General features: G+C 41.4%; 3 protein-coding genes across 4 annotated transcripts in view; 1 reads left to right on the top strand and 2 right to left on the bottom strand.

Moving 5' to 3' along the window:
* The window catches only part of GTPBP10 (GTP binding protein 10), a 21474-nt gene extending 17067 nt beyond the window's left edge, over nt 1–4407 (bottom strand). The window contains exons 1-4 of one of the 2 annotated variants that reach the window (XM_044424902.1): nt 4271–4407; nt 3275–3468; nt 3101–3192; nt 462–606 (exon numbers count right to left, since the gene is read on the bottom strand). In XM_044424902.1, the coding sequence (XP_044280837.1) occupies nt 462–606; nt 3101–3192; nt 3275–3468; nt 4271–4303 (464 nt within the window). In that variant the 5' untranslated portion in view covers nt 4304–4407. The remainder of the gene's footprint in view (nt 1–461; nt 607–3100; nt 3193–3274; nt 3469–4270) is intronic. The other variant, XM_044424903.1, reaches the window with a different exon arrangement.
* A 15877-nt stretch (nt 4408–20284) lies between these two features.
* On the top strand, nt 20285–27817 carry FAM237B (family with sequence similarity 237 member B). Its single transcript, XM_044425036.1, has 2 exons — nt 20285–20666; nt 27705–27817. Exons 1-2 carry the CDS (start codon nt 20285–20287, stop codon nt 27815–27817), a joined length of 495 nt encoding a protein of 164 aa, XP_044280971.1.
* Nucleotides 27818–32708: 4891 nt separating this feature from the next.
* On the bottom strand, nt 32709–70408 carry CFAP69 (cilia and flagella associated protein 69). Its single transcript, XM_044425093.1, has 23 exons — nt 70277–70408; nt 67190–67252; nt 64884–64946; nt 63306–63415; nt 56855–56931; nt 56063–56161; nt 54080–54229; nt 53795–53972; nt 52116–52239; nt 49849–49897; nt 49630–49751; nt 48477–48693; nt 46901–47065; nt 44924–45036; nt 43879–43997; nt 43333–43414; nt 39062–39254; nt 37229–37366; nt 36714–36790; nt 35737–35934; nt 35288–35374; nt 34562–34666; nt 32709–33050 (listed from the first exon to the last, which is right to left on the bottom strand). Exons 1-23 carry the CDS (start codon nt 70406–70408, stop codon nt 32874–32876), a joined length of 2838 nt encoding a protein of 945 aa, XP_044281028.1. The 3' UTR covers nt 32709–32873.
* Between the last annotated feature and the right edge of the window lie 1681 nt (nt 70409–72089).

Here is a 72089-nt window from a genome sequence, read left to right as displayed (position 1 = left end):
GACTCAACAATTCAGCTAAATGATATAAATGTGTTTCCATGACTCCCTAGAATTATTTTTTGCCCTGTATTGTACAGGAAACCTGGAACTGTAAATAGAATTAGCAGGTGCAAGGGGCAGCAGGATAAAATCTTTCTAAATATAGGACAGAGTTCTAGGTATTTGCTGCCAAATTTGCTCTAATTCTAGGAAGTTATATTCTGCTCTTCTGCAAAACCTAAACAAAGGTTGAAGTTGCAGGTTAAACTGGAAACAGGAAGTGAGGAGAGCACTTCAGTATTAACTACAACAAACCTTGTGGCTACAGGAAGACAAGTGAAAATGGTTATGCAATTAGCATTTCCTAAACGTAAGACTATCTGAAGTAAAATGGATGTAACACATATACAATACGTCTAATAAATATAATAATACGTACATATAATTAGCAGAGATATCAGAATAAATTTTTCAGGACTTACCCAACTAAGCCAACATCTGCTATAAGTTTTAAATCAAGATGAATCATTTGATTTTGACCTTTGGAGGGCAAGAAATTTGTAGCCAGACATCCACCAATACCCCCACGTGCCACAAGCAATCTCTCTCCTGCTTTGTTAAGTTCTCCTAAAAATAAAGATTGCACAAAAAATTAAAAATAATTGCTTTTTGCAAACATCCTCAATAGACTGGTTCTTTTAATTAACAGTCTTTTCATTTAACTTCTAACTAAATATTTCATACAGGTTTTGAATGATTTTTTAAAAGTAGCAACGAACAGCAAGAAACACACAGTCACGGTGCTAAACATAGTACCAAATAAAAAAATGCATGGCAACATTTTAATTCAAAAACTGATGTGATAAAATAAACTATGAAAATATGATTTACCTTAAGGCTAAAATCTCACTCATGCTCATTTGGGGAAAAAGTCACACTGAACAAAGTGTAAGTTACTTCCAAGTAAACTAGTGCAGTAAACAAATGAACACACATCAATTGAGGCAAATATGCTATGCATAAGGGATGGCATATAAATGGTTTAAATAAATCAATACATACATACATACATAAAGTCTCTTTTCTTAATCCATGAATATAGAAAACCTCTGACCCTTAGAGAGGCTAACTGGCTATTTCCAGCTAGGAGACCGAAGCTCTTCAGCCTTGGAGTTGGGATAACAACTCTGCCACCGTCCCACAAAAGACTGTAAAAATAATGGCTACCTTTACAAGGAAAGAGTCATGACCTTGATAGGGGTAAAAGAAGACATTTCAGTGGGTTGGATGGAGACTGGAGAGGCCAGGAAATGAACTCTCTTGATGCCTCTCCAGTCTCTTTCCTTCTTCTATGAAATGTTTCTGCTAGATGAGCAAAAAGGTTTCTCCTGCCTTGCATAGGATGCTCATAAACCTATGAGTTAAATCTTCAAGGTTTTTTTTATTTTTTTGGTGGGGGGTGAGGTTCATTTATTATTTATTTTTTATTTATTAAAACATTTCTATGCCGCCCCTTGCCGAGGCCTCGGGGCGGCAATTTAGGAAATTCTGTGTTCTTGACGTTTCCCACAACAGACATTTCTTGCACTAGGTAAAAATCAAGCATGTTATAGAGAAGGTAGATAGGAAGACATTTTCTTCTGCTTCACAGTATACAGAACTTGGGGTCATGCTGTGAAGTTGATTGATGGGAGATTTGGGACTGACCAAGGGAGTGATTCACAAAGTATATTTTAACACTGTAGAATTCACTATTACAAAATGCAGTGATAGCCACCAATTCTGATGCCTTTTAAAGAGGGTTAGACAAATTCATGGAAGAGAAAGCTATCAGTGACTACTGGTCAAGATCCAGCTCAATCCAGACAAGACGGAGGTCCTGTTGGTGGGTGGCTTGGGCCTTGGGATGGGGGACTTGGGCCTTGTCCTAAATGGGGTTGCACTCCCTCTGAGGGACAGGGTTCGCAGCTTGGGAGTGCTCCTCGACCCTGAGCTGTCTCTAGAAGCTCAGGTGATGGTGCTGGCAAGGAGCGCCTTCCTTCAGCTTCGGCTGATACATCAGCTGCACCCCTTCCTGGAGAACGACTGCCTGGCAACAGTGACACATGCGCTGGTAACTTCCCGATTAGATTTCTGTAACACGCTCTACATGGGGCTACCCTTGAAGATGGTCCGGATACTTCAATTGGTGCAGAATAGAGCTGCCAGGTTGCTGACGGGGACTGGGCATTGTTCTCATATAACCCCAGTTCTCCATCAGCTCCACTGGCTCCCGATTGAAGTCCGGGCCCAATTCAAAGTGTTGGTTAGGACCTATAAAGCCCTAAACGGCTTGGGACCTGGCTATCTAAAGGAACGCTTGCACCCATATATGCCCTCCCACCCCTTGAGATCAGCAACCGATGCCCTTCTCTGGGAACCCTCTGTGACTATTAGGAGGATGAGTACCCGGAGGAGGGCTTTCTCTGTCGTGGCGCCCCATCTATGGAATGCGTTCCCCAGAGAGGTCCGCCTGGCGCCATCATTATTTGTTTTTCGGCGCCAGGCTAAGATCTTTTTATTTAAAACTTATTTTAATTGCTAAATTATTGTATTTATTAGGATTTTAAAATTAGCCAAGAATGCACCGGGGGGTTTTTAATGTTTTTTTTTTTAAATTGTTATATTGTTATTGTTTATGTATGTTTTTGTGTATTTTTTGTGAGCCGCCCCGAGGCTTTGTTGCAATGGGGGCGGCATAGGAATGTTTTAAATAAATAAATAAATAAATAGGGTGACTGCAGGTTACCCTCCCACCCCTGTATAAGAGGCAGTGTGCCTATGCACACCAGTTACAAGAAAAGACAAGTGGGATGCGTGTGGCTGCATTGTAGTTATTATTTATTTATTTACCTTATATTCCACTATATTTGCCTGAGGGCCCTTTAAGCAATTAGTCACTGCAGAAACACAATGCTGGACTAGATGGACCCTTGACCTGATACAGCATGGCTTTTCTCATGTTTCTAAGCATTAAAAACAAGTTTAGCATGATGGCATGCACACCTACATCTAAGGATACAGCACCCATACTTCTGATTCCCTCTAACAACATAAAAGTGAAGAGACAAAAAATCCTTACCAAGCACTTCTCCATCATCTCTAACAACTGATATTCCTGTAGGCACCATTACTTCACAGTCTTTTCCCTTAGCACCTTTCAATGCAACAATACTTGATGGGCAAGAAGAATAAACATGTCAGTATTTTTTCTAGTACATGAAAAGTTGGACTACATTAATTATCAAATATTCACCTACTGTTGGATCCTGTTCCTGCCACAAACCGTTTCTTTGGATATCGATCTTTAATTTTCTTCAAAGTAAGTTTTTCTTGAGCTACCAACCAGACATCTCCGCCCTTTCCTCCTTCCCCACCTAATCGAGGAAAGCCCATTCCTCCACTTCCGCCTCTCACATAGATTCTGAGGTCATCCATAAATCTGCCATACTGTTGAAAAACATACAATGCACATTAGTATTTCAGAGATCAGCAAATCTCTTATTATGAAGGATGAGCAAACTTGCTGAGGGAGAGCTTATGTACTACAAGCGCCTCCTCAAAGGAAGCAATTCCATCAAGCAAGTAGGTGATCGAAAAATAGATTTCCAGGTAGTTTGGACTTCAACTCTCAGGATTTTTGCCCATTGGCCATGCTGGCAAAGACTTTTGGGAACAGAAATCCAAAACATCTGGAGGTCTACTCCCCCCCCCCCCCCGCTGCTTTGCTGAAACATTGCCATAAGCCAGGCCAAGACCACCTAGTTTTGTTTTCATTGCGAAGTTGTTTCCAAGAGTCATGCCTTAGTGCTCTTTCTAGAGCTACATAACAAACAATCCCCTATGTAAGAGCAAGTGGAGGGAATTCACACTAGTTGATGTCCAAACCTTCCTCAGGCAAGTTCAGCAATTAATAATCTAGTTCTTTTAGCTGTTTTAGGTTACATTCTGCTGTTTCAGTTATTTTACTCTAGTTTCTATGTATATGGTACACTATGTAGGCCCACAGAAACAAATGAGAATTAGCCTCAGTCTAGACGAGATAACCCAGTAATTTCATGCGGGAGAGGAAGAAGCCCTTCCTTGCTTCGTACTGATTATCCATTATGCGGAAAAGAGAAGTGCTTCCTCCCTCAAAGCTCAAATTCAGCGGGATCGCCCACCACTGGGCAGCAGGCGGGCGCCCCCACCTATCTTCACCCCAAGCAAGTAGGTGGCGAGGCGGGAGTTGCGGCTGAAGAGCGGCACTAACCTGCCTGAGGAGGACCCGGCTGACCCACACCATGGTTGGGGGCGGCCCAGGCGCCGCAGAAGCTCCCTCGCCCTCGCTGAGGGCTGCGCGCACGCAGGATCAGGCGGCGAGGAGGCCGCCGGGCAGCGCAGGCTGGTGACGCGACGTCAAGCCCGGCGCGCCGAGGGGCGGCGCGGAGAGAGGGAGGTCCGGGCGGGGGGCGGAGCCTGCGCGCCCGGGAGAGCGGAGGCGGCGCGCCACGGAGCGGTTTTTGGCTGGGGGTGTACGCTTTCTACCTCCAAGGTGCTACGAGGGCGCATCAGAAAATGAGAAAAATCAGAAAAATCCTCCTCTCCGACGTCAAGAGGATGCATTTTGCCCAGCAGCGCACTCGTCTTGCGCCTTTCTCTCCCCGCCGCGTTCCCTGGGCGAGTTCATCGGGAAGGAGGAGGAGGAGGCGGCGGCAGTATCCAGGGGTCTGGCCGGTTTAGTTCGTTGCAGCAAACCCAGCCAAGAATTTTCAGTTATTTCACGCCTCCTGTTTCTCATCACCAGGCATCGATGCTTCTCTTCTCATCTCGCTACTCTCCTGTTCATCTTTCTCTGCTGCTTTCTCAGGTCTCTGCTTGTAGGTCTCACCTTCAGCCCTTTGTTTCCCCATCTCAATTTTCCTCATCACGTGCTCAAAGCATTTGGCATCTTGTTATAAAAAGCTTTGGGGCACCAGAAATAGGTGTGCCCCTGTTCTCCACACAAGTTGCAGCAGATGCTGTTGTGACATGCCACAGTTGGGTGACCCCTCTCCCCACACCAGAAACGGGTAGTGCACCTCCTGTGATGCTCATAAGAGCCTCACTGGTAGCATGCCTGTGGTTGACCGCTGTAGCATGTGATGCCTCTCTCCATTCCCAGAAAGAAATATTTGGGGATTTTCCCTTTCCTGTAGTCAGCACTGGCATCCTTGAAGGACACAACACAATGGTTTTCTCCGTTCCGGAAGCCCTCTTCGTTCTTGTCAGGGCCCATTAGCACCTTGGCATACTTAGACACCCAAAAGATGACATCCTGAACTGGTATCATGGTGGTTCTGAATGCCACTGTCAGCACTTTTGTACCTCCATGGAACGGGGATCACCTCGAAGCATTCCTGTAAAGTGGGTCTGATCTTCTGGGCACACCTACAAAAACCCTAAAATTTCCTGTACGCCCTTTCAGAGGCTAGGCAGATGTCTGTCTCTCTGGACCCAGTCAACTCGATCACAGTGATGATACCATTTCTGCCAAAGTCAAATCCTCCTTGAAGCAGATTCTGCTTAAGTAAAACTCTCATGAGATAGAGGTGACCCTCATTCTTAGGATCCTGGCCCACAGTATCGAAATGGCACATCATGGTGCTTTCTTGGATCATGTTCTTCTAATGCATTAAAAAAACCCCATCCTGATACTGCTCCTCTTCCTCTTCGAAATTAAGGGCTACCATCAGCTCTCCTGCTCACCTCTCCAGGTGTGTCACTCCCCCTCTCTACCTAACAGCAATCACAAAGGTGGCAGCTCTCACGACTGCATTTTGGAGCCTTCTTTCATCCACGTCTCTTCCAAAAAATGTGGCTTTGCCATGCCGGCCTCTTGCTTTCTCTGTTCCCCCTCTCCTGTGCAACCTGCTTCTGATTTGAGGGCTTGGTCTTGCATCAGTCTTGGTCATTTTCCATCTTCTTGCCTGTTCTGTCTTTCCAGCCCAGTCTGCTCCTTTGGGGTCACCTGACTGGCTTGCTTTTCCTTAGACTGCACTGAGCTCCAGTTCTTGACAGGAACTTTCCTCATTACTTTGAGTCACTTTAGAGAGTGGTGGCCAATCTGAAAAAGAAGACTCAGCTAGCACATTCTTTTCCACCACCTTGCCTGCTAGTGGCTTGGCCAATACTTCACCCCCATTGCCACATCAGTATGGGATTGCTCACTCCACAGCTTTCTCCTGGAGTTTGCATCTCCTGTCATGTCTTGCCCTTTGGGTCTTTCTTTGACTGTACGTTTCACACCTCTCTCCATGCTGCTGTCACTGAAAGGACCTGAATGGTACTCCTTACTGCCTTTGCCAGACGGTCTTTGGAAGTCAGCTTCTATGGTTGACAGAGGCACGTGTCTTCTCTTGTCAAGCAGCTCTTCCACACAGGGAGATCATCTTAAAAACCTTTTATTTCTGAGTCATTTCAATTTCTCTTGAATTCTCACAGGCACAGGAGGAATTCTATCACTTGCATCCCGGTTCTGTTTCAGGAGTTTAGCAAGTTGTTGTAAATTGACGATGATGATCAACAGCCACTCGGTAAAGATCTCAACCAGCAGCATGGAGTTCTAGTTCCAGTTTTCTATTTGTTGTCATATCGGTGGCCCTTTCACTCTTGGGGCTACTTGCCATGGCCTGTGTATTTCTTGGAATGTTCTAATGAGCTTGGATTCCTCCAGTCATTCAGGGTAAGTTTTGGATGCAGCTGGCTTTTTGGAGACAAGAATCCTATAGATGGCATTCAGAGTGACAGATCTGGTGAAGGCTTTTGCTTTTTCTCGATTTCTCAACATGGACAACCATTTTAGTCCCATTAGTATTTTTTCGATGGGGGTTCTGTACATTTGTTCAAGAAATGCCAGATCTTCTCTTGACTGTACTTAGTTAAATTATAGGTGGTGAGCTTAGGCAGACCTTAGTCCCAGAGCTTGAGCGTGTCACATCTAATTTAACTTAGAAGGCAGAATTATATCTTTGACCCTACTCAGGTCCATATGCAGCATATCAGCCCACTCCCTCAGAATCTGGTTTTCCCTCGTCTTCCTTCTCATGGGTGAGTGCACAGATAGTCTAAACTCTTGAGCCAAGGTTTCTCCTTCCTCATCCTTCTCTGAACCCATATGGAGAGTTCAAGAGGAATTTGTTCCTCCCTTTTCCAAAGGAATCTGAGGCTTCTTAATCACAGTGTGCTGACTTTTCCTCCTCCCTTTAAAAGTCTGTGTTAAAAGTGCTTAGAAAAAAAATCAGAATTAATTTCCTCTTCTGGAGCCAGGGGAACCTTTTCCAGCTGCCCCCTTCATCATATAGTCCATATCACTGTCTTCTGAATTTTGATTACCTGAGAGCAAATCTGAATATAACTCTGGTCTCAACAACCCATCTCATTTTATCATCTCTTCACCCGTTACTTCAGAATCCAATTTTTGAGAAACAGAAATTGTGCATTCGGGAGTGAAAAGAACAGGACTTGTTTCCACTGCCAGGTGGTTCTGATATCCAAAAAAATCCTCATTTCTAGGCTTTAGAAGGGACCTATCCCAAATGTTTCCACCTAATTCTTTAGTCAGAAATGTCTGGGAGAGAGTGCTGCCTTCTTTTTGAGGTCTTAGAAATTCCAGTTTTATTTTTCTTCTCATTTCTAGGCAAATTATGTTTGCTACTCCAGAGGAGCTTGACACACCTCTTAAGTCCTCTCTGTGTTTGCAGTATTCTTTTAAATGTGGAATGTTTTTCTGGAGTCCTGAGCCCTGTTCCTCTGAAGGCAATTGAGCCATTAAACTTTTATAGGTCTTTTTCTGGGCGGCTCTCAATTGTCAGAGAAAAAGGGAAGCAACACCCAGATGGTATACAGGTTAACAATTAATTTTCAATGTGCATGTCAGGGTCTTTCCATTGTATAGTCTATAGGTTAACAACTGCACATGTTAGAGTATTTCCAGGCTAGCAGTTGATTCTAACATTGATTCTAACTGCACCTATCAGGGTACCCCTCTCTGGGTGACATCAAGGAAAATTTGTGGCTGATATTTTCTAGGTAATGGGCCTATAGTTCCAAGAGCAGACTGCGAGCTTACCCCTTTGACGCTTGCAGGTAAGCTAAGTGGCCTGTATTTTGGGATCTGTTTGTGGTGAGGCTAGGTAGCTTCAGCCAGGTAGCATCGCTTATTGTTTGTGGAGATGCCTGAAGTTTCTGCAGGTCCCTATCAGCTATAGCTCAAGAGTGCCTGCCTTGTCATACTTTTACCTGATCCTAGGGCAAGCTACCCAGACCCCCATGAGTTCAGAGTCTGGCCATTGCCAGGTTATCTAGGTCACAGAAGACCGTCTGAGAATAGTTGCCTTTTGCAGTTGCAGCAAGAAAAGATCAGTATGAGCAGCAGTCCTTTTCTAACAATTCTAAAAGCTTTAGTTCTCTTTTCAGCATGTCCATGCCTTCCTCATTTCCTTGCACCCAATTTCTATCTCAAGATCAGTTTCCTCTTGCACAGCTTTCTCCCAATTATCTTTTACATCTTCTGTCTCTGCCTTGAGTTTTAGCTCAGCCTGCAATATAACGAAAGCTCTTTCTGTTTTAAAGCAGTCCTTGTCTCCATGCTTTGTTCCTGTTTACTTCCACCTGTATCCACCATTCCCTTGGTTAAAAGTCCCTGGGTAATGTTTGGGGGTTCCTCTAGAAAACCCTGCTCTTGTATGAAGTTGCCTTGATGTTGTTGATCAATTTGTTTCCTTCCTCCTATTGCAGAGGCAAGTGTCGGGCCTTGTAAACAAACTGTTACTGCAGGCCTTCCTGTCTACACAGAAATCTGCTCTTGAAAGGTCTTGCTGGAGGCACCTACCTTTGCAGGATTTTTCCTGAAAAATACTGGAATTCCAGAAACATTTACTGGTTAGGTAGCCCTTCAATGTCTTCCCCACAAAGCTCTGTATTGAGAGCTTCCTGTTTCTCTTCCTTGCGAGGAGAAAAAGGCCCCAGCATTTGCTGCACTGTCGTTTTTTGTACAGGCAGCTTTGATGACTCTTTCTGTGAAACAGAGCAGGGGGCACTGTTTTTCTCAAAGTTTTTTGGAAAAACCACTGGAGTCCCAGGGAGGTTTCTCAGACTGAGTGATTCCCTGGAGTCCACGCTACAATTTCCAGCATCTCTATAATCCTTCATTTGCTGTGCATCAGTAAATGCCCCTGCTTTTTGCAGTAAAAACTCACTGTGGGCAGTTATTTTCCTGGAAGCTTCTATGTGAAGAGCAATGAGGGCCTCTCCTTTTCCAATGCCATTCTTGGGAAATATGGGTACCCAAGATCCATTTGAACTCTGGAAGGATCCCCAATCTTCTCTCTGACATCCTCTAAAAGAGGGGGTTCAGCCTACAATATGCTGGAGGCTATCCAAAACAAAGAATGAGCTCCCCAACTGCTTAGTTAGCCAGGAGTTGATGGAGCAGGTATATGCAGTCATATATGAGTTATATGTGATGCAGTGAGCTACTTCCATTGCTACATAACTGCTGATTTTCCTGCTCTGTCATGGAATCATGTAAGTTGGAAGGGGCCAAGAAGGCCACTGGGTCCAACCCCTGCTGTTGCAGGACACCAATTTACACCATTCCACTCAGATGACTGTTCAGTTTCTTTCTGAATGTTTATAGTGTGGGAGAGTATCTTCTGGTTTTCCATCTGTCCTATTTGGAAGTAAATCTTACTGAGTGCAGTGGGACTTACTTCCAGGTAAATAGGATTGTAGTCTCAGTCCCTTTTCCAGAAATACTCTTTTATGCTCTCACTTACCATAGGCTAGGAAAATGCAAAGAGGCCAATGGATGAGACAGGATTCATTAGTGGTGGAAAAAATGGGTTGTGGAAACACAAAAAAGAGTGCATGAGATGCTTGCAGGGTGGGAGTGAGGCTAAGTGTTCATTTGCAAATTGTGAAAAATAAGAGGAAATGCATCACTACAGAAGAGAACAGATTTCCATAAAATGGGCACACACTAGTGTATATGTATAGCTGCAATAAAATAATCTTTATACTCTAAACAGTCATACAGTATATGTCTCTTGATGGGAATGAGGGGCTGAGGTCAGCCCACTGGCCAGGTTCAAAAACAGGCCATAGCCAGCGGAAAAGCTGTGGGGCTTTGAGCTTTCCTCTTCATCCCCTTTCCCCTTTTGCTTACATTTATTAGATTGTAAACCTATGGACATGGAATGACTTACCTTGTAATCCCTGTAGAATGCATTTGAGGCAATTTATAAATCATTGTTGTCATACCTGAGTTCAATAAATTATGTGGAATAACTTCCACTTTAGCCTCAAATGTTGCTTGAGGGTTTTCTGTGGAATTGGTCAGCTGCAGAAGACCAGGAAGGAACTAGTAATTAAATTCCTGAGGCAGATTTCATACATCTATATAAGAGGAATAGTATTATGCATAAGATAAAGGTGATGCAGTAGACAGACTAAGCTGAAACTCTGCACATACAGAAATGCATAAAAGTTAGTGAATCTGGGCCAAACAAAACATTCTGCTAACCCTGTATGTTAGTTTTCTTTTGAGTAAATGTATATAGCCCTTGTTTGGATTGAAACCATAATGTTGTTGGATTAAATCTTTCCCCCCTGTTTTTCCTAGAAATTTACCCCCTCAACCTGGTATTCTTTTTAATGTCCCCATTAGTGACTCAGAACAAAAACGTCAGATTAGCTGGTTTTGTTTTTATGGCTCTTGCTTATATTTTTGAAAAGTTAATGATTGGTCCTAAATTTAGAAAGAACATCTGAATACACAAATAATGTTTTACATAGTATGTTATCCCTTCAATTCTTCTACTTAATGGATTATGCAAGAAATGCTCCCACGTTTTATGACCATAGTAGTTGTTTGGATGGATAATCTCCCTAATGACTCAGTGTGTTTGACTGTTAAAGCTGTTTAGAGGTTGCAAGTGGTAATTGCATGTGATGTGGATTTTTGCTGCTCTTAACTCCTGGAAAAACTCAGTGACAGCCTTGCATCAAGCCACAGGGATCAAGTTGTACAGTTCCATCGACAGTTGTTTATACAGAGAGAAAGGCAGCATATGACTTTTAAATGAGAAAGGAAGTGAGTCTTCTTCTAGTAATGCTGTGAAGATTGCTCATAATGAGGCAGTGTTAAATGCACTCTTCAGTTTTATAAGCTTCCAAGCAGTTAAACAATGTGATTTTAACCATATTGTAAAGGAAGTCTTATTGATTGGAAGGTGGCATTGCTATCAAAGGACTCCTTTCCAAGCAGAAATGCTGAAAAGTGATTAGACTGGTATCACTAGGATTGTGCAAGTTTTCAACTTTAGGATCACTGTTTATTAAACTCCTAAAACAACATGATAAAACATTATATAAAATCTTTAAAGATTTAGACAGAAAAATCTAGAGCAAAAACCACCGGTGGGGAAAGTGCCAAAATGACAAAAACATGCATTTAAAAACAAACCCTGGAGAACTAAGTAGTAGTGCAAAAATCAGAGCATTTGTATTTTATTGTTACATTGTGTAAATCATTAAAAGAGTGACTGTGTCTAGGCAGGCTGGCCACAGGATTCTTTGGAATTCCAGCTCCGAGTTCGGAAAAAGCTCTGATCTCAGAGCTGAAAATCAACACTTGGATCCCCCATCTTGATACACAGAAAGAACCATTGGAGCTGCTCCTGTGAGGGAAAGTGCCCCTGAGGAATGGTAAAGGGGGCCCTCCAGGAGGTGAAGAGTGGCGGAGACGGGGACTGCCAGGATATGACATCATAGGATATGCTTCAGCCTCCTCTTCTCTTGAAGCCCCACAGCTGAACAGCCAGAACTGGTGATCTAGTGGACTGGCAGGATGGGAGGAGTGGGAAGGCAGAGATCACCTCCATGTGTCCCCTGCCTTGCATAGCATGCCTGGAATAATTTGTGTTTGGGGTCCTATAGGCATCCCCGCTGGATTATACCTTAAAACCATTAACTGTTCTGAGATCCATTTCTACTGACATATTTACACTCCTTTGTTGTTAAAGGTTAATGGCTATATAACAAGAGGCAATATTCCTTGGATATTTTGAAAGGGAAAGGACAAAGCTTTAGCAAGGAAATTTTACACTGTTCTTGAACTGATGGAATTCATAATGCTGATGCAGGTTATTGCTTCTAACCCATCAGTGTCTTCTGGCAGTTCTCCTAGTAGCCCTACAGACAAAGATTTTTCACCCCAAAAGATGCAGGGGACTGAATCTGGAATCTTTTATAGAGTCTGGCAGTTTTGCTACTCCACATTGCTGGTGTGGATGAACCAGTTGTAGTTTGAATTGCATGGAAAGGGCAGCCTTGCATCAAAAAAGGAGGAAAAGAAGTGTAAGGGGAGGAGAGAGAGTATTCGAGCTGTAGCTATTTCCCTTGCTTATTTGAGTTGAAGATAAAGATATGGTAGAAATCTCTGGGAATGGAAAACATTTAGCAATTGATGGGAAGAGAATGAAGGGAATACCTCACAAGGCCAAGAGCGGGGCTGGGCATCTGGTATCACTGAGATGTTTTGCCTAGAACTCCCATTTTCCCTCACCAAGGGCTGCATTGGATAGGGCAGATGGAAAGTGTAGGCTACAACATTTGGAGGGCCGGAAGCAGCCCATCCCTGGTCCTAGAGACTGTCCTTTTGTTGGGTGAATCTTCTACTGCTATAGAAATGCAGTCTGGATACAGAATTGGTGCATGCAAGTTTTATTAAGCAGTTGTGGGCCAGTCTAAGCCATAGTGTTCCACAGAGTATCTTTTCCTAACCAGAAACCCAAAAGCTGAGTTGGACTACAACTCCTTTAACCTCAGCCATGAAACCATTGACTGTGCTGGCTAAGCATTATGGAGGGAAGGCTGCAATGGAGCAGAAAATGTGATAGTCTCGTAGAAATATATGGTAATAAATGTGAACCAATACCACCCCCATTTAAACTTGGGTAATGGTGCTCTGAAATATGGACTTGTGTTATATTTAGAGGAAATATGTAAAAGAGGTGGAAATGTGTTTCTAATCCATGGGTCTTTCCTGTGCTTTCATATGTCTAATTGCTTAGACAGCAAAGAGAGAGAGCTTTTGTAAGTATCTAAATCAATGAAATGGAATCTGCCCCTCCATCTGGGGTTCTGAGATAGAGGAAGTACTCCGTGGCTGATGTACTCGGGCAGGTCTTTTGACTCTCACAGCATGATGACGGCTCTGATAGCCCCTTTTGAGGGATGCACAGTGGCATATTTTTTAACCATAAAGACACCCATTTCCTGGTCACCGCCCTCCCCCCTTGTTTTTTCACAGCAGTGATGCCATTATAATGTCTTTAGGAACACAATGTGTGATTTGTTGTTTGACGCAATCAGGTAGTCACTCAAGCACTTGATTCACATTTGAAAAGCCAGTAGAACATTTGTTCCTCCCAAACCCCCCCCCCCCCCGCTATGGAAGCAGCATTATAAAATGCAGTTGATTATTCCCCCACAGCAACTGTCCATAGAACAATTTACATGTACATATTGAAAATGATGTAGTCCTTGTGTTAACAAACATTCCCAATTATATAGAAATTATGTGTTGTTTAGAAAATGTTCAGCAACTGCTTAAAAATCATGCCCATGGCTCGGTATAATTCAGAACAGCAGTTTAAACATCATATTCACATTCACATCACATCATCAGTGGAATTAGTCGGTATAGGCTTACTTGCTGCATAAGAGTGTATAGGAAATATAAACAGGGCCTTTGCTCTGTTGTATGTAGAAAATAACCCCCAGCATTTGTTTCACAAAGAGTACTGGAATGTCAGTTTCCAGCATTTCAGGATGGACAATCCTCTTAATCTTTTACGTACAATGGCTGAATCAGGGCATTTCTTACATCATTCCTACCACACTGGCAAGCACATGGATTCATTTTAAAAATAGTTCTTTTGCACTTTTTGTATTGCATCAACACTTTTCAAGAAGCTTTTAGTACCATGTGTGAAAATGCTATCAATTGTCTTACAACTCATTATTTTGAAAATGGATACATATAGTTGTCTACTACAGATTTGTGTTGCAGGAACATGAGAAACTGCCTATGCTCATCATGACACAATGGCACACTATGGGCACATGCAGTTTCCATTTTGAATATGCAACAGCAGCACATATGGTTTATATGGAAGTTAAATAACCATCACATAACCCATGCTTTCTGGGTTCACACAGTATGACCCCTCTGAAGCAGGGCTGCATAGGGAATCTGGCACCTTTGAGTGAAGCATCTCATTAGAAAATGTGGGCTGCCACAGTTGGTGGTAGTTTAGCTCTTTTTCCTCAACAGATACTCACAAAGCCCAGCTGATTCCATCATTATTTGTCCTCTCTCCATTCCATCCTCCTCTTTTTGCGATACATTCCAGCAGCCCTTGTGAGTCAAATCCCCTTCATTACTATCTAGTTCTGCATTATCCTCAGCTACCTATTCCTGATTGGTCCACTGAGATTTTGAGGCAAGTTTTTCCACTACTCCTTCGCATTGTATCTCCATCTATTTAATGCTTCCTGATCACACTGATGCTAAGGGTTCCTGCCAGGTTCTGTCTTGCCTTTAACATCTCCAGCAAACTGATCATCTGGGAATTTGGAATGACGTGCTGTTGTGCCGTCAACAACTAGCATAATACCTCTTTTTCAACAGATCTGTGTGGCAATGGAGGAGGTGAATTAGCTGGCAGTAGTAATTGACGAGGTGAAGGTTAATAAACTGGAAGTTTTGTTGTTAGGTGGTTTAGTGCTCCTTCTAAAGTAGGGATTTTTTTTTTCTGTGGAAAGCCAGTCTCCTGCAGGTAAACTGTTACAGGGGAGGACTGAAGTCAGTGGGGAAGCCAGGTCCAAAAGTAGGCGAGCTAATCCTTTATATCTCTTTCCCCATCTATCTCTTTCTAACACTGTTGTTTTCTTTCTCTCATCCTTGCTGCCCAATTGTCTGCTGGGGAAAAGACAAAAGTTCCCTTGCCAGAACTGATAGCTTGCAAAAGCTTTTAAAATTAGTGTGAGGACTACATGAAATTAAGTCTAGTCCTAAGCCTAGAGCCACCGTTTGTTGACCCTTATTCTAAATGACCAGGATTGCAGCTTGGGAGTTCTGTCACTGGAGACCCTGGTACCATCTTTGGCAGGCAGTGCCTTTGACTGATATACTAACTGCAACTCTTCCTGAATGGAGATACGTAGCCTGGTCACAGTAATCCATGTCCTTGTAGTCTCCTGAATGTACTACTGCAATGCTTTATACATGGGACAGCCTTTGAAAACTTCTGGAAACTACACAGCTGCTAGCTTACTAACTGGGACAAGATCAGGCAGCCTGCCCCAACCTGGTGCCCTCCCAGGACTGGGCAACTCCTAGGGTTCCTGGCCATTAATATTCTTGGCTGGGGCTGATGGGAACTGAAGTCCAAAACATTAGGAGGACACCAGAACAAGGAAAGCTGGGTTACAGAGAACGTACTGCTCAGTGCTTTAAACAGCTGCATTGGTTGCCAGATCACTTTGGGACACAATGCAAAGTGCTGGTAGTTATTTAAAAAGTTCTGATTGGCTTGGGGCCTTACAAACTGAAAGAGTGTTTTCTCACACATATTCCTATCCAAAACTTTTGCTTTTCATATGACACGCAGCTTGCGCTCTCTGTGCCTAATGTCAGTGCATGGCAAGTTTGTTATTTGGTTTATTTGCTTTGCTTTGTTTATTTTAGCAACACATACATGCTGCTCAATAATGAAAATGTGGGGGTACAACAATAAAATACAGAATAATATATCAAGATTGTGAAGAAAAAAAAGTGGCATTCAAAACCACATCAATGAATACAAGCAATTCAATAGGGCTGCCAGCAGCTCCAATGGTGTTTAAACAGATTTTCAGCTTTTCAGAAAATATCCAAACCTTTTTTTGAAATTAGCAAAATATTTAATTTTAAATATTTGTTAGAACTCTAATGTCTCTTTGGCACTAAAGTTTTTTTTTTTTTCTCATAGCCTTTGTTTTAATTTCCCCAGGCTTTCCAGCATGGGGTATAGCTTTGATGGATTTTAATGGCTCTTATTGCAGCTTCAATGACTTCAGCTTTGCTTTTGTCTTTATGATTTTATTGTATCCCTTTTTAAATTGTATATTCTGAGAGTCCTGTTTCTGAAAGCTATCATATAAACTGACTAAATAAAGATGTGGTATTTTCCACCTGCTGCTGTTTGTATTTGTATTTTCCTGATCTTTTATAAATGTTCATAATATTTTGTTAGGCCACCTTGGGTATCATTTGGCAGAAAGGAGGCATATATCTCTTTGAAATAAAGTCTCCTTTATTCTAATATCCAGGTAATGTTCTCTAACATTATTATTGCTGTGGCTCCTACTACTATCATTATTGTTATTATTAACTTCAGTCAAGGCTTTGTTAATATTAATGAGGGTATGACCTATCAAATTCTAACAGAACTATTTTAAGGCTGTAATACTATGGTAATACAGTGGGTATTAATTCTAAGTAAATATACATAGGATTGTGATCAGGAGGCTGCAATACAAAGCCATTCACCAAGGATTAAATCACACTGAATTTAGTTGGACTTACTTCTGAGTAAACATGCACAGGGTTACAGTCTCTTAGCAGGATGTTTGCCTGGAATGTTACTGAATAGAGGAATACATGTTCTTGATAGGCTAAGGGAAGAGGGATGCAGGGATGTGGAGCATATTGACTTGGAGAGGATGATGTGGACAGAGGCGGGGTTATGTGTTTTATAGCCCCTCTGTGTTTTCACCTGATAGGGTTATTGCTGTGGATGCTGCTTCTGCTGCTGTCAGTGTCTTCCTCTGCCATAATCTCAGCACCCTAAAGCAGAAGCAGCAGCAGCAACCACCACCACCAGCCAGCAGCTTCAGACGTCTGGTCTTTGGGAAGACTGCTTCCCTGCTTCTGTCTTACGTGGCCAGTCAGCACTTAGGCAGCTTCCCCATAAGACTTCATCTCAGTAAGTATGACTTTTTTCTCTCCCATATTGCTGCTTAAATGTTTAAATATCTTACATTAACTGCACAGGGCAGATCTAGATTCCAGAACTTCCATTGCAATTCTATGAATGTTTACTTAGAAGTAAGGGTGCTTACAGAAGGCTCCTAGTGCCACAAACCTAAAGGCTTTGTGTGGCATTCTATCTTTTCCTCAATATTCTCTCTATCTCTTTCTCTCTGTCTCTTGCTGGTAAGTAAAAAGACAGAAGCAGCTATGGGAAAACATGAGAGGGATACAAGTAGAAGACGGTGTCTGGATCCACTGAAACATTCCATGAATGAGGCTGGGCAACTGCATGATAAAAACCTCATCTGGAAGTGCCTTAATTCCCGCTGTGTTCAGTGGGGCTTATTCAATAGAAAATGTCTTTCAGCCTTAATTGCTTTTAGTGTTTGGTAGTCCAATCATATTGGTTGGAATTCTGATGAAAGTATTGCTCTGTAGGAAGCAGTTGTTGTGACAACTGAATTATACAAGGAGAAGTGCCATATACATTTCCAATGTATATGGCACTGATATAATCAGTGTTCCCCTTGGATACAAGCAAGAACAAATAAACAGAAAAAGTTTAACGTCTTTCTAAGTAACAATACAGGGAGAAGAAAATCAGTGAAATCTGGTGTTAAAGCAGATATTATCTACAAATTATGTAAATTCAGTATTAGTGATGTTTTTTAAAGTTGCCATATAGGTGGTGATGAATTGGTGATATCTACAGTATAGTTATGTGGCAATCCTATGAATGAAAACCCTTCAAAATGTCCTTACTTACTATACCACTGTATAAGAGAAGTATTGTATGTTTGTTTAAAGCACTTAGACCCAGCTCTTCAGCCAGAAAGGATCTCAGAACAGCTTACTTTCCAAATATTATTAGATGGGTGTTGTCTGAACTTTTTTACTTATTTAAAAGAACTACATATTAGTAAAAGAGACTGAGTAGAGAAATAATCACTGGTTCTAATCTCATCTCAGTCTAGAATTCACAAAGTAGCAGGATAGAGTGCTCCTATGATCTCTAGATAGCATATGAAGGGCTATAGGATTTTTCAGAGCTGCCGTGCTTGAAGTGCCATCCCCACTCATGGTCAGCACTGAAAGAACCATGCCGGACGATTCTTTGAGGTCACAGAAGTGTCCCTCCAAACCATGGCAGTTAAGACAGTTGACATCAGTCATTAACTTTTTTGCAGGGCAAAAGGAGCATGGAAGCCATGTTTGCCTGTGCTCCTTCTGTCCTGCATAGGATGCTTGTAATCGTCAGAGTTTGGAGAGTTACGAGCATCCCTGTAGGATTGCATCTGTAACCAACTGTCTCATCATTGGCTAACTGGAGTTAATCAGAGCTACCTTGCAACCTCATTGGAAGGATTCAGATAAAGTATGAAAATATTTTTGAACATACAAAATACTATATGACATTTATTATCATCTTTGATATTGAAGAATGGAACATCTGTGTTCAGAGGCTTTATGAGGTTTTATTGTGCCTTTGTCTCATTCATGGAATTTTATGTGGGTGGTTGTCCAAACATTGCCATTTCCCCTTTATGACTCTCCTGTGTTTTCCCACCACTTTGTCTTCCTTTTCACAATAAAGTCATTAAGGAGGACAAGATAGAATATGTGCACAATGGCTTTTAACTGGCAGTGTTAGGAGTCCTCCATCTGGAAGCCCCCTCAAATGCAGCTTTTCATGCTTTACCTTGAAAATCCTGAACCTGCAGGCACTTGCATACAAGCAAATGATCTGTTATTCAATCAAAACCCTATGACTGAGAAATCAAAAGAGTTGGAGATTTACAGAAAGTATCCAATGTTAATCTTGAGTATACTCATTGAAATGAATGGGACTTACGTTAGTCAAGAATAATTTGTTTCATTTCCACAGGTTCACCCTACCTGGATCTAATATAGTATACTACCTGAAGAGCTGATTCTTATGTAGTTTTGAGATTACATGAAAATCATGTAACCCCCTCAAAAAATTACATGAAAATCATGTAACCCCCTCAAAAAATTACATGAAAATCACGTAACCCCCTCATTCACTGGGATTGTTTGTATGTGCATTTGTATGAAACATCTTGTAGCCGAGAGATATTAGTCTCAGCAGTTTCAATTATCTTCAAAACGTTGGAGTATTCATTAGAAATCATGGGAGTTTCTGAGACTGAAAGCTATGAATTGCTCACATTTTAATGGATTACATAGATGATGTATTGTCTTCACCCAGAATTTCTGGACATTTCCAAAATTCACTCTTTCAAAATACACTGTTTGGAACTTCATAAACAACATTGGGTTTCTCTTAAATAATAACTTATGCTTCACATGTGGCAGGGCATATTTTGGATTTAATATTCTTCACTGATTTACAACTTTGAGTTTATAGCTTTCTCAGGAAAACAGTATTGGCATGATTAGGTGATTACATGCTGAAGGAACAAATCCCAGTCTTGTTGCCACTGTCGGAGCCATGGACTAGTTAGGCTGGTCCGCCTATTGTGACATATGGAACAAACTAGTTTCTAGGTTTCTGGAGGGGCTTTTCTACTCACCTTGGCCTCTCTGTCAGTGGCCAGATCAATGGATAGAATAAGTTGTTTGATGCTGCCTTTTCTACATGGGTGCATTCAAACACCTAGTGCTATTTCATCAGGTTAGTCATTCAAATGCATGAGATAGCAAGGAGCATAAGTTATTCACAATTTATGCTAAAACAAACTAGATGTGGAATAGATAATTTAACAACCTTATTTCTGAGCATGGTTTAAGGTGCTAGTTCTGGCCTTATTCAACTGAGCAGCATCTGAAAGGAAAAAAACTTCCTGGCTAAGTTGAGATTTGAAGCTGGGCCTCACGAGTACTACTCCAATTCTCTGTTTATGGATGGGGAGTAGATGCTGGACTCAGCCTGGAAATTTCTTCATCCTCCATAACCATCTATTAAGAGATCTGTGCAGTCAGAAATAATAGTGTGATACCATTAAGCATGAAATGAACCTCTCCTGCACTTCTGGTTTTTCTGCAGGCACTGCTATTGGAGATACAACCTCATGTGTTTATTGTGAAGATTATGATAATATATGTTTAAAAGTTATAAAGTATAAGACTAGAAGAAGAACCAAGTCATATTCTTTGTATTGTTTTCAGATACCTCTGTACAGAATGGAATTCACATGCAGAAGACGTTGGTACCTTCAACTGGGGTGTCTCTTGATGGTGAATTTCGTTTATGGCACCTTAGAATATCAAATAGAAGCCCCTGCCAGCCTAGGAGAGATTGATAATCAGTGCTGGGAAATCTCTTCTCATAAGCTGGTACAAATGAAGAAACTTAGGGTAGCAGGCACAGTTATTGCTCTCTGGGAATTCATGATGTTTTTAAAAGAGTCATCTAAACCCAAGCATAATGATGTCTTCAATGATTTGGCTCAGAACTTCTGGGACATGTACATAGACTGTGTGCTCTCAAGATCTCATGGAATGGGCAGGAGACAGTTAGTATCTCCAGAGAATACTATTACACATACACAGAAAATCTCAGAAGGTAATGTCATATTAAACTATTTATAAATATAACTCAGTAGTGCTGATTCTCCTCACCACCCATTTAAATATTTTGTATTAGACAGGAAATCATTGTTCCTAAGGATTGTTACTACTAAGCATTTAATACACCAAAATTGTGTCGCACCAGTCTAACACATTTATGTATTACTATGGTTCAAAATGAAGGACAGATGGTATTTTTCCAGTTTTCATGGGTACAGAATTTGTATTTTACAGATAAAAAAGGAGTCTGACAGCTTCAAATAGAAAAAGAAAAGATGGCAACAAGACATTTTCTTATCTGCAATTGGCTTTCTTTCCTTCCTTCTGTAGGTCTGACAAACCCCAGCTGGAGGACAAAGAGGCAAATATACAGAAGACAGCTTAAGGTGATCCCAAACTAAAGGAGACCAACCCACGTTTCCAAAAGCACATCCTTTACTGTAGATGTTTTTGAGAATTCTTCCCTGTGATCATATCCTGACTGTGTTTTAATCAGATAAGTGTGTTCCAGACATTCATTGCCAGCATCGTCTCTCTTCTTATCAATGTACCAAATTTCAATGCTTTATGTATTTTGAGTACCTGTGTTATATCAGGTAAATCAACGTGTTTAAGTTTATCATAGTATTTTCAGACTCCTCATCTTTTTGGGGAAAACAAATTTCTTTCATTTTTAGAAGTGTTCAATTAAACAGAAGTCTAGTATATTTTTATATGCTAACAAATTATGGCACAGCAGCAACAAGTACATTTTTTACACTGTCTTCTAAAGTATACAGATTTCATTTTTAAGACATTCTATGGGAAACACATATGTAAAACCAAAGGAAGAAATTATTCTTGATGTAACTTTCTGTGAAGTCCCTAAACTTCATTGATTACATTTGATTACTGATTCATGTTGGTTATCACAAATTAAAATATTTTTCTATGCAGTGAAGACAATTGCAATGGTGCTCTTATTCATTTATCGTATTTTTCGCTCTATAAGACGCACCTGACCATAAGACGCACCTAGTTTTTAGAGGAGGGATCCATGGAAAGCTTCCTGATAATCACAGGCACATTCCCCATCACTTCCCCATGGGCTTCATTAAAAGACGGGTTGCCATTTGAAAACACACAGCGACCTGTGATTAACAGCTCTCACCTGCGCCGAAGGAGAGGCGGAGCAGGGCGCGCAGAGCGCGTGCCGGCCAGGTGTGGTGCATCTGGGCTGGCAGCGTGCTGGCAGTGGTCTTCCGGGTGGCGCGGCAGCGGCAGCAGGTCTTCCCGGGTGGTGGGGGTGAACAGTCCGTCTGTCCGTGCGGCCGGCGGGTTAAAGCCTGTGGCTCCTTCTCCTCCGCGGCAGGTCTTCCCAGGCGGTGGGGGTGAGCAATCTGTCTCTCTGTGCGGCTGGCGGGTTAAAGCCTGCGGCTCCTCCTCCGCGGCAGGTCTTTCCGGACGGTGGGGGTGAGCAGTCCGTCTGTCTGTGCGGCCGGCGGGTTAAAGCCCACGGGTCCTCCTCCTCCGCGGCAGGTCTTCCCAGGCGGTGGGGGTGAGCAGTCTGTCTCTCCATGCGGCTGGCGGGTTAAAGCCTGTGGCTCCTCCTCTGCGGCAGGACTTCCTGGGCGGAGGAGGTGAGCAGTCCGTCTCTCTGTGCGGCCGGCGGGTTAAAGCCTGGAGTGGAGCGGCGCACGCCGAGCGCATGCCAGCCAGGTGGTGCCACGTGGTGCAGGCGGGCTGGCAGCGTCCTGGGCGTCGGGCACACACACATTCGCTCTATAAGACTCACAGACATATCCCCTTACTTTTAAGGGGGAAAAAGTGCATCTTACAGAGCGAAAAATATGGTACATATTATCCTATGAATTTGTAATACTTATAGGGGACAATTCAAAGTTATACATATGAACAGTTGTATCTAAGTGTAATATTATTTAAAAGCAGATCTACTAAAATGACTGAAACTTGTTGGGCTAACACTGGATATAAGTCAATCTTGCTTTTTTCTTCTGTGAAGTGTTCCACCAATGCATAGTGATTCTCTACTGTACCTGCTGAACACAGAACAGCTTAAAACCACTGGGAAGCCCTGGCTTTACATGCAGTTTGGAATCAGTAGATGGCACTCATAGTATTGAACATTATATTTTTATGAAAAGAAGACCATGTTCTTGGAGGAATTTTACACATAATTGAATGGAAGTTTCCATTTCATTAACACAGTGGTCTATTTGAAAAACTGATTCCTATGTCTTTCAGATAGGGAGAAAGGAAAAGCACCCCCTGCCACCCAGCCCTAATGCTTGGATATCCATGACCACAATATATTATGAAGTTAGAAGCAGTGACTGATGCTCCTGAGTTTGCTGCCATTATACCTACCTATCACATACCCAGGATTCCAGGCCATCACATTTCACACATTGCATTATAAACTTCAAGAACACTGAATATAGATATATCATCTAATTTCTTGCCTTTGAATGGGACATAAGGGCTACTACTTACATTAGTTTTTAAAGACACTGGCATACACAAACGAACTACCTCAGAAATTAAGTGTAGAAGTACTGGGGGGAAGGTAAATACAAAATTGATGTATTCTGAAGGTGAAGGCTCATTATTCAACAGGACTTCACCTGGTATATTGAATAATGACCTTATGATGTGGGGTTTCTTGGATCTTGAATGGAAACACATGTCAAGATACATAGTTGCCATTGCTAGGCTAGTTAGCAATATGCAAGATTTAGAATAAAACAAATGAAAAAAACAACAACCAAAATGAGAGTAAGACTGCCAAGTCTTATGCCCTTAATAATTACTGATACAAAAAACCTTTGAAGAGAAAGAGTTGTAAAGTTCAGAATTTGGACATTTTTAGACTGTTAGTCATTTGGTTCAGCATACCTATTCATCTTTGTAAACACCTAGGCAATAATGCAGCCAAAGTGAAGCCATTTTTATGCTGATTTCAATGGAGATATAAGCAAATATTTAAGTGTCTCCCACTGAAATAAAGGTTTTTATTTGCTACTTAAGTATCTTTACCCTTTCCTCCACTGAATATGCCTTTTGTTCCTGCATAGACAAAAGTTTTCAAGGCAGCTGTGAGCAAAAGAATACTGAAAGTTGCACGCTTAGGTTCCCACCTTTATTGTAATTGAAGTTCAAGAGTGATACATTGCTTGCCCTAATTAAGAGGTGGTCTTCCTGCAGTATGCAAAACTTGGGATTGCTGGACAAAACCAAATGCCTACCAGACTACTAGGCTGCTATCCTAGTCAAGAAACCCATGAAGATACTTTCAGAATGGCCAATTTATTGTTCTGGTGTAAAGCATGGTCCAACTCTGAAGTGTCCTCACCTCAAGATAGATCTGCAGGTTAAAGCACCATCTGGAAACCCCTTTTTGTTATGAACATCACCCTTTCTCTCTTGTAAGCGTAGTTTTAATGCTTAGCTAGCTAGCTTTAATTCAGTCAAGCAGCCAGAAATCCAAAGAAAGGTTCCCTTTTGTTTTCCAGGATTACACTATTGCATCCTTTGTTCAACCTTAGTCTGCCTAAATGGTTACCAATTTGAAATCTACACTTGCCCTTGAGACTGGGCACCTCACTTTTTGGCTGTGTAATATGGATATACTATGCCATAAAGATTCAAAATCTACCTAGGTTTGCTCAGTGCCCAGTCCATTCCTTGTTATTCTTCCTAGCAACCACTTTTTCCTGTTCTAGTGTCTAGCCCACAATGATTCCAGGAACAGAGTTCTTCTCCTCTTGCTTAGACCACCTCATGGACTTGTATGCCTAGGTCAGTGGTGGCGAACCTATGACACGCGTGACACAGTGGGCACGGAGAGTCCGCTCGGTTGGCATGCGAGTGAAGTCGCCCGAGCAGCCAGGCTTTGGATAACAGCACACATAGGGGCCATGCGCATGCTCGGAAAGGAGTAGCAGTGCCAGGTTATGATGTCACGAGCCATGACTCATTATTTATTTATTTTTATCTATTTAAAACATTTCTATGCCATCCCATTCACAAAAAGCCTTGGGGTGGCTTACAAAACAGATACCATTTGCACAATTAACCTTAAAAATTTTGGAGACATTTCGGCACAATATAAAACCCAATAAATAATCGATTAACAATTAGCCGTGATTCGTCCAAGCTTTCGCATGGCCAGTCAGTGCACTCCCAAGGATATGTATATAGTTGCTTGGACTGGCTGTGAGTGGTTTTTTCTAAACTAAAACCTTCATTTTCAGGTTTGATTGCAGTGTTGGAACTTTGCGATAAATAAGTGGGTTTTGGGTTGCAGTTTGGGCACTTGGTCTCTAAAAAGTTCAGCATAACTAGGATTTTCAAAATCCCTCTCTTTTCTATGAAATCACCCTATATTAGGGTTAGAGATGTGCACCATGGCAGGGTTAAGGTTAGTAAAACGAGGTGTCCTGGCATGGTTTTGATGGCTGGAATGTGTTTAGAATGGGCAGAAATGATGAGTAGTGCAGAAAAAGCTACTCAAGCAAGGCCTTTTCAAAATCGCCCTATTTTCTATGGAACTATAGCCCTATATTAGGGTTAGGGGTGTGCACCAGGGCAGGGTTGGGGTTACAGAAATGAGGTGTCCTGGCATGGTTTTGATGGTTGGAATGTGTTTAGAATGGGCAGAAATGATGAGCAGTGCAGAAAAAGCTACTCAAGCAAGGCCTTTTCAAAATCGCCCTCTTTTCTATGAAACTATAGTCCTATATTAGGGTTAGGGGAGTGCACCAGGGTAGGGTTAGGTCAGTGGTGGCGAACCTATGGCACGCGTGCCACAGCGGGCATGGAGAGTCCTCTCTGTTGGCATGCAAGTGAAGTCGCCCCTGCATCACTCGAGCAGCCGAGCATCGGATAACAGCAGACACAGGGGCCATGCGCATGCTCGGAAAGGAGTAGCAGTGCCAGGTTATGATGTCACGAGCTGTGACTCATTAGCCGCCACTTGTCCAAGCTTTCGCATGGCCAGTCAGTGTGATGCCAAGGGTACGTATATATTTGCTTGGACTGGCTGTGAGTTGTTTTTTCTAAACTAAAACCTCAGTATGCAGTTTTGATTGCAGTGTTGGCACTTGGTCTCTAAAAGGTTTGCCAGCACTGGCACAGACAGTCTCTTTTCCTCATATAACTATGTAGCATTTCTTACCCTGGTTCTATGCAGGCATTCCCCCAAATATGAGCAATCAGATGGATCCATATCCCTTATGTCTGTGGAGAGCAGCTCCTTATCTATCTTTCCTGAACCTTGCTGTGTTGGCTGACAAGGTCTGAAGAAATGTTCTACTTGCATTCACATGAATAGAATGCAGTAGGTGGTGAGTAGAATGCATCCGATGACAGAGGACCATGCTTTTTCAGGAAGAATGCCTTTATAGGATTCTTGTTGAAGAGTCCAATTGGCATCCTCCTCCTAAGTTCCCTTGCTCCTCTCCTTATCTGTTACTTTTGTCAGAGAGGTCAGGATCTAGCCTAGTTCTGGAGCTCTCTACAATGTACTGCATCTCTAATAGTGGCTTAGCCAGACATATGGGGTCTCTCCACTATTATTGTTGGACCAAGAATCTAAGCCTCTCTAGATGGAACGGCACATTGTGGTTCTCAGACTTATCTAATCCAAGGCCGAAACTCATATCCTAAAGTTACTAAAGGCTAGGACAGGCAATCTCAGTGCTGGGTGTTCAAGCAGTCATACTCAACAAGGAAGTGAGAAATACACTTTATTTCGGACTTTGTCAGTATTTCATCCATTTTTTCCTGAAGCATCTGTAAATCTGTTTACAGTCAAAAGATATATTGCTGTGCTTAGCTCCCCAGCCCCGCTGTAACACCCCTAGTCTACCACAGCTTTCTTCCACCACTTTTTCTCAATTTATAAATGTTATTAGGAAAAGCAGGTTGCTTACCTGTAACTGATATTCTTTGAGTGGCCATCTGTGCATCACACATATGGGGTGCTGCACCTGCGCAGTGCCTAGGCCGGAAGGTTAGAAAGCTAACGGTTTTTGGCAGGAAAACTCTGCTCCCCTCCCCCTCCATAGTATAAATAGAGCGGAGTGTCCGCCATTTTACTCAGTCTTGAAGACCGAACATGACCCCTTGGAAGTGCAGGTAAGTCCATCTTTGCTAATTGATATGCCAGAACTATAGTCTGAACGATCCATTTAGACAGTCTCTGAGATGTGACTGGAGAGCCCTTGTCGTGATCAGAATATTTAATGAAGAGTCTATTAGAGCTCCTGAAGGATTCAGTGTAAGATCTGTAAAAGGCCAAGCAGCATTGAACATCGAGAGTGTGAAGAGATCTTTCAATTGGATTCGATGGCGATGGAAAGAATGCAGGCAAAACAATCTCCTGATTCATATGAAACGATGTAGCCACCTTAGGTAGGAACGCTGAATCCATTCGAAGAACAAACTTTTCCTTATGAAAATTCAAATATGGTGGATCTATTCGAAGAGCACAAAGTTCACTAGCTCTTTGGGCTGAAGTGACCGCTACAAGGAAGGCAGTCTTCCAAGATACTAGGCGTAGATCAACAGTTGCCAAAGGTTCAAATGGGGGCCTTGTAAGCGCTTGGAGTACAACAGAAAGACTCTACGTTGGCATAAAAGGACGAACGGATGGGTGAGGGTTCTGCAGTCCCTTAATAAAATGGCGAACCATAGGTGGGGAAAAAACCAATGAGCCCTGTATATTGCCATGGTAATGTGAAATGGCAGTGGCGTAAACCTTTATAGATGATGGTTTAAATCCCGAAAGGTGCAATTCAAAGAGAAATTGTAAAATGTTCTCAATAGAGGCCGATCCCAGAGAAAAAGAATGGCACCCAGCAAAAGATGAGAATCTTCTCCATTTTGCCGCTTAAGATCGATGTGTTGACGGCCTTAGTGCAGATTCGAGACTCACTTGGATATCCAGATCCAAGGCTGTCGGTCCCGGAGTGATTCCTAACGGGTCCGAGGAAAGGTTCAGTTGCACAGTCTGTTGAGCTGCGTGTTCCAGTGGACGAGATGTCGTCGGAATCGATTCAGCAGTTAGACTTATCGGATGTGCCACGCCGTCAGCTTCAAAGAAGTCAAGTCCGGGTGTCAGATCGCTTCGTTGTGCTATGTTAACAAATGAGGAATCGTTGGGAGCCGAAGAAATACACCTTTGGACAGACTGAGGAGAGTGGTGAACCAAGGTTGTCTTGGCCACCACGGAGTTATTAATATCCCCATAGCGTTGTCCTGAACTATCTTCGATACAACCCTCATTAAGAGTGGAACTGGGGGGAAAGCGTAGAAAGTCATGTTGTTCCAAGGGATTATGAGGGCATCCCCTGTCGATCCCGGTCCGATACCCGCTCTCGAACAAAACAGTTCGCATACCCTGTTCTCTCGGGTAGCAAACAAGTCCATGTCTGGGTATCCCCATAGATGAAAAAGTTGCTTGCAAAGCTGTCGGTCCAACTCCCACTTGTGGGTCATTGACATTTGTCTGCTCAGTGTATCTGCTTCTATGTTGTCGGTCCCCGCAAGGTGAACCGCCAGTAGCATTATGTCCCTTGGGATACACCAATCCCAAATTTCCAGTGATAGTCGAGCCAGCGCAGGTGACTTTGTCCTGCCCTGCTCATTGATGTAAAAAACAGCAGTGATGTTGTCGGAAGCAATCTGGACAATTTGGCGCTGTAGGACAGTTTCGAAAGATTTGAGAACGTTGAAAATCGCCAAGAGTTCGAGGAAGTTGATATGCTTCTTCGCTTCCCGTTGGTTCCAAGTCCCTTGGACCCAAAGTCCTGCACATGCTGCACCCCACCCGATGAGGGATGCATTGGTGTACAATGTCACTGTCAGTTGGGGGGGTCGGAACGGTATGCTGATAGATTGTCTAGAGCAGTCCACCATGTCATGGTATGGAGGATCGACAGCGGAATCTGAATTAACTTGCTTGGTGGGTCCCGCTGCAAATGAAATGACTTGTTGGAGAACAACTGCAGAGGCCAAAGCCAGAGTCTGGTGTACAGTACGATGGCAACTGCAGCAGCCATGTGCCCCAAAAGTCTCTGTATAGTGATGGCCTGTACTGTCTTGTCCTGTTGAATCCAATGAATATGCGCACAAAGAGTGTCTCGACGGTTCGGAGGAAGAAATGCCCTTTCTAGAGTAGAGTCGATACATGCTCCGATGAAATCGATGACCTGTGTAGGAATAAGGGGCGATTTCTCACAGTTAATGCAAAGTCCAAGATCGTCAAGCAAAGCACAAGTTTTGTGCACAGCTGACAGGGGACTGTCTCTAGTCTGGAACACAATCAGCCAATCATCTGAAGTCGCAGGTATGCACATACCGGAGCCATATACTTTGTGAAGACTCTCGGAACCATGGCGAGACCGAGTGGCAGGACATTGAATTCGAATATATCGGATCCGACAGTGAAACGTAGAAAGTGTCTGTGAGAAGGATGAATTGAGATATGGAAATATGCATTCTTCAAGTCCAGTGAGGCAAACCAATCCTCTCTCCTCAGTAATGGAAGGATATTTTGTAAGGTGGTCATCTGAAATTTTTTAGGTTTGATGTACCTGTTAACGTCTCACAAGTCCAGGATAGGATGAAGATCACCGTCCCGTTTAGGGACCGTAAAATATCTGGAATAGAATCCGTGCAGCCCTTCAGAGCGAGAGAGTTGTCGAATCACTCCTTTACGAAGTAGCTGATAGACCTCTTCGCATAGTACCGAAGAGCAAGGTGTAAATCGGATAGGGCTCGACGGAGGAACGATGTCGAATTCTTTTCTATATCCGAGCTGAATGATGGACAACAGCCACCTATCAGATGTAATGGACTCCCAAATGGGGAGTTGGCTTTGAAGCCGGCCCCCAAAAGGGAGAGGGGAAGGTGGGGAGTGGAGAGATGGAATGGTCCACCGGGACCGTCAATGAGGACGCTTCTCAGTATCGAAACGCTGACGGCCCTGAGAGAAGCGTTGTTGCAGCTGCTGCCTTCTGCATTGCTGCCTTTGTTGATACTGCTGATGGGGTTGGTATTGTTGACGTCCGGAAGGTCGGGACCATGACCACTTACGTTTTTGCTGTGGGAGCTCCATGTGATGCGCTGTCATGTGTGATTCATGGATCGACTTGAGCTTATGGTCGGTCTTTGCATGAAACAGTCCGGTACCATTAGATGGCATTTCTTCTATTCTCCTCTTCATTTCCTCAGGGAAATTACAATTCCTCAGTCACGCATGCCGCTGAAGGGAAATAGCACTGACCAGGGTCCTAGAGTCAGTGTCCACATGATGTCTTGCAGTGGAAAGTTGTTGTATTGCCACTTGCATTGCCTCCTTTATGAACACTCTGGCTAGGTCTGCTTGATGATCCGGAAGGGAGGAGGCGACGTTCTCCAGCTTTTGCATTATGAAGTACTGTTAACGCGCCAGTGTCACTTCATAATTTGATATGTGTAGGCCGAGTCCAGAGGCTACATAGACCCGGCGTGCAAGCATGTCTATCTTCCTCCCTTCCTCCCTTCCTCCCTTATCACGAGGAGCTGTGTGACAACTCGACTCCCTGTCCTGGGAGGACTCAACCACCACCGAGTTCGGCTTCAGGTGACGTAGCAGGAACGGTATGTCTTCCTCCCGAACCTGGTACATGGCTTCGTATCGACGAGACATAGCCTGTGGTTGAGCTGGTTGGTCCCAGGGCTGGACCATCACTTGGTGGAGTGTAGTAATGAATGGCAAGGCTATGGCTGCAGACTGCTCACCCCGGACAATGTCATAAAATTTATCAATGCTGGGACCAGGGTGATGGTGGGCCTCGATCTCCAGCGACCGAACCAGGCGAGAGATGAGCTCTGCGAAGGTAACATGGGGCTCGTCCGGGGACCCAGGGCCCTGGGAGGTAATGGCCACATCGGGAGACGTGGAGTCCACTTCCGACTTGTCCGAGTCTTCCTGATAGCGGTAGTGCTCACTGGAAGAGGAGGTCTCTGGGGACGGTGGGCGCCTCCTCTCTGCATGCCCCGAAGTGGACGGCGCCTCCCTCGGGATCAGTGATGACTGACGGTAGTAGGCAAATGGTTGGTATTCACCCCAACCTGAGAAACCACCGTAGCCAAGCATTGGCCAGTCATCGGCTTCACGGTCAGCGGAACGGCTTTGATGTCTAGGTGGTGACGGAGATTCTGCAGGTGGCCCGGCTGTAGGCACTGGGGTTGGAGAGTGCTCCCTCGGTGAGGAGTCTCTGATCTCTCCATCTGAGATCGACTCCCTAAGTGGCGCCTCCAGCTGTGGAGGAGACGCGCTCTCAGGCCGAACAATTTGCCTGGGGAATCCTGGCGGAGTCACCTGCATTGCTGACTGCAGGGCCGGTCCCGAGGGAGTTGGTACCATAGCGGCAGTCGGTACTGAGAATCCCGACGAACCCAAATCCCAGTGTTTGGGGTGATCGGGCTTTTTGCCCTTACGAGCCGGCTTGTTTGCCTTATCCTTCCTCGGCTTTTTGTGCCCGGAGGATTTATCAGACCTGGTGTGCTTACGCTTCTCCCATTGTTTGGTTGGGGGAGAAGGTAGCTGCTGGGCTTCCACTGAAGTAGTGCCTTCATCCGAAGGACGCTGTGGAGGTGTAGCCGAGGTAGGGGGCTTGGAGGGCGCAGCTGAGGCAGAGGCAGAGCGCTGAAGAGGCGCAGTCTAAGAGGAGCCAGGCCTTAAGACCAACTGGTCTGATTGCATCAAGGCCTGGTCCCAGAGTAGCTTATGGAGATGATTCTCCCTATTTTTTCTGGCCTGCTTGGTGAAGGCCAAGCAATGGCCGCACTTATCAGTTCTATGCCCCTCACCGAGGCAGAGGAGGCATAGATCATGCTGGTCCGCTGGGGACAACTTGGAGCCACACTCGATGCATTTGCAAAATGCCGCTCGCTGCGCCATTGTGAAAAGGAAAGAAGAAGATAGTGCAGGGGGTAAAGTTATAATATTTTTGGTTTTTTTTTTTAGAAAGAAAGATTGTAAAACGGGTAAGAGAAAAAACATGGAATATAACAAGATAGGTATAAGAACCATAGAACGAACACGAGGCAGAATCTAAGCGAGAGACAAACAGGCATGAGGCACAGCGAACGGCAGTTGCAAAGACAGTAAAATGGTGAACACTCCGCTCTGTTTATACTATGGAGGGGGAGGGGAGCGGAGTTTTCCCACCAAAACCCGTTAGCTTTCTAATCTTCCGGCCTAGGCACTGCACAGGTGCAGCACCCCATATGTGTGATGCACAGAGGCCACGACGAAGAATAATCTGCTAGTCCAGTACTCAAGGATTGGCATTATAAACCATCAAATATTTCTGGTAAATATTTGTACTAAAATAAAACTTCTGTATTTAAATTGTAAGTGTTCTAGAGCTTTTCCCCATTTTGTCACAGTAAAGTATAAATCCCATGTGTGCACTATACTTTTGCAAAAGAGTTCAGTACACGTGTGAATTCATGTTCTTTTGGTAACAGTGTACATTCCCTGCTGTAATGGAAACACTACACAGTATTGTTTCCATGTTGAGTTTATTTTATTTTATTTTACTTAAATTACTGAGTAGTTATTTCAATGATTAGTGCAAAAATTTATAGATACACTTCCTTCAACCCTTTTTCCCTAAGAATGAGAAACAAAGAACAGTTTGCCAGTAAACTGTGAGGCAGAGCTTATACACTGAAACAAGCCAGATAAAACAGCAATTTCTGGGCTTTAGTCAATTTGGTTGTGGTTTTCCTTGAAAGTTAGGGAACTGGGATATATGTAATGGGAATGTATGAATCAGCCACTGGCTGTTTATTTAAGCTTTAAAGTCTTTGCCTATAACACATCAATGTTCTTGCATTTTTTCCTATTCACCTCATTTAGTAATAATTACTGGATACGGCAGTGTTTACCAATGCCACTTCATATCCTGAATGTTCAGGATCAGAGAGTTCAGTGAGAACAGGATGCAAATTCAATCATTTTGGCAATGATTAGACATGATTGATTTTTCTAATGCACTGAATTTATTCATTAGCAACATGATGTAAACATTATTTCTTAAGCAAAAACAACTGTCTTTTACCAGAGTGATACAACAGGTACTTGAAATATGCATATAAATTAACTAAGATATGAACAATTGTCTAAAACAGTAGTGGTCAATATTTATTTTACAGATACTGAACCTTTCTTGAATGAATCCATCACTTTAACTCCTTTGATTCTTTTTAATGCTCCTCCGCGAATAGGAAGTCTTTTGAGTGCAAGATCTGTATCTGCTAGTGGCCCTCCAGTCAATTCAGAAGGTGTACTTTCCACTGTTACTAGGTGACCAGATGCAATCTGGAAAAACAAAACACAGTGCTCAGTATTCTGATAAAATGAAATGAGCGCAGGTTCTGGTCTTCTTTTCCAAGCATTTCTTGGAAACAAACATCTTTGAAAGTGACTATATAAACTATTAGTTGGTTTTTTGAATAGATTTTCTTATTCATAGCTCTGTGCATTATAAAATTTACATTTTAGTTGACTGTTCAGAAACACATGTCTTAAGCTTATGCTTTAGATTTGAGTTATGTAGCATTTATTAATATATTTAAATGTACATTTATTTGTACAGATGTGGCTTGAAAAAGAACTTGACGGATGTGTAAACGGTGTTTTTTATTACAAAGGAACTATATGAAAGGAAATAGGTGAAGGTTAAGAAACTATTGTACTCATTTTGTTAAAATGCAGGAGACTATTATAATAATAATAATCTTACTTTTGCCACCTGTATGTCTTTCCATATTTCCTCCATAACTGCTTCTTATCTTCACTCTAAAATTCTTTTGCTCTTATGATTAAGTGATCAAAAATCTTGTACAGTATCACAAAGTTTAAATCAGTATTTTAGGACAGATTCTTAGGACTTGATTAGGCAAGGCTTTTTCCCACTTCTGTGATTTTGCAAGCTGTCCACATGCCATCACTCTGGTACTGCAGCCACACTGTGATTATTTCTCTACTATGTCCATATTTTTTCAGAAAGAGTAAAATCGGCCAAACTTTTCTGGCATGTCATACGAGTGCAAAGAGCCACCCATGTAAGCAGAACCTTGGGGGATTTATGTGGGGAAGTGGGTTTGATGTTTACTGTTATGTTTCTAAATGGGTGTGTCCATGTAGCATAATTTTACTCCTCTTTCTGTCATTTCATTTCTGTCATTTCATATAGTACACACACAACTGTTTTTCCCTTGTCTTCATTTTTGATGGCTCAGTATTTGCACATTCCTGGACATACCTCCTTTTCAAAAATGCATATTTACAAAGTTCCATCATGGAAGTTTGTGCAATTTTAATTCCTTTATTCTAAAATGTGTGCTCAGGTGAATTGACTCACTTGTACACATGCCCAGAGAGGAAGACAGAAAGGAAAAAAGGGATATTGTAACAGAAGGGTGGAGAAGAGCTGACAAAGGAGAGTTATGAAGGGAAGGTATGTGAATGATAGCATTACATATGGAGAGTGAAGGCAAGAGGAAAACTTTGGCACCATGAAATTCTGTAATTAAAGGCAAAACCCCAAACACAATGAACATGCTAATCCTTGTGATCAAACACATGGATTAGCAATTTATCTCCAAAGGTGATGTATCTGCTTGTCTGAAAATACTGTGTTGCATCTTGCATCTTGAAGTATGAATATGATGCTTATTGAATTTGTGAAATATTTCCTGTGTGATGATGTAAGACAAACATCTCCATGCATTACATGGAGATATCCTCAGAGTTTTCTCAAATATATATCTGTAATTTTTATACTATTCTGGTTTGGTTAAAAATGAGCAACAACGCATTTTACTTACAGTTGTATTTAGGCCTTTAATGTCAGTTGGATGGAAAGTAGCGTTATGTTGTTTTATCTTTGATTTAGAATTTTCAATGGATTTTTCCTGAAGCCTTTTTGCCTTCTGTAACAGTTTCAAAAAATATTGTTCAAAGATGAGAGAGAAATGATATACCCACACTACTTATACCCTCAATTTTTAGCTTCATTTACTCTTAACTTAATGATTAGGCTAATAATACAACCTTATAAAAGTTTCATTGAATTTAATAGGTCTTGCTTCCAGGTAAATGGGTTATAGAATCGTAGGTTTATTGTGAAAATCATAACTAGGAGTGCTTCCTATAACACTTTTTCTAAGTATTATGTGGCTGACTCACCCAGAGTTAATGTAGTAAGAAATATTAAAAATTAACTAAGTAAACAAACAACCAAGCAAACAATTTTGTACATAAAATGTCCTTCTATGCAAGTGAATAAAAAGATGTCACAGAGGTTAAAGAGTACTGCTTGTAGCAGAAACCAAAGGAATTCTTGGAAACTCATTTTAGACCTCCATTTTTGAACACCCACAACTCCTGCAAGCCTGCCTAATTTTCAAAGTGCTTCATGTTCTTTTCTAGTCTATTTACCTTTAAAGTATAAATAATAATGAAAGAAGAGTTTTAATGGCTTTTCCAACCAATCTTAATAGCTTAGTGAATTGAATAATACCACCCCAATGCTTTCTGAATAACTTTCTTACCTTTAAAGCCTCATAATTTGAAGTCCGGGTTAAGAAATTCTCCCAGGACTTACTGACCATTTCCTTTTGTTTATGAAGAGACTGAATCTAGAATGGGAAAGAAAATAAGGAGAAAAATCAAAGCTCTCCCCACCCTCAGTTACTCTTCAGAAGTACTTCAAGTGACATAATTCAGTGCCCATAATTCCATAATTTTAAATGGAATCTTATAGCTCCAAGGAGGTCAAAATTCATAGAGCAGGTGTCCTGCCTACAGTACAGGCCTCAATGCTGATGTACCTCATGCCATATTTGCACATGGCTCCCTGCCCCACAGTAAAGTGTCTATGTTCTGCAGGAGAGATCACATATATAAACTTTCAGCTTTTAAAGAAAAAAATAATGATCACCACTACATGTGAGCAGAAAGGTAATTAATCTGTTAAATCCGTGGCCTTTTCTGTGCTTACTTTGGCATAGCTTTTTTCTTCCTCCTGAATCTCCTGGTATTGCTGGCTTTCTAGCATTTCAGTTTGGAGGGAGACAACCATCTTGCCAACATTTTCAAATGCTTCAGTAATAACTTGCAAAGCTTCCTGGTCAGGAGTGACTGGTCTGAATTGCTCTTTTTTAAGTTCAGCACACATTTCACCCCAGATTTCACCAACCTTTATGAATAAGAAACAAATGAAAGGTTCTTAAAGGGTAATTTTAAGAGCTCTCTACCCCACCGCCCCAAAATGATAGTTATCTTAGTATTAGTGTACTGTGTTTGTTCTGCTAGTTTTATGGATTTTGGATAGCAGAACTGATACTTTTTAAAAAAGCTGAATGCCACTGTAAGTGCAATAGCTTTGGCACTGTGGTCTAGAGCAGGGTAGTTCCTAGAGTCTTCCAGATGTTTTGGATCATCACTCACATCAGCCCTATCCAGCATAGTCAATATTCAAAGGTCTATGTATACAAAACATCTGCAGGGCACTGGTCTAGAGAAGTAAACAAAGGAATGCCTAACAAAACAGGCTAAGAAAACTGTCAAATAATAAATGATTTATATAATCTGAAGTTATCAATTTAAGACATGAATTTTGTAAAGACATGGTATATTTGTTCTAGATTATACTGGTAAAGATGAAGTAATACAGGTTAGGAGAATCCCATTCTTAATTCTCTGTCTAAATGTCTGTCTGTAACAATTTTGGGTATAATCCTATTATATTTAGACAGAAGAATGTCCTACAACTCCTGGGTTTCCCCAGCCAGCCATATACTCTTTAAGCTGTGAACAAAATAAAATACGTTTTTGAAGAGTTTTGCATTTTATTGAAACAAGCTGTCCTACATAATACCTGTGGAGAAATAAACATGCAGAACTAAACATTCTTAATTCTACCAGTTTCAATAAATGAAGCTATAAACAGCAAACCATGGTTTGAACAATACTTACCTTAAAGTCAAGATATCTACGTATAATAGCAAGTGTAACAAAATCCTTCGCAGAGAGACCAGGCAAATTCTCAAAGCCTAAAGTAAGGCATTAACAGTTATCTCATTCCTGTATTAAGATTTACACTGTCACAAGGCTATTTTAAAGTGCACACATGAGCAAAACTAGATAATCCCAGCAAAAAAAAAAAAAAAACGAGCAGCTCCTGGCTTAGAAGCCTTTAATAGATGGTTGGCAAGGAGAAACAGACCTTCCCTTTCCTATAGCACCAGTGGTAGCAGCAGCAGTATTGCATTCTTGACACAGAAAACTCAAAAGCACAGAAGCACTCTCACGACCAACTGCTAGCAACCCTGTTCACAAATATAAGTACTAGTTGGTCTATTATTTACTTTTTTGTGAGTCTTATTCTTCTGTTTGTACAGTTTGGTTTTGATTATGTAACAACAATTATTTCTTTTATACTTATCTTTGCAAGCTAGTATATATGAAGGAAAGAAGTTCATAGTCTTTACCTAGTTTGCATATTATACAATAAATCTTTGCTCTCATGTTTTCAGCAACGTCCATGACAGCAATAGTGGGACAACTGGCAGGCACTGGAATAACTTCTTGGGTTTTTTGGAACTGGCCAACTAATGGCTTCTTTGTATCTGCAGCATAGAGAACAAGAAGAGAATGCTAGGATATAATCAGTATCAGAAGCTTAGCATTATAATTATTTTGCTGATATATAGTACAAGCTTGACAGGTACTAGATACTGAAATACATGAAGGCATGAGATCTAAGTAGGAATACATGAGAAATCTGTCTGCGGGATTCCCTGGGCTTGGCTCCCTGGACTCCAGGCCATTGTGTGGAAGCCCATTTGAGCCCCATGTGCTGTGCCAGCAGTGCCCCCTCGTGTACCAGAAGCAGCCATGGTAGCTGCTCCTTGAGCTGAAGAAGGCAGGTCATGGAGTGCTTGCTCATGAGGGCCCACCAGGAAAGCAGCTCCCCTGACTGCTGCAACTGGCACACAAGATTGAGGGTTGCAACTTACACAACTGGGTCTCCATGAGTGTTCACAGACTTCCTCTCAGCTTATCTTGTTTTGAAAGACTGCATCAACCACAAGAGGAAGCCAGGAAGAGGCTATGCCAGCTGCCATTCCTGGCAACCTACTTTCTTCTGTATCTGGTGCAGCACTGAAAATGGGCACTGTGACAGGCTGCACCAGGCACCATTCCCAGCAACCTACCTTCTTCAGTGCTTGGCACAGCCCTGAAAAGGGTTGTTGCAGGTGGCTATTTAAGGTGCCATTCCTGGCAACCTATGTTTTTCTGCACCCACTGCCAGCCAGTAGTAGCAGCACCAGGTGTGGAAGAGGGCTGCTGCTTGTGCAGCACATGGGGCTCTATTAATTGCAAATTCCCCATGAATGCTGGGCACTATCATGATGAACTTGGTGCTGCAAAGTGGACCAGAGTCTGGGAAGCCGAGCTGATTCCTTGCACATCCTTAGAGGAGACCAAACAACAAAGCTCTCCGGTCTTGGAGGCTCTGCTCTCTTCAGAGCCCTTGTAGGCTCTTCTCAGCAGTGCAGGAGGAACTGCTGAGTTTGTTGTGTTGCGTTGCGTTGCATTGCATTGCATTCTGTTGCTATCTAGGCTCCAAAACTGGAATTTCTGTCAGAAAGGCTTGATAGCCCATCCTTGGCTGATCCCTCCCTGCTTCCTTCAGGCATACCCTGAAACTACTTCCAACATAGTAGAATAACCATCATAGCTCCAACCTAGTAGAAGGGCCACAATGAAAACTTCCGTAGAGACTGAGGAAGGGGGTTCCAGCATTTTAAAAAACAAAAGCCATCTGAGGCAGAGGTTCAGACTAACAACTTTATGAGGGAATTCTAGACAGTCATATAGCCCATGGGACAATGCAAAATATCTTTCAGAAATACAAGAATTCTTTTGAGAGAAAGTTTGGAGCAAGAGACATTGAAAAGGCCAATTTTTCTCCATATTTCTTCATGGTAACAGATAAAGAGCTGCAATTGTTTGCAAACACTGGTTTTCCAGCTACTGGATCACTCTTGTGATCTAGTAGTTATAGATATTTCAGTGAATATCTTTTATCAACTGCTACAAGCAGCATCCTCATGTTTCCAAATGAAATTGAAGGATTTTCCTCCCTTAATCATATTACTTAGTGGACCAGTTCAGACAACATGGCTGTCTCACCACAAGTTATTTAAGAGAGGATCAATTGCTGCTGGTGTTTATCTCAGAAAAAATCATTTTGTCTTCATAATTTATTGCTTTAATTTACAAATATAATATGAAACACACTGTAAATTAATACTTACCAATAATTCTCCCAGCTTTGTCATGCTTCACTCCCATCTCTTCCTCTTCCTGTCTCCACAAACTTATTAATAGATTAGCTGCTGTTTGGTCTTTTTTCCCTCGCCAGGTATTGATATGAGAAGCTGCTTTAGGGTTGTCACAAAATTCAACTAATATTCCAAGAATTAGATTGCATACATTCTTTTGATTTAACTTTGAAGAAGAAAAACAAGGAGAAAATTAGATACACAGTTTCTTAAGATTATATCAACTGAAAAGGCCCTTCTCCCGGTTGCCATGGGGCATTGTCACAAGGGTTAAGTACACAACAGCCCATACAGCTTTGACTAGCAATAAGATGCTTAATATTGGCTTCCTGTATTTCTGGTATAAATCCTTTGGATACATAAAGCACATATTTTAGGAGATTAGACAAGGTTTCTTGGTATGCACAATGGGAAGTATTCAATATTGCCACTCGACTTACACAAGTGCTAGTGTACGCAACCTTTAGCCCTGTGCCAATAGCTACAACAGCTTTCCATAGAAACCTGTCAAGTCAGCTTATACTATTGGTGTAGTGCTATACGTGCTGGAGCTCAAGCTTCATTCATTGCATAAGCAAAATAGCATTGCGGGATACTGCCCATAGTACTGCAATTAACAGAAGCATGTTAATTGCATGAAATTTTGGTAGTATTTGTTGTCCCCATTTCTGTGGACATGACATTTGCATAGAAACTGATGTGCAGTACAGAATTTAAATATCTGAGAATCTTTGTCCCCATTTTAAATAAAAGAAATTTGTGAAATACATATTTCTGAACATGGCTGAACATGCGCAGGGAGTCTTGCACTGTGGAGTCTAATCCACAGTTTGTTCATAGCTCTTTTATCAGAGTGCCCATGTCCTCCTGCCTGTATAATCCCACAATTAAGAATTTTGCCTTTCTTTTTTGGGAACTACAGTGCCTAGTGTATTGTACATAATTAACTTATATTACATTTCATTCCAACATGCTCTCCCTTTCTGAAAAATTCTAAGTTCTCTAAAACCTCAACTGTAAGAGTCAGAATAGCATATGCAAATGAAAATATTTATGTAACCTCATGAACATTTCGATATTACTGATTTGCATAAATTTAAGGCATGTTTTCTTGGAATGGATTTACAGCTTCTATGATACATTATTTAGATTATTTTGACAAAGTTCAGAAATATTAAAACATTTTGCAATTCCTTTTTATGAAATGGGCCTCATCTGGCTGAAAAATCCAGACTGTTGTACATATACAGTGAAGGGTATATTGCATGATATGTTTTTGAAGAATAAGAGTGCACATATCTTGTTTATAGCATACAGTCTTCATGTTGTTTTTCTGTTGTTGCTGTTATGTGTTGTGAAGTCATCTCTGATTTAAGGAAACTATGTGAATGAATGCCCTCAAATGAGATGTGCTTGACAGCCTTGCTCAGCTGTTGTAAACACATGTCTGTGGCTTCCTATATAGAATTGATCCATCTCATATTTCGTTGCTTGTGCCTTCAACTTTCCCAAGCATTATTGTTTTTCTCCACTGAGTCTTGCTTCTTCATGATACGTCCAAGGTATGACAGTTTCAGTTTTGTCATGTTTGCTTCCAGGGAAAGTTCTGGCTTGATTTGAGCTTTTACCCATTTGTTTATCTTTCTGTCAGCCCAGGTATTTTCAAAGCTCTCCTCCAGCACCAAGTTTCAAATGCAACCATTTTCTTCTTGTCAGCTGTCTTCACTGTCCAGCTTTCATACCCATAATACAATAGTGTGGATGATCTTCATCTTGGACTCCAATGAGACATCCTTACATTTGATTATCTTTTCTAGCCCCTTGCAAGTCTCAGTCTTCCTTTGGTATCTTTGGCTGATAGTCCGGGCCCAATTCAAGGTGTTGGTTATGACCTATAAAGCCCTTAACGGCTTGGGTCCTGGTTACCTGAAGGAGCGCTTAGGTCCATATGTGCCCGCCCACCCCTTGAGATCAGTGGGAGAGGCCCTTCTCCGGGAACCCTCCGTGAAGGATATTAGGAGGGTAAGTACTTGGAGGAGGGCTTTCTCTGCGATGGAACCCAATCTATGGAATGCGCTCCCCAGAGAGGTCTGCCTGGCGCCGTCGTTATTTGTTTTTCGGCGCCAGGTGAATACCTTTTTATTCAAATGCTATTTTAATTGTTAATATTATTTATTTTATTTTTCGGGCTAGGTCGACTCATATTATACTGTTTTATTCTGTCCTTATTTATTTATTATTGTGAGCCGCCCCGAGGCTTCGGCGAATGGGGCGGCATAGAAGCCTTCTAAATAAAATAATAATAAAAAATAATTGATGACTAAGCCAAATCTTTCATAATTTCAATTTTTCTTTGTTGAGCTTAATGTTATGAGCATTAAGTCATGAGCGAGCTTAATGTTATGTATTTCTTCTGTCATTATGATTTTTGTTATCTCAATGCAGTCCTGCTTCTGCACTTTCTTCTTTCACTTTCATCAAGTCATTTCAATTCACTGCAGCTTTTTGCCAGTAATATGGCATCATCTGACTATCTTAAATTATTGATGTATTTTCTTACAATTGTTACTCCTTCCTCCTCTGATCCTAACCCAGCTTTCCTTATGATATGTTCCATGTACAGATAGGAAAACAGGGAGACACATCCTTGTCTAATGCCTTTGCCTGTAGGAAACCATTATGTTTTTCCATATTTGGGCCTAACAATAGCTTCTCATCCACAATACAGGTTCCACATTAGGACAATCAAATGCTGATGCACACCCATTTCTTTCAAGACCATCCATAGCTTCTCATGAATCACACAAGGCTTTACTATACACTAGAGAGCATAGACTGATCTTCTTCTGAAATTCTGTGGTGTGCTTCGGGATCCACTGTATATTTGCAGTATGATCTTGAGTGCCTCTTGTTTTTCAGAATCCATTTTGAATATCAAGCATTTCTAACTCCTTATCAGGGAAAATTATTTGTTGCAACATGTTGAGCATCACTTTGCTCACATGGACCTATAATTGCTGTACTCTTTTGCATCTACTCTCTGGTGTCATGCCTGATGGCTCGGCAGAGATGTCTACTCGTGAGGAAGAGACAGGAGCTGACAGTGAGACTTTGGCAATGGACCAAGGAGACTTATATTTGAGAACCAGTGCTTAGACAGCCCATATACAGCCTGGCTCTCAGGCTAGTGAGCAAGAAACCTCTCCATCACCTCATCCCTTGGCCCCTGAACATACAACCCCCCCACAGGCTGATGGGGAAGTGCCTGCAAGAGTAGCTTCCTCTGATTCTAGCTCTGGGCTGCCTGAGGAAGGTGCCCCCCCCAGCTCCTAGCTCTGAAACTGCTGAACAGAGCTCAGGAGGGCAAGAAGACATGACGGAGAGTTTGGCACATGCCCAAAATAGGAGAGCCTTAACACGACAGACCCAATTACGACAAAGGGACAGGGGTTTGTCACACCCTTGGGCAGAAAGATGAGACAAGAAGGTTTGATGCCATGTGATGCTTTCGAAGAGAGTTCAGAAAGAAGCAGCAACTGTGGCCGACAGGGAGCTCGTTAGTGGAGCTTATCAGTTACATCATAAATCTTGTAGTGAGTAGCAATAAAAGTTTTTAGCTGATATACGGTCTGCTGTGTGAGTTAATTGAAGCGTGAGTTACCTCACGACACTTGGGAACTGGAATGTATATTGAGTGTTTCCCATCTGCAGACCACTCTCTTGTTTTCCATATTTGTTGGCACATGATGTGGCAGTGGAAGGAGGAAATGATGGGCCACCAGTGAATCCTCCATGTGCAGAGACAGTCTATCTCTGGGGTATGGTGCTGAAACAAAGAAGAGGAGGCAGCTACTGCCTTTGCGCCTGGCAGATGGACCCTTCCCATAGGCAAATCAGGCCAGGCTAGAGGGGCTTTCCCATCTTAAACTTCAAAACAGTTTTTATGGTAAGGGTGGTATTAAAGAAATCATAACAACAGCAGCTTCTGAGAACATGTACACAGGTTGAAGGGTTTATAATAATATTTTTCTTCTAAAGTAAAAAAGTTGAAAAAGGCTGCTCTGGTCTATATATATGAGAGCAGGGGTTTCTTTTTACTGATTGCATATAAGCTGCTCTGAGAGTCCTTTCAACTCAAGAGCCAGGTAAAAATTAAACAAAGAAACATTCACACGTTAGGAAAAGTTAATAACATAGTATGATCAATACTTTAGTATAGCTGGTATTCAAATGCTAACACCTACCATGAGCAGATCCAGGAGAGTAAAGAGACCTTCCCTTTCAAGGAAATAGTCCTCTAAAATGGTACAGCCCATGATGCAGCTCCTTAAATGAAAATAATTTCAATATCTAGAATTTCTTTTCATCTTTCATTTACGAAACACACAGAAATTATGCTAACACACTGCAGAAAAGAAAATCCTAGTTTCAGTATTTGTACCCAAGCACCCAGAATGTTACTGCTACATTTTGGATACTCGAGGGATACTATGTGGTTTTATTTTTAAAATGTTCCTCGTTTTCTATAATATTCGCTTAAAGAAGTTTCTTATCTAAATACTATTCATTTCAGTAGTTCAGTGGGAACTACTTTGGCTGACATTAAATTACCATAATCTGATGAGGCAAACACTTAATCTCAGAATGTGCACAGACCCCAAAAGGAAGACACCTGGGATATTTGCATGTGAAATTTAAAATTTACTGGTGAATAACTATCATCTTGTAGTATGCCTGCTTAAAATCCTCTTTTTACAGAAGGTGGAATTTCTTGAAATAGCAAGAGTTACCATAAGCAGTCCAGAGCACTAAAAAGGAGACGATTATGGCCCAATCCACTGTAGAATTTCTTTGCATTCATCTTCAGAAATGGAATAAGTGTATCTACTCCTTCCCATCCAAAGAGTTCCTGTTCAATGTATTAGTCAAAATCACATGAGTTTGAAAGAACTACACACATCATAAATAATTTTATAATACTTTATAATAAATATTGCCATTGTAGTCACTTTCTCTTCTTTTCAGATAATATTTCAGCTGTGTCAGTTTAGAATCTTGATGGACAATTTCAAACACAATGACTCTACAAAGTCAAGGAAAAGCATAGGGATGTTGGAGAATTCTGCAATAGTTCAAATGAGTTGAAGTTGCTATGATTTGACCTGTACCTGCCACAATGAATGGTCTCTTTTTGTGGCTTCTACATTGTTGACCACTTTTTAACTTTTGTGGGGGATTTGCTTACATGCATATTTGTACAACCATACATTAGTTAAGAGGACCAAGATTCTCATTTATCCCTTAAAAATATGATTCCATCAACAAGCACATGATAGAATGAAAGCTACCCGACTAGCTTCAAAACACAAATAGAATGGAATGGATTTAACAAAATCCATGCAATTGTACCTATTTGTTATTTATTTATTGGATTTCTATCCTGCCCCTTTAGCCAAAATGGTTTTCAGTACTTGAAACACTGGTTCACTTATTTTCTTTTGCCCTCCCAAAAAAAGAAGGAGCCAAGTTTATTAAATTTCCAGGAGTGGCTCCTTGTTACATGAATTCTAACTAGCAAAACTTTTTAATCTTCCAGTGTTCTTTTAGAAACAGCTACTTTCCTATGCTGCTGATGCTTTAACTCCTCCAGCAAACTGCTAGGGAAAATCAGCTGCTTGTGAGTTTATCACCGTAAGATTATTAAAAATGTAAGCGAAGAGTATGTGGCCTACATAAGGAAATTTTAAACATACGCTACCACGTAATTGTATGTGATAATATCACACTATATAACACAGACACCTCTGATTTTAAAAACAAGGTGATAATATATACCTTTCTATGAAGATCATTTTCGCAAAGTGTTGACAGAATAAGAAAGATATCAATCTGAATTTCAATCACAATGGCACATTCTTTACAGTTGTTTGTGGTATTATTTAAGATACCTAGTAGAATATAACAACAAAGAATCTTGTGGCTACTCTTCTGGAAATTGTTATGTTAGCAGAATATATTACATGTGAAAGCTATGCATACTCAATATTTACTTTTAAAGCAGCATGATTCCCCATCCCCCTTGCATAGCAAACTGTATTTGAACCTGCCCCCCATTATTTCAAAACAAAACCAATGACCAAAGATAGTGCATCTAGTTTATCAATGTATTAACAGATTTAAAAATGTGAAACACTTCAGCATAAAACACCAGCTGGCCTTTTATGCTGAACTGTTTCACATTTTTAAATCTGTTATAATTTTTAAACTTCATAAATATATAAACTGGATGCACTATCACAAGGCATTTGTTTTGTTAGGAGTGCTGCACCAGGCATCACTTATATATTGCTTTATATACTTCTCAGTATTTCTGTAGTGTGGCAAGGAAAACTATTTTAAAGGAAAATATAAAAAACTCTATGAGACAAAGCAAATATTTAAATAGTTTTCCCATGTATGTAATGTGTTCCAGGACAATAATTTGAGTGATTCTATACTACTCAAGATTATACAAGGAAATGGTGAAAAATAAAATAAAGGCTAAACCTCGAAGACTAGAATTCTCAAATTTTGTCACATTGAACCTGTTGATTCTTGCCAAGCAAACCTATTAAAGCTGACAACACAGTTTACTACTGGTCTGGAGGCAAAGAGATCAAAGGAGAGAAAGAGAATGAGGGAGAGAGAGAGAGAATGAGAGAGAGAAAAGCCACATAAGCAAAAAATGTGTGAGCAGGTTCCTGGAAAAAGACTCCATGTAATCAAAAAGATTAGTTTGATCGACAAATTCTAAGACTCTCCCTGGTACTGAGACGCAAATAGTACATTCAGAGTGCAAAACTGCACAGGGAAGCAACATGCGTCATGACTTCTGCAGGAGTGCTGACGAAAAGGCAACTTTCTTGCTTGAGCTATATATTCACAGTGCTCATTTATAAAGCATTCAGTACTTTATACATGAACATGGTATATATAGCTACTACAGAAACAATACTTTCTCCCATTTTGACCACAAATTCATATACTGTTCTTTAAAAACATAACTTAAATTGCTTAAAAAGTTATAGCTGAATCTGGCGATATCTGACCAGAAAAAATGTTTTATTGTAAAACCCATACTGAACCCATGATAAAAAATATTTTTTTATTTATTACACTTCTATACCACCCCATAGCCCATTGGGCTCTCTGGGCAGTTTACAAATTTAAAAGACATACAGACAATAAATAATCATATTTAAATAGACAATAAAACCAATACTGAAAAAAATTGACAAACCACAGCGACTATAATATATTTTTAGGATTCTTTTTAACTCTTAGCCTGAATGCTGTGACCCTTTTTACATTGCTTTTATAGATGTTTTAATTCATTGTTTTAATTGGTTTTAATGTGTTTTACTTTGGTTTTTTAATGTGTTTTAATTGGTTTTAATGTGTTAGTATGTTTTATGTATTGTAAGCCGCCTAGGAAGGCCTTGGCAGTTATAGGTGGCCTATAAATACACATATAAATAAATAAATAATAAAATTAATATATGGCATAGCAGTAATTAGCAGTTCCCTGAGAAAGACCTCAGTAGCAAATATAAGGGTTATATAATTCTGTACATTATAGTCCATAAAGAATGAGTAGATTAGCATTCTACACAATATTGTTTATAAAGAATGGAAGGTTAATTAAAGGCTAATAGTTAGAATTTAAAAAGTAAAATGTCAAAGCATATTCAAAGTGAAATTTGGAAGAGTTTAATTCAGCAATCCAGGCTATCTTGAATTAATGAAAGTAAAAGAACTTAAGCTATACTTTACCCAACAGTTGGTAAATGGCTCCCTGATCACAAAGATCAAGATTCACAGCTTCATCACAAAGAGACACAACAGGACTCAGCACTCGTAAACTGTAGCGCATCTGTGCAAGTTTGGAGCCACGCCCACCTGTACCATAGAAACTATTCCCTTGTGCAAAGAAGTGATCTGTGAAAATCAAACACAGGAAGTTGAACATCTTATTTTGCAATATACTGTTATGTTTGACCTTCAGCAGTTGGGATGTGCAAAACCTTTTGTGTAAAAATGATTTAAAGAATATTGTAAACATCAAGATTGTACTTTGTTACCACAACATAGATTTTTCCTAATATTTAATCAAGTACCTAAATCAGCAACTGTAATATAAATTTAATGGAAGATCACCAAATATAAAGGAAAATATTACCATAGCTTTTTGGTGCCTTTGTACAGGAAGAAGAAATACTGAAAGTATGATTTATAAGTGGGATCCAGCTTCTTGAAGCTTCCTGACTGTGGCAAAGGTCACAGGGCAGTGGTAGTACTTCCCCACACATATTAAAAAAGAAAACTGAGTATGTGTAGGCTGTTTCCTGATGATTTATGTATACCCAAGTTGTAGTCTACACTAGCAAATTAATTGCATACAGTTCCCCATGTGTGTCACTAAATAAGGGATTAGGGTTCCTGGTCCCTGGAACCTCAGACTTTCCCCTGGTGTTTGAGAAAAACAGTAAAGTTTTATTATAAAAAACTAAAGTGAACATTTAAAAGCTGTGTTTGTCCTGGTATCTTCCAATTCCAGGTGAGGTTATATGCAACACTCAGTTTTGTTCCAGACTGAGGACTATCCCTCTTTCAGTAAGTGAATAATTGAGATATACCAGCACCAAAAAGTAAATAAAAACTTTTGCTTAATTACAAAAATCAAAAGTCTTGCTCAAGTAAAACAGCACTACACTACTTCTGAAAGATATCCAGGCACTGAAGTCACTCTATACATTTATTTATTTATTTATTTAAAGTTTTTATATGCCATCCAATACTAGAATCTCTGGACAGGTTACAAAAAACAAAAACAAAAAACAGAACACCAACGTAAATGTTGAGCACTGAGGAGGATTAACGTAGAAACTGCAAAGCACCACATATTGTACATTGTTGACATTATTGAATCAGGTAACTGAGCAAACTTATAAATGGGTTCCAGCAGATCATGGGCACTGGTAAAAATATGAATTACACTTCCAGACTTGTGAAAGGTACCTAAAACAAGCTGTGGTACATAATGGCCATCATGACTTTGGCAACATTCAGAGTCATGGCCTGTCAGAAAAGTAGGGAACCTATAGACCTACTTTTCATTCAAACTCTGTGGTTTAATTGTGAAATTATTCTGGGGGTTAAGAGTGCTGAATGGTGGGAAATGAATTTGCTCTAGCACTTGCTGCTTTCATGAGCAGAAGAATTAAGGGGGACCCCCCTCCACACACACACATTTCCCAAACCACAAGCATGCATATTTTTCAGCTTCAGAGGATGCAAAATTGAGCTGTGAGTCCATAGCTAGGTGTATAATTAAATTCACCCTACTCACCATTACCCAAACACCATTCTAGAAACACGAGAAGGTGAGTATTTCCTTGGTACATCATGTAGTCTTCGATTAACAAGGGAGCCATTGTAGCTAAGGTCGCAATTGCATGAAGCTGTAATTCTTCATACTGTGCTGCAGACATGTCAAGTGCTCCTGGCTTTTCATTTGGTTTTAAATAATAAAACAAAGCCAGCATAACTTTACCCTCATGCAGCAGCTAAAGAATGAAAGGAAGTAAGATATAAAACACTGTTTTAAAAGGAAAAAAACCCCATGAAGTTAAGATAAAAGCACTTAATTGTCTTGTTAATATTTACAAAGCACTTCTTTAACATTCATGATTTTGCATGACATTTCAGGTGCAAAAAAATGCCCTCTGTTCCCCTGACATTTTTCTACTAGTAAGATCAATTGCCATCTTATTAGTCATTCCAACTCATTCCTCTAGCAGAACATGTTTTTACTTGTTGATTTTTCCAGGTAGGACTGACACGTTAACTCTGAGCTTCTACGATTGTTAAGCTGTTAGTCTATTTCAGTTGGGGGTGGTAGGAGCTATGTTTCAGTATTTTAACCTTTAAGTACTAATATGCATGAAGTACTAATATGCATGAAATTCCTAGTTAGCTTACAGTTAATAAGGCAGAATGCCAAAAAGTTAAGAAACTTTGCTGAGCGAAGTAGTCTTTCTGATGCATCTTACCTGAGCTAATTTTGGTTGGCTTGGATCATTTGTAATGAATTGTTATAAAGTTATAAAATATACTGCAAATGAAGAGGCACATTGCAAAAGCCAAACAGAGATTTATGTATACTCTTTATTAATAGTGGACAGCAGAGGTGGCTCAGTCACAAATAAATAAAGTATTAGACAATTCAAATCTATCATTTAAAAAATGAAAAAGTCTGATTTACACTGAAGGTGGATTACTTCTAGAATTGCTTATACAGAAACACGCAATCTTCCAAATCTTCCAAATGCAGCCTAGATGTGCAGTGCATTTTAATTAGCTATACCATAGTAAGAAAACAGCAATTTGTTTCAACCTACATGCTGGTGTAGGCTCATAACCTCTTTACAAATACATTTTCACAGGACTATATACACACGGAGAATGAAAAATGCTAATTACCCCATTCTTTTAAGTCTTACCTGCACTGTACATAAATCTTTCACTAGTACAGTAAGCATGTTAAGCAGCAGCTTTTTCAATTCAAAATCTTCATAAGAGTAAGTGAGCTTGAGGCCTTTTATCAAAGGATTATGACTTTTCACTATGAAGGACACAAAAGTCATTTTACAGTGAAAGAAATATAACAAACAAACCTTGGTAAGCAGCAATACCACTTATTCAAAGGGTAAAATACTTACATTCAGTAAAAGTAGCAAATAGTATTAACTGCTTGGCAAAGCCAGTTTCCTAAAAATAAGAAAATACAATTAAATTGCAGTGAATTTAACTACAAATGTTACCATTATAGTCTATATTTATAGAGTAAAAAACTAATCAATAAAATAATAAATAATAGACCACTTTAATCATTTCTAGAAACTATAATGGATGTCCTTTTGTTCAGGCGATAGAAAGATAACTAATAGTGCAATCCATTAAATGTCTCCTCAAAAGAGAATTGCATTGAATTTAATGGGGCTTAATCCCAGATAAATGGGTATAGCAATCCTATGTCACACGGCATGGCTTGAAAGCTTCTGAGAACAATGGTAAGGAACTGCCCAACTTCCAAGACTGAGGTATAACTTTGATTTCCTGGAACCTGTAGAAGTGCCTAAGGAACTATGTTGCTGTTGATATCCATCAGCTCAGAAAACCAGGGCCATCTGTGTCTTGTTTTTGTCCAGGCTCAGAGCTTACAGAGGAAATAGTCCACAGCACAACTGGACAACATAAAGACAGGTAATGCAGAACTACAAAGGGTAAAATTAGGTCAAGGCAGGTAAAACAGCCATGCCTTATAAGATCAGGTACAGGTAATTGAGACAGAGTCACATCTGGAAAGGGAAGATGGCTCACACACAGTTTGATTCACACAAGGCAAAAGTAGTCAGGACCTTGGACAGATCACCATGGGAAAGCTGGCTAGAGTGTTGTCATCCATGGACAACTTTGCTGAAGCATACAAACTTTCTGTGATCTCATGAAGACTGGCTAGCGTAGCACTGGTATTGATCTATACCCTCTACACCTGTAAAAGGCTACCATCTAGCTTTTCTGTTGTTGATCTCTATAGTGCATGCAAGTATGAGAGATGGTCTGGAAGGGAGGTTTTTATAACTGAGAAATCCAGTAAAGCAACATGGACTGGATTGGAAGGTCTATGAGTGGGGGAAAGCAACTCAATGAAAGGTGCTTTTCCTAATCTGTTATCTTCTGCTATGTCTGAGTGTAGGATGAGACCACTGGGTAGTTCTTATCAGCATCTGCACTTTTTTTGCTTGAACCTTGCAGAGGGTCTTCACTATCAGCAGGAATGGTGAAAATGTATACTGAAACCTCTGGGCCAACACACTGAACAGACAACTGTTGCTTTCCTTCCAATATTCTGATACCTTGAGATCCATAATACTACTTCCCTATTAAGGCTTATCACAAAGAGATCTAATTCTTAATAGCTATTTGCGGGAAATTTCTTGGATTGAGGCATCATTTCTCCTGATTTAGAGTCCCCCAGCTCAGCCAATCAGTCTGAATATGCAATGTGTCCTGGATGAATTCTGCTGATAGCAAGACCAGATTGTGTTTCACCCACTTCAGTAGGAAACTAACCTCTATTTAGAAACTGCTGAATCAAGTATCTCTCACTCTGTCCAGTAACAATCTTTGGATGTTGGCCATGTCTGAGAAGCTAATAGTTCACTGTCTGCTCCACCATCCCACTTACTGTGGGAATTCATTGCTGGGTCATGCTGTACTCACGTACCACACGAAGACCAAGAGTATTGTAATTTACCTATGTAACCATATAAGGCTTGTAACCATATAAGGCTTGTAACCATATAAGGCTTGTAACCTAAGCATTAAGGTGTTGGCTGCTTGTATACGATGGCTAATTGGCTGTATTCAAATGCCTAGGTAAAAAGTGTGAAGTAATAAAAGCAGATGCCGGTGGTGAGGGGGAAAAAAGGAGAAAAAAAAAAACTTGGGGAAGAAGAAAAAACCTTGGGGGAAGAAGTATTTGCTGTTCTCCCCCAGCAACTAAACCGAGCATGCTTTGTAACTGATTTCTGGACTGCAGTCTTTTTTTCTTTCTTTAAACTTTCTCGCGCCGCTTGCCGAGGTTGACTGGCTGGCCCAGCCAACCCGCCACACTTACCATCAATCAAAGCAATCTTATGTGTTTTTTTAAAGTTAAGTGAGAGCTGAATAGCCGTAACTCACTTGCCAGGATTAATTGACTTGGTGAAAATATTGTGGTAAACATATTTGTCTACAATTCAGAAATCTAAGAAGAAACAGAATTACTAAGACATAAAAGTAACCCAATAAATTTCAAGGAGAAATTTGTGTCAGTTGTGGATATGCTGAGATAAGTAAACAGAGCAACATTACCTCTTTTAAAAAAAGTTTTGAAACACAAGCAACAAATCATTCTATGACATTCAAAATCATGTATACTTACAATCATTGGTGTTCCAGGGTTCTGAGCTACGAGGGTAGCTATCACCAAAATGTCATTTCTTAGCTGACGATCATAATGTCGTGAACCATGTAAAAGTAAGTTTGTAAATGCTTCCTTCAGAGCACTAATAAAAAAAGTGAAATTCTGTATTTTAGTTTATATGTTCTATTTTTCTCTACTCAAAAACAGTATATAACTCTTGCTGAAGTCTGAAATGTCAAACTTTATTTTCTTTCACCTATTTGAGTTACACTTAGGGTGGTATCCTAAGTAGGGTACCGTAAGCAGACCCATTAAAATGAGTGAGACTTACGTTAATCACAATTGACTGAATTACTCTTAATTTTAATACATCTATTCTACATAGGGTTAACAATGGAAACAACCCTATAATAGATTGCTGACAACAGTTGAGTTTGTCAGAAGAGAAGAATGAAATGGGACCAGCAAACTTATAAATCTGGTATTGTACTAGATCCCGGTAACTGAGCTGCAAGTGATTTTAGATACCATATGAGAAGGCTACTGCAGTTAAATGCCAGTTTAGGTTATTCCAAATGAAGAGAATGACATTGTACCCAGTGAAAATAGTAACATGGGTAGGGGACTTCCTGTATTCATAATGTTGTTGTCTAGGTGGTGAATAGTCTTTGTAAAAATAATAAAACCTAGAGTAGTGGGGGCATCTACAGTTCTTTGGCATAATGTATTCATGGTGCAAAGAAACTTTGGAGGATGGTGAAGAAGCTGGAATGGCTTATCAGTACCATGGTGACTACTACTTTCACAGGGATGGAGCCTGAGACAAAAGATAGTATGGTTATTGCAAAAAGCATTCCTGGGACCCAGTATTCACTCTGAATGGGTTAGTTTGCCCCCTGTTTGTTCTGCTTGGTATTAACCATTAGCATGAAAGGGCTAGTCTTGAGCTACCTGGTCCAATAGAGTGGCTGAAGCTGTTTATACTGGATAGGCTAGAGCTCCCAGTAATGGAGACTGTTGCCCAGAGGTACTTTTCCTAATACTCCTGCAGATTGCAAAAACTGAGGAGTCAAAGGTGGCTTCTCACAGCTGGTGGTATATAGGTGCTAGTTCACTGCAGCTGTGTCTGCTGTCTGCAGGGCTTGAGAGCTTGTTCCCACAGCAAGTAAAGGCATGCTTTTTATTTCCTGGTCTATGCAGGGAAGTCCTGACAGCAGTTGCAAGAATACTCTTTGTGCACTTCTTCAAGGCAAAGGAGGTAATCAGAGTTCCCATCAACTAACAATATACTCCTGCCACAGCAGGTACACTTTTTGAAGAAGGCCTTGGAGGTTATGTGCCCCGAGGGATGGAAGGAAAGAAGAAAACTCAGAGAAAACAGGACAGAAAGCAAAAAGGAGGATAACTTCTGTTAACAATACAAATGAGATAGAAAGTGTTTGTTGTTGCTGCTGTTTTTGTTGTTGAGATTTCAGCCACTAGAATATTCCAAATACTATTAGTCACTTTGTCAGACAAAAAGCAATTAAGACACAATCAGAAACCACACCTGGGTAACATGTAGTAGAGGTGAACAGGGCTCCCACCTCATGCTCTGTCTAGCTCTATTGTTCTGTGAATGTGCATAACCTATACGTGTTAGTTACAGATACTGTGAAGAAGAACACTGGCTTATATGCAATTTTAGTTCACTCAACTGTACACATTCCAAGTTACTGAGCTGATTAATAATTTCTTCTTTGGAAGTTTTTTCTAATAAGTTCCAGAGGATTTCTGAGGAACGGAATAGCAGCTGCCCAGAGGGGTCAACATCATTCAGATGAGAACATAATCTTGTTGGTGCTTGAGCTTTCATCATAAGCTTGCAGTTTGCTTCTGCAAAATGAAAGGATCACAGATTAGCTCCCTTCATATTGCTATTGCTAGAAAGCAATATAGGTAAAATTAGAACAATGATTCTGAAACATATAAATTATACTAACCAGAAATGGAAAGATGCTGCAGGGTTTTAATTATCCATAATTTCTCAGGAAGTTGATTTTCAACTAATATCAGCGACAAGACCAAGGTTTCTGCTAAACCTCCCATTTCCACCATTTGTTTTTTATAGTTTGCACTTACAGGTTGATAAACTGCATTGTCAATAATTGAAAAAAGTTTGTCAATGCTATATAAATTATATTACCATGAAGTAAACAAAGAATTATATGAACATGTAAGATATCTTCTTAGAAACCTACAGAAAAGCACTACTCCTAATAAATAGCTAGTTTCTAAACTGTATTATACTAAAACTAGTCAAAATCCTAGATTAATATTTCAGTGAATTAAATGTAACTTGAATAGAAAAAACACCAATTTAATCTAATTAAGAATTATTATTAAAAAGTAATTATAGGTTCACTCTGATTGAGAATTACATGCCTTCTTATGCCCATTCTGTCCTTCCTTGTCTGACACAAAGTTAATTAATTACTTGCTGTTTTAATCAAACTTTAGTGTGCCATTACATCTGAAATGGCTAACTTGGGTTTTTGAGAGATCTCCTCAACCAGGACTGAAAACCAGGTTTTAATGAATTATTCCCTGCGGGTGAGAGAAACTAAAATTTACTGCTGACTTGTTTATACTTCTATATAACTATCGATATTAGGAGCATCTGTGCGCCAAGGCAGATCTTTACTCAGAGTTGAGATGTGGAACCTTCATTTCTTTCCCCCACACTGATAATGTGTGATTTATGACAAGGTGAATCTCCCATGGGCTTGTGGGCACAGCACCCAGAGACCTCTCCCCCAAATGGTGGTGCAGTGATTCCAGCTTTTATGGCACCTTATGGCCAGTGCCCCAACACTGAGGCAGCCTTCATGCTACCTGAGGTAACTCCATGGCTCGGTCTGGAAGCCTGAAGCAAGCAGCAAATTTTGGCAGTTCTTTCAAGCAGTTCATTGGCCTGGCTTTTTTTAATGGTAGGACTTTGACCTAAATGGTAGATGAAAACTCAGTTGAGGATTAGTGTGCAAGTTGGGCAAGCACTAGGCACTTAAAAAGTGGTATTTATTAAATGTACAAAAGCAGTTTAAACAAGTTGCACAACTTCTTGCCTCAACAACAGATTTGCTTCTTATTAATTGCCTTTCAAGACTGTAGACCTTCCAAAGAAGCAAGTGTTGAAAAACCAGTATAACCATTAAGTGATTATAATAAGAGGACAGAGTCATGAGAACATATAATAGTGACTAGCTTATGGGAACATATTACACCAGCTCTCTTCCAGCTGCACTAGCTGCCAGTCAAAGTCTGGGCCTGATTCAAAGAGCTAATATTAATATTCAAAGTTCTAAATGGCTTGGGGCCAGATTATCTGAAAGTACACCTCATCCCATATGTACCTATCTAGACCCCAAGATAATCTTTGAGGGTCCTTCTCTGGGAAGTCTCCTCCAAAGGAAGTGAGGTGGGTGGCTACCAGTTGGAGGGCCTTTTTGGTTGTGGCACCCTGGTTGTGGAATGAATTCTTCAAAGTGGTGTGCCTGGTGCCTGCTTTGTATTCTTTTCAGTGAAAGGCAAAACCCTTTTTATTTTCACAGCATTTTAACAGTTTTAGTTTTAATATTGCATTTTATTCTGTACCGCTACTGTGCCTCCATGCGTATTCAATTGCAGTTGCTGTGATTTTGTTGTTTTATGTTAATTTTTGCATATTTTTAAGTTTTGTTAACTGCCCAGAGAGCCTTGGCTTGAAACTCGTAATTTTCTCCCCTAAAAAGAGGGAAGATAATGTGATTAAGTCCTATCATGTTGAGCTCCTTATATTACAAGGTATACCTCATCCACTGTGCTTCTGCTTGCTCTTCCCTTACTGCAGAAATAGGGCCTTCAGGCTATCTGATTCAGGCCTATGATTTACTGACTACATCTCGTTAACTAGGTTTATATATACATATATATAAAATAAAGTGTACCTTCAAACTCTTTCTTGGATAGCTCACCATGGTAAAAACTAATGATGCATTTACAGATTTGTATCCTTACTTGAGAATATGGCACCCTCAACAAGTAACCTGAAGAGAAAGATGTAAGATGGACACTTGATACAGCTGCAACATTGTGATGCCGTGCAGGATACACCTGTTACATCCCCCGTTTAACAACATTTCAGTATTTATTGTAACAGTTTTGATTTCTAGGCCAGAGAAACAAAGGAATACCTGAGAAAGGCAATACTCTGCTCCCTGTACATTCTTAGCAAAATACTAAAAAGTACTGCTGGCTTTTCTAGCCCACCTCCACAAAAGCCCACAGACATCCTGTTAGTTCACAAAACAACTCCCTACAGTGCAATCTATAATACTGCAGGAAGTAGCTCTACAAAGAAAGAAAAAAATCATTTGTGTCAAAAACATGAGAATAAAGGTGGTCATACAACTTATAACTTTCATAATATTATACAAGTGATATGTTGTATGGCTTCATGGACATGAACTAGAACCCAAGGCTGAATTATGTGTGTTTTCAAAGAATTAGACATGGAATTACATGTAATTTGATGGAAATACATAGCATAACCCTAAATAGAAGCAAATTCTACTTCGTAATTATGTTTAGAATTACAGTCAAAGGTTGTTTGGTTAGTCTCCCTCACACTATTTGCTCTTAGCTGGAATAATCTTCACACAGTGATTAGCTCTATAGATAATTTATGGTATACAAAGAGATGTCTGAAAAGTATGTTATTGTATGCAGTCCAAAATTACCCAATTGTGCGATGGATTCTTTAACTTCATCTGCATAGTTTACTTCATCAGATAACTTTTTTTTGTAAAATGGTAACCTAGAACATGTAAACAAAAAGTAGGTATTACAAGTACATTTAAAATAGCATGGCAGAACAATGAGACATTCTGGAAGAGATGCACTGAACTGATGGTGCTATGGGATTTTTGCTCCAGTTTTCGGCCAATGATAGTTCGAGTCCCTCAAAATTTTGTCTTGTCTCTCATGCTTTCTTTTCATTATCTATGTCAAGAGTGGGCAGTTTCCAGAAGATATGGGGCTGCACTCACTCATCCTGGAACCCATCAGAGACTGCACTGCACCCGTTGAAACTGCTGCTGCCATCATCAAAATTACTACAGATGCAGTGGTAAACCCTGAAGGTTGCCAGGAGTACAACTCTGTTTGCAAACAGTTGTTTGCCTCTTGTTTATCTTTTTCCATTGCAAAGTAGTTGCTGCTGCTGTATTTGCCACTATGATGGCGAACTCAATAGTGCTGGAGGGGGTAACATGTGCGCTTCCCCAGTCTTCATAAAATTTGAGTGAAGTCACTTTGGACTGAAGTGTTATAAATATGAGGATGACATGTTAGGTGCATGCTCTTCTATGGCATTTTCCACACTTGGTTCAGATAAATTGCATAACTCACTCAAAGAATGAGTCATCACTCACTTCTAAAGTTAAAAACTAGCAGAAAACACTAGTGAACACTGAACTGCTTCCTTGCTGAAGAAAATTAAATAACTTAGATATTTAGAAAAGGGATGGATTTTGATAATTTATGAAAAATGATGGCTTTGCGGACCCCTCTGAAAATTAGTACACAATGGATGAGTACATTATTATGGACATTATTAGCTGGACCGGACCTCCCTGCGACACCTGCTGCGCCGCCGCTGCCGCCACAGCCAAGGCCCAAGCCACGGAAGACCTGAGGCACGCTGCCGGGCCCGGGGGACAGCTGATGCCGCTTCCGTGGCCACCGCCGGTCCATCCCGGGGACGGGGATGCTGGGCCACCGTCGCGGCTGAGGAGGGCGCCGTCATCTTACCATCTTGCTGGCCGGCGGCTTCTCTGCGCCCGTCCTTGCGCCGCCCCCACCGGCGTCGGTGAGAGCAACGCCGGATTGGGGGGGTGGGACGGGCGCCGGCTTAACTCGCTGGTCGCAGCCTGGGGCAGGAGCTGGACAGGACCTCCCTCCCTCCCTGCAACACTTGCTGCGCCGCCGCCAAGGCCCACGCCACGGAAGACCTGAGGCACCCTGCCGGGCCTGGGAGCCAGCTGATGCCACTTCCACGGCCACCGCCAGTCCATCCCAGGGACGGGGAGGCCGGGCCGTCGCGGCTGAGGAGGGCGCCACCATCTTACCATCTTGCTGGCTGGCGGCTTCTCCGCGCCCGTCCTTGCGTTCCCCCCTGCCGGCGTCAGTGAGAGCAACGCTGGATTGGGGGGTGGGGGGCGCGAGTGGGCACCGACTTAACTCGCTGGTCGCAGCCTGGGGCCAGTGGCCTGGGGCTGGCGGCTGAAGGGCAGTCGCTGCTGTTTGTGGCCGTTTGTGGGCGTGCGGGGGCTGGGCTGGCAAGGGACTCTGTCGGTGGGTGGAATGTTTATCGGGGGGGGGTAGATGGGGAGTTTTATATTGTTTTAATGTTTTTATTGTATTTTAATCTGTTTTTATGGAGTCGTCCCTGGCTACATTGACGGTTGAGCTACCTGGAGAGCACGTGGGCGCCGCCACTGGGGTGGTCATGGGCAATGGATGTTACAGTGCTGGGGGTTCAACGTGTCTGCATAGAAGGAGGAGGGAAAGATGGCTGACACCTGTCCCTCCTTCTGGTTTTACCCCCAGCCAGAGGTTCCAGGTAGTCTTGTCAATCGCCCCCCGGACCTGACAGTTGCTTAATGCTGTTGCTTAATGCCAAGTTGGTCCACAATAAATCGTCCCTCATCCATGACCTGATTGTGGATGAGGGGGCCGACCTGGCTTGCATAATAGAGACCTGGGCGGGAGAGGGCGGGATGTCACCCTCTCTCAAATGTGCCCGACCGGGATCTGGTTCAGCACCGTCCATGCCTGGAGGAGAGGTGAGGGGGGTTGCTTTGGTTTACCAAGTCTCCATCTCCCTCACGGGGCTTCCAGTCCCTTCGAGGCCAGGGCTAGAGTGCCTCTGGTGTTGGGTGACCGAGACAGATTGGGGATTCTGTTGGTGTACCATGCACCCTTCTGCCCAACAGTCTCCCTGCCTGAGCTGATGGAGATCATCTCGGACCTGGTGTTGAGGACCCCCAGGATGTTGGTCCTGGGAGACTTCAATCTCCACGCCGAGACTGGTCTGACTGGTGCAGCTCAGGACTTCATGGCCTCCATGACGGCCATGGGGCTGTCTCAACATGTCACAGGCCTGACCCATGAACATGGACACACTCTGGACCTGGTTTTCTCGACGGGGCAGGAAGAGGGTGGTCTGAGGGTGAGGAATTTGTGTCTGACACGCTTGTCATGGTAAGATCACTTCCTTGTGAGGTTTGTGCTCGAGAGCAGCCTTTCCCTCTGTAAGGGTGTGGGCCTGATTGTGTGGGTCCGCCCCCGGAGCCGGATGGATCCGGATGGATTCCTGAAGGCCCTGGGGGAGTTTTCGGCTGACAAGACTGGTGTTCCTGTTGAGGCTCTGGTCAAGCTATGGAATGGGGAAATGACCAGGGCTATTGACACGATCGCTCCTAAGCGTCCTGTCCCACCGGGCAGAGCCCACTCTTCCCCTTGGTATACACCTGAATTGCAGGCGATGAAGCAGGTTGGGAGACGTCTAGAGCGTAGGTGGAGGAAATCATGGGATGAATCTGACCGAACACACTTAAGAGCCCATTATTGGGCCTATGCTGTGATGGTGAGGGCAGCAAAAAAAAAAATTCTTCTCCACTTCCATTGCCTCCTCACAATGCCGTCCGGCGGAGCTTTTTCGGGTGGTACAAGGGCTGGTTCATCCTGGCCCTAAGAAAGATCTGGTTCCACCCTCGAAGGCCTGCTGTGACGACTTTGCCAAGCATTTCAGGGAGAAATAGGGACCTGGATCTTGGAAGTGGTTAATGCCTCTCTGAGGGGGGGGCTGGGTACCTGCCCCTTTAAAGGAGGCAGTAGTCTGACCGGTCCTGAAGAAAGCGTCACTGGATCCAGAGACAGCCATTAATTATAGACCAGTGGCCAACATCCCGTTTCTGGGCAAGGTGTTGGAGCGGGTGGTGGCAGGACAACTCCAAGCACTCTTGGATGAAACTGATTATCTGGACTCGTTTCAGTCCGGCTTCAGACCCGGTACTGAATCTGCCTCGCTCGCCCTGTACGATGACCTGTGCAGGGAGAAAGACAGGGGGAGTGCGTCCCTGTTGGTTCTCCTGGACCTCTCAGTGGCTTTCAATACCATCGACCATGGTATCCTTCTGGATAGGCTAGTGGGACTGGGGGTCGGAGGCACTGTTTTGCAGTGGTTCCACTCCTATCTCAATGGTCGATTCCAGAAGGTGATGCTGGGGGACTATGCCTCTGCACCATGGCAACTATGCCATGGAGTACCGCAGGGATCCATTTTGTCCCCTTTGCTATTTAACGTCTACATGAAACCGCTGGGAGAGGTCATTAGGGGGTGCGGGCTGCGGAATCATCAGTACGCTGATGATACCCAGCTCTACCTGTCGTTGTCTACCAATTCAGGTGAGGCAGTGGCTGTACTGAACCGGTGCCTGGCCGAGGTAATGGGCTGGATGAGGGCCAATAAACTGAAGCTCAATCCAGACAAGACGGAGGTCCTGTTGGTTGGCGGATTGGGCTTCGGGGAAGGGGACCTGAACTTAGTCCTGAATGGGGTTGCACTCCCTCTTAGGGACAAGGTCCGCAGCTTGGGTGTGCTCCTTGACCCAGAGCTTTCACTGGAAGCTCAGGTGACAACGGTGGCGAGGAGCGCTTTCTTTCAGCTTCTGCAGGTGGCAATGAGCTGAAAGGATTATATTGCACTTCTATTTTTGTGTAATTTATGTGTACAATTATAATAAACTTGCAAGACAGCTGGGACATCACCAAGAACAGAAGAAAATGAAGAGTCGGAGTAGGGTAAGTGAAAGAAGAACAGGAACAGAAAAAGTTTGATAGGCTTTTTCAGACCCTATGATTAATGAACTACCAGATGAGAACCAGAAGGGATATATACTATATTCAAGAGAGAATCTACTTCCTTTCAGTTATGGCTGCTTGAATGTAGTCTTATTTTGGTTTTCCATTTGAAAATAATGCAAAAAATTAATGGTGAGAATATTAATTTTTTTAAAACATCTGGATCACTCCCATTATTTCCCTTATCTGCTGCACTACTGTCTGTTCATTCCCTTTTAGTAACTGTTCCTTTTTTGTTCCTAGATCAGTTACATGGCAACTGATTCCAGGCAATTTGCAATAAACTACTCAATGAGATGGTGTTATAACACATTGTAGTCAATCAGATGTCACTGAGCACAAATGAAGTCAACTGAAAATCAATGCTTCCTCTATCAGACATAATTGATTCAATATTATATAGTGAATGAGATGGCATCATGCTGCTCTATTGCTAATCAGATCTAGGTATGTTGTAATCCTGCAGAGAGCAATAGAAATGCACAACTGGACACTTCTGCAATCATTAAAAGAGAAAAAGACTGGGATAGATGATAATTTTAACACTGCCAGAAATGTTCACATTAACATTTTCAAGGTAAGAAATATTCAGAAGCAATTTACCATTGCCTTCTTCTGTGTAGTACTAACCAGAGTTAGCTTGAGTGTCACTGCTTTTGTCTGTGAAAGATTTCCACCAGTATTGCCTTCGACTATTGCTGCTGCCCTTCAGGAGTTTCTCTACCCCCATCACCACTAATGATAACCACTCAGTTTTGCTAATGTGGCCATTACTTTTCAAGAGAGTGGATGCATTTTAGTCTTGCATCTTAGGTTTTGTCATTCCATCTTGGGTAAGCCTGCTAGGAGACCAGTCTAGTAAGAGAATCTGGCCTCTTGGTGGCATTGCTCTTGACTCTGATATTCTCAAGTCTCCTCATCATGTTAAAGTGGGCATCCAAGAGGGAGTTCAAAGAAGTTAATGAAAATTAATTTGTTTCCTACAGAAGTTGCAAAAATATTTTTTTAAAATCTATCAATGAGCTTGGTCTGGTGATATATAGCCATTTCTTTGAATAAGCACTAGTTTCCAGGAATACTGTTTAAAGAGAGACTGAATCAGCCTGAATGGCCTGTATCAGCTGCTATTTTTATCCACTGGCCATTATGAACTAGCACACTTCTGTTTTGCCACATAAAACAAGTAATGAAGAGTAAGACACTGCAGCCAATGCAGACAATGAGTAAAAGAATAACATTTCCTTCCCTTTTTCAAATTAGTTATTGTTGGCATGACTTCTCACCTGTCTCATTCTCAGAGCAAACATAAAAAGGAACATAGCAGACATGTCAGGGAAACAACATTGAATAGAAGGAGGGCCAAGAAGGAACTTGTACAGCATTGAAATTCATTCAATTTAGTTACAGATGCCTACTTCTATATTCACAATTACTAATATGGATTTTGATCTGCAATATCAATGAATAAAACATTCACTTTCCCACCTAGTCTGTGTAAATGACAAGGTGGCTAACCATTCAACCCTATACATATTAACTGGGAAGAAAGATATACTGTATTCAGTGGGGTTTACCCTCAGGAAAGTGTGCACAGGTTTACAGTCTAAATGCGATAACAAACACAGCAAAAATCGAGACATTTGGTCAACCAGGTTCTTAGAAATGTGATGCTGGTGTTACTGACTGAAATGGTTTTCTAGTCCTGCTGGTCCTTAACAGGGTGTTTCATAAAAACTGATGCTGGCTTCAACAGACCTGAGGTATTTCGAAACCACAGTTACACAGTTTCCTTTTGCCATGATAGTGACATTAAGACTGACATTTCAGTATATAAAAGTGTATTTTTATATATTACAATCTCCGAGGAGTCTTTCCACAAAACATGCTATGGAAGGTTAGGCACAGGAAAAAAAATCCTACAACTACCAGCATTCCCTACCCACCAGGACTGGCTGTGAAACAGTGGGAATTGTAGGATATTTTCTGTCTGTACATGAATGGGGGATTGTACTTTTAATCTCTTCATCACAATAATTCCAGGCCAGTTTATTTAAAGCAACAAGACACTCACAATTGTCCCAAACAATACTCAAAAAGCTTCTTTCTACCTAATCATTAACCACAGAGTATTTGTGACTACGGAAAGAAAACTTTAGAAAAGTCAGAGTATAAAAAGAGAACAGAGATGGTAAAAGAAGGGAAGATTAGTTAATAGCAGACAAATATTGTATACTGAAAAGCAGTATTAAAATAATTAAAACTTACCCATACAACTTAAGAATTTCACAGGTAGGTTCAATAAAAACATCATAAAGCTGAATTTTTTCTGCACAGAGGTTTAAAATTTTAGAGATTTGTGTTAAATCATTAAGAAGCTTGTCATGATTCAGAATCAAGGAAACTTTTGTGGTCCCAGAAAAAAGAAAATGATGTGTAATAACTAAACCTTAAAGTTCAATTGTAAAAATGGACACAAATTCAAGTAAGCAGCAGTTGCCAGTTTTCCCAACAGTGAAGATGATACATCAGTTTCACAGAGCTACTTACCCACAGCTATCGGAGCAACTTCTTTACTCATTATCAAACTGTTCATACAAACTTAATTAGACTGATTTATCACATACCCCCATCCTAATATATCTTCCTGTTTTTCAAATAGACAACATCAGCTATCCAAACGATGCATGCTGGTGTGGCAGTAGAGAAAGCCCATGTACAGCTCATGCATGTAACAGCACTTTGCTGCTGACAGCTATGGGGAGATCTCAATCACTAAAGTAGCTATTTTTTCCCCATAATATAACCTATGGTAACCTTTTGTTATGTCAGCCCTCCAGATGTTTTGAAATCCATTTTCCAACATCCCTGAGCATTAAGTATGCTTTCCGGAGTTTGGAAGGGGAGACAAAATCAGCCCAAGACATCTAGAGAGCAAAAGGCTTCAGAAAACTGCATTATATGAAGGCTGGCACAAGTACACAAGCATGCCAATTAGAGGCTGGAAGCAAGAAGATTTTAGAAATGCTGATAAGCAGAATTATCTGCAATTTTGCAAAGAATGCTGAAATCTACGTCATACAGTCTGATGGCTACATCCTATGCAATATTGCAAAGCATCTGGAATATAATTCAAAGCATTCTGTGTGACATTGTAAGGTTCTGGTACGACTGCTTTGGATGACAAAATGATTTCAGACACACTGTGAGCAAAGTCATTACTACCTATTTTTTATCCAATGTTTCCTATTTAATTATTCCAGTATTTGATACTAGCCCACCAGAAATACTTTTGCATGATAAATCAGAATTTATATTGTACAACATTCAGGGCAAATAAGAACTAACACATAATGAAGTTATTTTGAATCTAGGAGTACTATACCAATGCAAGTGGTTTGTGTTTATCTGTTATTTTGTGATAAATGGTAACAAGCAATCATTTATTCAGAATTTTAACCTATTGTCTTTTCAAAAATACAGAAAATTTAATAGTCTTTCATAAACAAAGACAAATCCTTGAAGAAAAATAAAATTAAAGTAAACATACTGAGATGGACCCACTTTAATCATACTTTAAGTGGATCTAATTGAAATCAATAGTACTAAGTTATGCTCCAATGACTTCAGTGGGTATGCTCTGGGTATAACTAAAATGGGGACCACTGCTGATGTTTCCTTGCTGCATAGAATGTACCATAGGCAGCTAATCTTCTACTAAAGCTGTCATTGCTTGCATAAAAGACAAAATACACATTAACCAGAACAGAACCAAAATTATTTTGCATATTCTTCATTGTTTTGACTTCCATGATTACTTTAGAATGAAGGCGGGGGAAAGGATACAATCCCATGTTCATAGTGTTTTGCAACTGCCTTTAATGCCTGGAGCTGTTCTTCTGAATCACTCTGAAAAAGGAAAATATGAGTGAGAACAGTATACGTATATGTTGCATGGCAGTGCTTAAAAATATTCTGCATAATTATGCTATTCAAGATTTTATTTAGACAGGGAGAAGTTCTAAGTGGACATATTATTTAAGAAATCCTCTTTTGATCCAGGAAATCTTGATAACTATTGCCAAGTTGTTAGCATTCACTGAGTCTTCAAAAATGGTGGCAACTAAACTCCAAACATTTTTAGATGATACAGATTATTTTGATCAATTTCAGTGTTTAGACTCAGTTTTGGTACTAAAATGGCATGGGTCACTTTGCTGACCTCTGTTAGGAGAGAGACAGGGGAAATGCAACCCTGTTAATTCTTCTACTCAGTTCTTTATGAAAGCACTCAACATGGTATCTTGCTGGACTGACTCTGCAGTTTGGAGGCATTATAATATAATGGTTCTAATTCTAACTGCACAGTCACTTTCAGAAGATCAAGTGGTGGCTGTCTTCTGTTTCACTCCACACTTGCAGTGATTCTGTGGGTCCTGCAAGGTTCCATCTTCTCTCCCATTCCTTTTAATATCTATATTAACTTGCTGGGTGAGCTCAATAGGGGATTTGGGATAAGGTGCCCTCATGATGTGGATGACAACCAGCTCTTTTGCTCCTTGCCATGTGATTCAGGAGAACCAATGCATGTGTTGAAACAGTGTGAGGATTCAGGAATGGGCTGAACTCAGTAAATGGCATGGATAAACCACTCTGGGTGACCTTCAAATACTTTAATTAATTAAATATGAGGGGTAATAAACTGAAGTTGAATCCCAAGATTCAACTCCCTCTGGATATGGTTTTCACACACAGAAAAGATACTTACTGGATCAGACTAAAAGCCTACCCAGTCCAGCATTTTGTCTGTGCAGTAGCCAACTTGATGCTTCTGGTGAGTACAGAACAAGAGATGAATATGATGTTACCTTCCTACTTGTACTTCCCAGCAACTGATTTACAGAGATATATTGCTTCTGATATGGGAGATAATATATTGGCATCATGTTTGATAGCCATTAATAACCCTGTCCTCCATGAATTTGATTAATTTCCTTTTAAAGTCATCAAGTTGGTGGTCATCAAACCATCCTGGGGTCATGAATTCTATCATTTAACAATGAATTATGTGAAGAAGCTAAAAAGCCCTAAACTTTGTTACTTCCCTTACAAAGACTGTTTCTAGTCATTCAATCATTTGGCAGCTGGAAAAGTACCCCTAGCATATGTACTTGTCACTATTCCCAATAGCAATAACAGAGACAGAGGAAGATGGAGGTGGGGAATTGGCATTTGGCATTAAGGAGTGAGTGGGATGCTAGTATCCCAGATGGTCAATAAAATGAATGAAATTATTGTCATCAAAATGAATGACTTTTCTTCAAGTCAACAGCTCATATGAATTAGCAGACTGCTTCAGGTCTTGCACCCCAGAGGGGAATATATTGAGCCTTCAGTTTGCTGTATTGTTGTATCATATATGAGACACAATGGATACTCCACTGGGGGATGAGGCTTTATCTGGACAAACACAAAAGTAAGGTGGTTCCAAGGGAAAGTGCAGTAAGAGCCCTGTCCCAAGAGATATCAGTTAGGTAGTAGAGCAAGAAAGATAAAATGCCAGGAAGGAACATAACCCTATATGGGTTTGAGAGCCAAGTGAACTGTGTGCTGAAGTTTAGAACTAAGAAACAGTAAGTTTGTCCGCATGGAGTTCCAGGAAAAGCAGCAACTGGTGCTTAAATTCCACATACATTTCAAAGCAAAGGATAGAATACAATGAAGAGAACAACAGCTTGGGTTTGGGGAGTGAAAGGAACTATTAAGGAGGTTTCTGATTATTTGTCTGAATTTAAACTAGTTGATTGAACATACAAAAACCATGGTTCAGAGGGAAAGGTATATAGAAAAAGACACACCACAAGGCATGCTCAGATGTTGCTTTAACCTGCTGTTTAACTTTTGTTAACTGCCCAGAGAGCCTCAGCTACTGGGTGGTATAAAAATGAAATAAATAAATAAATAAATAAATAAATAAATATTTTTGTGGTAAGTACAATTCAGATTTGGGCCATATTTCCAGCCAGTGTCTTAAATTAGCCAATGTGAAAGTACTTTATATGTAAAGAATTGCAACCATTATTTAGAAATAAACTGAAATTCAAGAAAAATTATGCAAAAGAGAAGATTTTTAATGTTTTGGTCATACTTACTGGTTCTGTTTCTTCAAGCAGTGTGATAACATGATTAAGATCCAGAGATTTCAAGTGATTGCCCTAAAATAATTGAAAAGGTTAATAATACCTATGCATATAACACAGGTCCCATTCCATGTCTACCTATAATGCCTGCTAGTTCTGAGTTCTTTCTCCTTTACTTTCAGTTAAGGGTGTGTGTATTTCACAATTCTACACAAGTACTACACAGTGAGAGAATTTGACATCATCTATGAAATTTAGCATCTGGAGAAAGTGCTTTTCCATTCTAAAAGGAAAGGGCTTTCACATTCTCTTACAGCTGCAATGATAAGCATGAGGGCAATTCTTGATCAAACCTCAGAAGTTGAGGAAGGATGGGGCTCCAATCACCTGGTTCTTTTATATTGCTGGTGGAAGTAGACTTATGTAAAAGCAGTAAATATGAGCAATTTTTCTAGAGGTGCAAGTTTTATTCATGGGCAGGATACCATTTTTGATGCAAAACTTTGGCTAGATTCACACACTGTTTTTAGACTTGTTATCTTTGCAAAGAATATATACAGTACTAGCTACAGACTTCCTAATTATATAAAGTTCACTGCTGCTGGTGTGTCAAAAATAAGTGTGTCAGAAGGCCAAATACTTCAGATGTTGAGAAGCCACACCTAGAATTTTCCACACATAAAGAATTTAAAATATAATATTTCTGCACTGGCAGGGAGAAAAGGGTAGAGTTCCTATACTTTTAATAATTGTTTACAAGAAAAAATTTATACCTCCTGATATTTTTATTTTACACAACTGTTGATGATGCAAGAATCTTTTCCTCTTTTCACTGGGCCATTCATGAATATATAAATGGTACAAATAAATAACAAACATATTTCTTCACAATCTCCTTCAAAGAGACTGCTTATATAGTAATATATATGAAGATAATAACCATTCAATGAATTGCCCTTCTAAACATTTTAAAGAGGATGGGGCTGCAATCACCTAGTTCTGTATTGCTGGTGGGGGAGGGGGCTAGAGTACCAATTCCTTCTTCTGAGGTCAAAGTACTGTCTCTAACCACCAATTTTGAAATCTGAAGTATCTTATGGCTATCGTATCCTATGACCTTAGACACTGCCTAGTGTAAGGTCTAGGTGTGGGCAGCAGGCAACTAAGGCTAGAATGCCAGAACCAGGACACAGGTGCAAGGTGGAGTCCTGCAAGCAGGCTTAGAGGGCCAGAAACAAGAGGCATGCTTGTCTAACAGTCCAGGGTCAAAGTCAGGGAGACAAAAGATCCAAGCAAACACCGTTCAAGATATCACAATCCAAAAGCACAGTTCAAAAGTCAAGTTTCAAAAAGATAGTCATGTTCAAGAGCAAGGTGAGACCAAGGGTACAGGTACCTGGGAATAAGGGTAAGGCTGGAGACAAGGATGGAAGAAGGAACAAGCTGGAGCTGGGCAGGAATCAGGATTCAAGCAAGGCAATGCAGGAAGACAGAGCACAAGGGAGTCACCATTGTCTTTCTTAATGTTCTCACTTGGCTGCTTGACAGGCAGACAGTCAATGCGCAAGAGAGCCAGTGTGGTGTAGTGGTTAAGAGCTCAGGCTGGGACTCAGGCGATCTGGGTTCTAGTCCCCACAGCCATGGAGCCAACTGGGTGACTTTGGGCCAGTCACAGACTCTCAGCCCAACCTACCTCACAGGGTTGTTGTTGTGGGGATAAGATGGAGGAGGAGAATGATGTAAGCTGCCTTGAGCCCTTTGTAGGAAAAAGGCAGGATATAAATCGAATAAATAAATAAATACTGTACCTCTGTCATGTCTTCCCTGGAAGACTCCTCTTCTGCAGAGGACAAGGACTTACCTTGGGGCCAGGGATCCAGTTCAGCAGTGAGGAAGACCTGGAGGACTCAGGAGCCTTCCTTCCCTGGGGAAGTTCAGGACATAGTCAGCTGGATATCAGCTGTGGACCCAAGACCTTCTTGATAGCTAACACCTCAGTAGATTGCAGGAGCTCTACTCAGGAGCAATGGAGAGCCTGCAATGGTCGGGGTGGGATAGGTACAGCCAAGCCAGCATAAAAGTCTGACTTTGAAGAAAAACCAACACTAGAAACAATGCACCATGACTAGAAATCATACCTGCTTCTTATCTCTTGATTGAGTGATTCTAGGGAATCCTTAACCTTTCACAACAGATCCACAGCTATTGACCTCAGCTTCCTAACAGTAAATGCCTTGTCATACATAGTGTCATCCAACTATGGCTTTTTTGCTCTCTTCCTCTCAACCAGGACAAATCCCTTCTCCTTGTTACTATTGCCACCTGGGCCACAGCGAGAGGCAGGTGAACAAGCAAGTTGCAATGGTGAGGGTGAAAAGAAATTTCAGGGGTCTCTTGTCAGTAGGGTCCCACTAGGATGTAGGGCCTATACTTACCTTTGACGCTGGCCCTGGAAGAAAGTACCTGAAGCACTCCTGTCACCCTATGTACCTGGCTGATGTAAAGTAGCAGTCTAGCCCTCCAGGTTTCCATGCACACTGATGGCATTTGGAAATGTAAGTCATTTATGAGAGAGGAAGACTGTAAGTTTGTTCCAAGACAAACCTTCTTGGGAAAAACAAAATAAAAAGAAACCCATCAACTTTTTGACATCCTTTCTACTAATTTTATTTATTTTGCAAAACATTCTATTTGTTTGCTATTGTAGGTGTTACATTTTGTTACCCTATGTTCCTGTTTACCCTCCACTTAAAAGGAAGAAGCTGCCCTCTTTTGGATGCGCGATCAAAATGCAAACTCGCTGGAGAATACAATCATGCAATAGAAAACCGGAGGCAATAGAAAAGGAAGCCCAAATACGAGATGGATTGATTTAACAAAGGAAGTACAGCGCTGAATTTATAAAAGCAGAGCAGGGCTTTTAAGGATAGGGCATTTTGGAGGCATTTCGCTGGTAGGGCTGTCACAAGTCTGAAACGACTTGACAGCGCATAACAAATATATAAGATAATATAATAATAAGTACTAAAGATGAGGCACACTGCACGGCTAACTAGAAATGAAGGCGAAGGGGCTTAATTTCCGCCCTTTCCAGCTCACCTCCCCAAGGCTGCCGCTGAGCTCGCTTTCCGAAGGGCGCGCCAGCCTCGAGGCAGGCGAGAGGTTCTTCCTTTTCTCGGCGGAGGGAGCCAGGAGGTTCGGCGAAAGCGCGGGCCGGCCCAGAGAGGCCATGGCGCCCTCGAATGCCCTGCGCCAGCAGCCGTGCCCCGAGCGCCGCTTCAAACGAGATGGCCGCAGGGCCGACGACAACACAAGCCGGGCGGGTTGCCATGGGAGCAAGAGAAGCCGGCTAGCTGTGGGTGCCCTGAGGGAGTGAGAGGAGGAGGCGAGCGAGCCCAGCTCCCAGGCGGGAACGACTACGGAAGGCCGGAGCGGGGCCACGCTGTAGCCCGTCGGAGGGAAGGGATGGGGGAGGGCGGGTGCCTCTCCTCGGCCTAGCCTCGTCGGTCCCCTTTCCCTTCCCTCCGAAACAGGCAGAAGAGTCCACCTTCCTCCAAAAATGCCCGTCTCATCCAGTACACATAGGAATAGGCACTTACTGGGGGCGCGGGGCGGGGGGGACACATGGTACGCTTACTGAAGGGAAACATGGGCTCATCTTTGTCAACATATGTACAGCTGCGAGAGGAAAAGCTCCGCTTCTTTCGGCGGAGAAAAAGCCGTCGGTGGAAATGGCGCCGAAAATTCAAACGTGCGTTTATTCCGTAGTGATGCAATGATAAATCCACGGCAAGCTGCTCCTTGAGTGAAATGTTTGTCCACCCAGTGTTAGTCCCTGTGTGCCACAGATGTGGGGACACTTTATAAGGCTTTTGAGGCGTGTTTTTGTTTGTGTGTTTGAAGTAAGGCTAATTTCGCAGAACTCACTTGGAAGGGCGGGCGTCGTTAGCGCAGACGCAAACGGATAAAATCATAATTTTTGAGATAGGAGCATGTGCAGAGTCAAAATAAGTTTGCTTCCCCGCTGAAATCTTCTTTCAAGAATAGGAACGCTTACACCGAAGTTATGAAAGTATTGCTGACAAGTTTGTTATAACCTTTTTTGAACTGTAGAAATTATCTACACTTAGTTTTGCTTAACACCCTGACCTTCCAGTTGTTGCCTTCTACTGTGTACTGACTATATTTGTGCGCGTTTGCAATGCATTGGGACAGTTTTGTAGAAAGCCAGTGTGCATGGACCTAGCAGTATATTGGCAGAAATAGGTCTCAACTCTATACGTTGTATCTAGCGGTGTCCTTTACTAGTGTAAACAAAGTTGTAGCAGAAGCCCAGTTCCAAACTATGTGCAAGAGAATTTGAGAAAGTTGCATTTGTGAAGGAAGAGGCAGCAAAGCTCTATTTAGGACATCAGTGTCTCCTGCTGGCAGTGCATTTGATTAGGGCTATGATTCTATATTTTAATGCTTTATCTGAAACTGCTGCAGAAAAAAACAGAATAGCAGCACAATGTATTTTGATTGATAGTAGTAGAGGATTCTCTGCACAGGTTTTAGCTACTGCCTTACTGATAACGTGTCCCTGTTCACTGTGGGAGGAAAAATTTATCTTGGGGGTTTATATTTCTTCATCATTCTGCATATTCTATTAACCAACAAGAAGATGCTGTGGTATAGCTGCAGTATATTTTATGACTTTTCATGAGGCTTTTGTTCTGATTTGAAATTTAATATCACACTGTAAAAAAAAAAAACACAACCTATGAAAAAGCTGGAAAACATGGGAGAGCTCCTGGAGGATGACAGTGTTGCAAAAAGGCCCTGAAAATGTCCATGAATGATCACAAGTGCACAATAAATACTTTGTGCAGAGAAGCACCAGGAGCCACCCACCTGGAACAACTAATCTATA

This window comes from Varanus komodoensis, unplaced genomic scaffold (genome assembly GCF_004798865.1).
Source record: "Varanus komodoensis strain SLA01 unplaced genomic scaffold, ASM479886v1 scaffold15, whole genome shotgun sequence".
NCBI lineage: Eukaryota > Metazoa > Chordata > Lepidosauria > Squamata > Varanidae > Varanus > Varanus komodoensis.
The sequence above is the reverse complement of the archived record's forward strand: the minus strand, read 5'-3'. Positions and strand labels throughout refer to the sequence as shown.

Coding starts and splice junctions, on each gene's coding strand:
- FAM237B (XM_044425036.1), top strand. CDS start 20,285: ATGGAATTCACATGCAGAAGACGTTGGTACCTTCAACTGGGGTGTCTC. Junction 20,667..27,704: donor TACACAGAAAATCTCAGAAG/GTAATGTCATAT, acceptor TGCGTGTTCCAG/TGGACGAGATGTCGTCGGAA.
- CFAP69 (XM_044425093.1), bottom strand. CDS start 70,408: ATGGCCTCTCTGGGCCGGCCCGCGCTTTCGCCGAACCTCCTGGCTCCC. Junction 54,230..56,062: donor ATCCAAGAAAGAGTTTGAAG/GTACACTTTATT, acceptor TTGACAATGCAG/TTTATCAACCTGTAAGTGCA. Junction 33,051..34,561: donor TTAAAGGCCTAAATACAACT/GTAAGTAAAATG, acceptor TTGTTTTTCCAG/ATTGCATCTGGTCACCTAGT.